This window comes from Oryctolagus cuniculus, chromosome 16, assembly GCF_964237555.1.
Source record: "Oryctolagus cuniculus chromosome 16, mOryCun1.1, whole genome shotgun sequence".
Classification (NCBI taxonomy): Eukaryota; Metazoa; Chordata; class Mammalia; order Lagomorpha; family Leporidae; genus Oryctolagus; species Oryctolagus cuniculus.
In genome coordinates, this window is record NC_091447.1 from 59,168,237 (window position 1) to 59,233,460 (window position 65,224).

Here is a 65,224-nt window from a genome sequence, read left to right on the forward strand (position 1 = left end):
CCACCACCCACGTGCGAGCCTGGAGGGAGCCGCGGCTCCTGGCTTCGCCGGGCCCCGCCCTGCCTGCTGTAGGTGTTTTGGGGAGTGGCCCAGCGGATGGGAACTCCCTGCCGCTCACATGAATTAAACTGGTAGACGCTATGTGTAATTTACCTCCGTGGAAAACAACACAAAACAAAAACAAACCGGGTGGGCGGGCGGGCGGGCGGGGCTCTGGGGCTGAGCCAGGCGGCTGCAGCTGCGGGAGGGAGGGGAGCAATGGAGGGGCGGGCGGGGAGCCCCTGGGCAGGGGGGGGCCGGCGGGCAGGACACGCGCAGCCCACGGGAACCCCGCCACCCAAGGGTCTCCCCCTGCCACTCACGGAGCCCCACGCAGGCCCGGGCATCAGAGGGCCCCGCGCACCTTCCGGGGGTAGACCAGCTGCCTCCCCGCAACGCCTCATTCATTTATTGAACTTGAAATAGACAGACAGACGGAGACAGAAATCTCCCCAACGCCTGCACCATCCGGGGCTGGGCCAAGGCCAGGAACTTCCCCGGGGTCTCCCAGGTACTTGAGCCCTCCCGGAGCGCATCGGCCGGAAGCTGGGGTCGTGGCTCAAACCCTGGCGCTGACAACGGGCCCCGGGTGTGACAGGCAGCGCCGTAACCACCGTGCCAACGCCTGTCTGCCCCGAGAGCTGGTGTCGCCTCCCTCCCTGGAGGCAGTGGCGGGGTCCCCATGGGTGGGGGCGAGCCTTGGGGCACAGGGGAGGGCGCGGGCCCAGCCCGGTGAGACGCCGGGGCCCCGGGACCCGCAGTGTGGGGCCACCACTCTCGCGACGCCTGAAACCGCTCTCTGGCTGTCAAATAAATGAACACTCTCCCCCGCCCCCCCGGAAGCTCCCCCCACCCCCTTTGCTCCCACCCCCTCCCACCCTCCAAACGCCCTCGCAGGCTGCGCTTTGCAAAGCCGAGGCAAAACCAAACCCTGAACCAACCTCAGCTTCTCTGCCCCCCCTGGGACACGGGGGGACCAGGGCGGACACTGGGTCAGTCCTTGGCCCCCGGGGACAGGGGCTGGCTGGGGACAGCCAGAGCTGACAGTGGGGGGGACCCTCCCGGCCCACTGGGTCAGTCCTCGGCCCCCAGGGACAGGGGCTGGCTGGGGACAGCCAGAGCTGACGGGGGGACCCTCCCGGCCCACTGGGTCAGTCCTCGGCCCCCAGGGACAGGGGCTGGCTGGAGACAGCCAGAGCTGACGGAGGGACACCTCTCAACCCTGGGGCCGTCTGCAGCTGTCAGTCTGGGGCTGCTCCACTCCCCTGCAGAGCCCGGGACGGCTCCACCCCTGAGGAGGACATAGCGCAGAGGCCACGCCCTCAGCCCGCACACGGGGGGCCGCCGCCCACTCCTGCCCCAGCAAAGCCCCACTCAGCTCAGCTCGCCGCTCCTGCCCCGGCACCGTCCCCGCTGGATGTCGCCTCCTGCCTGGTGGACGTCTTCCTGCCTTTGCCCCCTGGCGGCCCCTGGAACCCACAGCCCGGCTGGGGGACCCCGCTGTGCCACCCCGAGAGCCCCCGACCCCGGGGAGCCAGGCGGCCCACAGACAGGACCCCACTGCCATCTCCCCCCCCAGCCCCCAGCTGGGCACACAAGTGCCTCATTCACATGCACTCCCGGGGCCTGGCACCCATCCTGAGGCTTCCAACAGCCACACAACCGGCCTTTGTGAGGGCAGGCAGGAAGGAAGGAGACACACGAGAGAGGGGACAGGGACAGCGGTGTCCAGGAAGCCGGGGGGGGGGCGGGGGACGAGCTCCCGGGACAGCAGGTGCCCCAGCGGCGGGCGGGGCCTCGGTGCCACATCAGGGAGTGATGACCCCCGGGAGGAGGTGCAGGGTCGACCCCAGAGCGGGAGGGACTGGGGGACGTCCACCTGCCAGCATGGCGGCCCAGGGGACAACCACGCCGAGCGGGGGACGGGGTGGCGGTCAGGAGACCGAGGAGGGCCCCTCAGTGGCCCCTGCGCCCAGGAAAAGCCACGGCAGCGGCAGCAGCCCAGCTGTCCACCAGTGGACGCACACAGCGTGGTCCACGGGCCCAGGGGCGCACTCCGCCTCGCGACCCGGCTGCTCCGCGCCTGATCCAGCTTCCGGCCAATGAACGCGCCTGGGAGGCAGCAGGTGACCGCCCAAGCGCTCGGGCCCCGCCACCCGCGTGGGAGACCCAGACGGAGCCCCCGCCTCCTGGCTTCAGCCCGGCCCAGCCCGGCTGTGTGGACGCCCGGGCGGTCAACCTGCGGACGGGGGCTCGGGGCCGACAGATGCGGCGTCTCCCCGCCTCCGCCCGCGGACGCCTTCCTCCAGCCCTGACCGGACAGAGGCCGACCAAGGGCGGCCCGAGCGAGAGGCAGGGAGAAGGGAGGCCGGGAAACGTCCACGCGGGGTGGACACTTGGCCTGACACGCAGGGCGCCCACCTTCCAAACCTCAGAGCGCCGGCGCCCGCCCCCTGCACATGCGCACCGGGGAGGCAGCAGGGAGGGCCCAAGCGCTGGGGCCCCCCACCCACGCACCGGGGAGACCCGGACGCAGCTCCTGGCCCCTGGCTTTGGCCTGGCCCAGCCTCGGCTGTGGCGGCCATCTGGGGAGTGACCCAGCGGATGGAAGCATCTCACTGGACGCAGGGCAGCGCACCCACGGTGCTCAGAGCCCAGCGAGATCCAGCCCCTCTCCAGACCATGTCAGACACGACCCCCGCAGCCGCACCCGGGACGGCGCCAGGATCCCCAAGGGGGGCGTGGGTTCGAGTCCCGGCTGCTCCTCTTCAGACCCCGCTCCCCCCTGACAGCAGACGATGGCCCACGGCTTCCACCCGGCCCAGCCCCGGCCGTGGCTGCCACGCGGGGAGTGAACCAGCAGACGGACGGAGGAACCTCCCCTCACACCCCCTCCAACTCTGGCTTTCAAATAAATAAAAATCTTGTAAAAAAAAAAAAATCAAAGAACCTGTCTTTGAGTGATGGCTTTTTAAGGATGGGGGGGGGGGCTGAGCTCCTTAAACGGGGAAAATCAGTTTTATCAGCGACAATGGGCGGGATCCCCCCGCCCCGGGGGACACTGGGCGCAGCCTGGGGGCAGCTGTGGCCGTCACCCGGGGGACCCTGGGGACGCGGCCCCACGCCCAGGTGTATCGCGTGCACCAGTCCCTCCAGGCACCCCCACGTCGGAGCGCCCAGGCTGCCTCCCCCCCGGGGGCTGCATCCGCTATAATTTTACCTATTTTTTTTTCTAATTTGGGGCTTTTTTTAATCACTTGCTTGCTTCTCCCGTGCGCACCCCAAGGTTCCCAGTGCCTGCCTCTCTCTCTCCTCATCTGCCCACCCACCTGCCCCCACCCAAAGCCACGCTTAAATTAGAACGCGATTATCAATGCTGCACGCACCGCGCCACGTGCGCAGCCCCCCCGTCTGCGCCGCGCGGAGCCCCCCGCCCCTCCGAACGCAGGACCCCCCCCCCGCCCCGCCCCGCACCCGGCTGGCCTCGCGGGCGGCAGCCGAGTTCCCGCAAGTTGGCAGGTGCGGCGCGGACCTGCGGGCTCCCCGCTGCGGGCCGGGGCTCATCCCGCCCGCCGCCCCCCTCCCCAGCAAACCAGGCGCCACCCACGCCCCCTCCCCAAACTCCTGGGAAACTCGGGCTCTGCTCCCCCCGGCGCTCGCCCCCATCCCAGAAACCGGCCTCGCGCGGGCGCGGGGGCTCCCGGCAGCTCCTGCGCTTGCCCCCCGCGCCCCTGTGCCCCCCGCGCCCCTGCGCCCCCGCCGCACTCCTCTGCGCCTCCGCCGTCGCCAAACCCGACCCGGGACCCCCCCCCCCCCCAGCTCAGTCCTGACCGGGCAGCCCCACTCCCCGCGCGCCCCGGCCCCCCCCCCCCGCCGGCTCTCCCCTAACTTTGTCCTGCGGCCCTTCCCCGGAGGATGCCGCCCCCCCCCCGTCCGCCCGCAGCCCCTCCCCAGCTGACGGATCCTCAGCGCCCCTTCAGACGCCCGCCGCCCGCAGCTCAGCCCCGACCCCCTCCCCAGCTGATCCCCAAGCCCAGCTCCACTCCCACCCCCCAGCGACCTCAGACTTCCACTGCACCCCAGCCCCCTCCCCAACCGTATCGCCGACCGCAGCTCCAGCCCCCTCCGCTGCTAACCTCGTCCCCGACTCCAGCCCCCTCCCCTGCCAACCTCGACCCCCAGCTGGAAGCCCCCTCCCCAGCCCATACCCCCTCACCACCTGACTCCAAAGCCCAAGTCGGAGCCGCCCCTGCCACGCCCCGGTCGCCGGCCCCGCCCTGCGCCCCCCGACCCACGCCCCGGACGGGCTGGCGGGCGCCCTCACCTGCGCTCGGACCCGGCGGCCGCCTCAGCCCCACAGCGCAGCCGAACCCGCCGCCCGGCCCGAGAGCGCTCGCTCCCCTCGGCGGGGGCGGGGCCAGCGGGGGGCGGGGCCGGGCGTACCTGCGCGACCAATCGCGGGCCGGGTGGCGGGAGGCTGGCGCCGGGGGCGGGGCTCAGAGCAGGCAGCGGGGTAGGCTGCGCCCGGGAGAGCGGGGCGGGGCCCGTTGTGGGCGGGGCCGAGGGCGGGGCGCTGAGTGGCACTGCCGGGGGCCATCGGCGAGCTGGAAACGCTCGGCGGGGTGGGAGTTACGCTAATATGCAAATCAGAAGCGGGGTCGGGGGCGAGGGGGCGGGGCGAGGGGCGGCTCTGTAGAGCCAACTGCGTGACATCAAGGAGGCTCGAGGGCGTTCGTGAGTTCGAGTCCCCGGCCAGGGCGCGGCGTGGAACCCCACCCCCACCCCCGCATCCTGCAGGGACTCACTTGCCGGAGGTGGGGGGCACCCTCTGCTTAGCATTCCATTGTAAATGCAGATTGTCAGGCCCTCATCCAGATTAAGTGAACCGGAATCCCGCGGGGACTGCAGCCCGCCCCCTCCCCTGTGTCCGTTCCAGCCCGCGGCGGGGGCCCGGATCCGCCGGCTCGGCTCCCCGCTCCTGTCGCTCCCCGCAGGAACCTCCTGGCCCATCTGCGGCCCCGCTGCGCCCCCTGCCGGGCCCAGGGAGAACCGCGCCTGCCCTGTCCCGCCGGCCTGGCCACCTGCTGTCCCCAGCGTGCACCCCCAGGCCTCTGTCGCCCACCCTGCAATCTGAGAGGCTGATGAGCAGGCTGGCAGGAGCTCGGGCAGCCGGGCACCCAGCAGGTGTCTCCAACGGTGCGGTGAGCGAGCCCTCGGCGTGGGCACACACTTGAGGGAAACAGGTGTTGGAAACGCCGGTCACCAAGATTCACTCTACTGCCATGCCACAATAGTGCTGGGCAGCGTAGCCCCAGAGGTGGGCACGGCGCAGCTGGCCGGGGCCACCGGGGACGCCCGCGCCCCTCTTCGAGCGCCCCGGTTCCCGGTCTGGCTCCTCCATGCTGGATCCCGCTCCTGGAAGGCAGGAGGTGCTGGCTCAGGTATTTGGGTCCCTGCCGTCCACATAGGAGCCCGCACTGGGTTCTGGGCTCCTGCTGCGGCCTGGCTCAGCCCTGGCTGTTGTGGGCATTTGGGGAGTGAGCCAGCAGCTGGAAGATTGACCTGCCCCCTCCCCTCTCCCTCCTCTCTCTCTCTCTCTCTCCTCCCTCCCTCCCTCTCTCTCTGCCTCTCTCCCTCCCTCTCTCTCTGTCTCCCCCTGTCTCCATCTCTCTCTCCCTCCTTCCCTCTCTCTCCCTCCCTCCCTCTCTCCCTCTCTCTCTCTCTCTGTCTCCCCCCATCTCCGTGTCTCTCTCTCTCCCTCTCTCTCTCCCTCCTTCCCTCTCTCTCCCTCCCTCTCTCTCTCCCTCTCTCTGTCTCCCTCTCTCTCTCTCTCTGTCTCCCTCCTTCCTTCTCTCTCTCTCCCTCCCTCTCCCTCTCTCTCCCTCCCTCCCTCCCTCCCTCTCTGTCCCCCCGCCCCCGTGTCTCTCCCTCCCTCTCTCCCTCTCCCCCTCTTTCTCCCTCCCTCTCTCCCTCCCTCTCTCTGTCTCCCCCCCCTCTCTCTCTGTCTCTCCCCCTGTCTCTGTGTCTCTCTCCCCTGTCTCCCTCTCTCTCTCTCTCTCCCTCTCTTTCTCCCTCTCCCTCTCTCTCTCCCTCTCTCTCTCCCTCTCTCTCACTCTCTCCCTCTCTCTCTCTCTCTCCCTCTCTCTCTCCCTCCCTCCCTCTCTGCCCCCCCCCCCCCCGTGTCTCTCTCATCCCGCCTTTCAAGTAACCTGAAGTGAAGCACCTTCCCGACGCGCTCCAGCAGGCCGGGCTGGAGCCAGATGAGGGAGACGCCTGCGCCAGCGCGGACTCCACAGGGTCTCGTCTGGCAAACGCTGGCAGTCGGTGCACCCTGGGCTATTTCTGCACTTATTTGGAATTTGTAAAATGTTGCATTAACATAGCGCTCGCTGGTGCACCCCCCCACGTTGGCACCCGTTTAAAATTCAGATTAGCATATTGCATTTTAATTGTGGATTAAGTCTTCCTAAAGCGTGTATCTATTTCTTTTTTTTTTTTTTTTAAGATTTATTTATTTACTTGAAAGGCAGAGTTGGAGAGAGGCAGAGGCAAAGAGGGGGGGAGAGGGAGGGAGAGAGAGAGAGAGGGAGGGAGGGAGAGGGAGGGAGAGGGAGAGAGGGAGAGAGAGAGGGAGAGGGAGGGGGGGAGGGAGGGGGGAGAGGTCTTCCATCCGCTGGGTCACTCCCCAGATGGCCACAATGGCCGGAGCTGGACCAATCTGAAGCCAGGAGCTCCATCCGGTCTCCACGCGGGTGCAGGGGCCCAAGCACTTGGGCCGTCCTCCACTGCTCTCCCAGGCCACAGCAGGGAGCTGGGTGGGAAGTGGAGCAGCCGGGACTAGAACCGGCACCCATGTGGGATGCGGGCCCTGCGGACAGAAGCTCAGCCTACTGTGCCACAGCGCTGCCCCCCAAATCCCACATTTCACATCCAAGAAAAATGTAGGGGGCCGGCACTGTGGTGCAGGGGGTTAATGCCCTGGCCTGTGGCCGATTGGGGAGTGAACCAGCAGATGGAAGACCTCTCCCTCCCCCCCCCCCCCGCCTCTTTGTAACTATGCCTTTCAGATAAATAAATTAAAAATCTTTTTTTTTTTTTTTTTTTTTTTTTTTGACAGGCAGAGTGGACAGTGAGGGAGAGAGACAGAGAGAAAGGTCTTCCTTTGCCGTTGGTTCACCCTCCAATGGCACTGCGCTGATCCGAAGGCAGGAGCCAGGTGCTTCTCCTGGTCTCCCATGCGGGTGCAGGGCCCAAGCACCTGGGCCATCCTCCACTGCACTCCCTGGCCACAGCAGAGAGCTGGCCTGGAAGAGGGGCAACCGGGACAGAATCCGGCGCCCCGACCGGGACTAGAACCCGGTGTGCCGGCGCCGCAGGCGGAGGATTAGCCTAGTGAGCCGCGGCGCCGGCCAAAAATCTTTAAAAAAAAAAAAAAAAAAATCACAGCTCGGGCCTGGGCTGGGGTTGGACGGGCACTGAGCCACTGTTCAGGTTCGAGCCCCAGCCGTGGCTCCTGACCACAGCTTCCTGCTAACGTGGACCCCGAGCCGCTGAGTCCCCGGCCGCGGTGGGCAGCTGGGGGTGACCCAGCAGGCGGACGCCCGACTCTGCCGCTCGCACAAATAAAGATCCCGGACGGAGGAGGGCCTTTCTTCTTGCACCCCCACCCCCCACCCTTGGTGAGACGCTTGGTGGAACCTAGGAACACAGGAAATTCCTGGTGACCCGAGGGCGAAGGAAGGGGCGCCCAGGCCCGAGCCGGCGCGGACCCCGCAGGGGGAGGGCCGCTGAGCCCAGCGAGGACCCCGCAGGGGGAGGGCGCTGAGCCGGGGCGAGGACCCCACAGGGGGAAGGGGTGCTGAGCCCAGCGAGGACCCCGCAGGGAGAGGGGCGCTGAGCTGGGGAGAGGACCCCCCACGGGGGGAGGGGCGCTGAGCCGGGGAGAGGACCCCACAGGGGGGAGGGGTGCTGAGCCCAGCGAGGACCCCGCAGGGGGAGGGGCGCTGAGCAGGGCGAGGACCCCGCAGGGGGAGGGGCGCTGAGCAGGGCGAGGACCCCGCAGGGGGGAGGGGCGCTGAGCCGGGCGAGGACCCCCGCAGGTGGGAGCTGTCAGGACTTCAGCAGAGGGTGAAATCGGCCTGGGGCTGCAGTGGTGCGCCTACGTCCCGCATGGCCCCCGGCTGCCCGCCCGGGCACAGTAGGCGCCCCGGCACGCGTGGGGTCTCTCAACTCAGGGCTGTCCCCTGCGCGCCCGGGCTGCAGAAGCCTGGGCGGGGCCCCGGGGCCCCTGGACCTCCCCAGCGGTGGGCACTGGCAGGGACCCGGTCCCTCTGCCCTTCCCGAAGCCAGAGAGACACAGCTGCGGCCCTCGGCAGGGCCACGCCACCCCAGTCCTCCGTGTCCACGCCGCGTGTGCTTTCAGGAATTCACACACGGGAGGACACACAGTGTGACCACATCCCCGGCTGCCCGAGTCCGCACTCCGTGCCTTTGTGGCCAGAGGCAGGCAGCCGTATCGTGGGCCAGGCCGAAGCCGAGACGCGGGCCCCATCCCTGTCCCCCGGGGGCGGGGGCGCCATTGCGGCTGCCTCCCAGGGCTGGAGCCTGGTGCTTTCCCGGTGCCGTGGACGCGGGCCTTGCAGCCGACACGGCGACCACCAGGCCATGCACACCCTGTGCGCGGTCCCTTCTGCTGGCTGGCCGCAGGGTTAGCCGTCGGCTCTGGGGCACAGCAGCTACGCGCCGGCCTCTGCGGGCCGCGCAGGACCGGGAACACCTCCGCTGGGCATCAGGGGTTCACAGTTTTTAAGAAATTCTTCCAGGGGCCGGCGCCGCGGCTCACTAGGCTAATCCTCTGCTTGCAGCGCCAGCACACCGGGTTCTAGTCCCGGTCGGGGCGCCGGATTCTGTCCCGGTTGCCCCTCTTCCAGGCCAGCCCTCTGCTGTGGCCAGGGAGTGCAGTGGAGGATGGCCCAAGTGCTTGGGCCCTGCACCCCATGGGAGACCAGGAGAAGCACCTGGCTCCTGCCATCGGATCAGCGCAGCTCCGGCTGTTGTGGCCATCTGGGGAGTGACCCAGCAGATGGAAGACCTCTCTCTCTCCCTCTCTCTCCCTCTCTCTCCCCCTCTTCCTCTCTCCTTGTCTGTCTTCCTCCTCCCCCTCTCTCCCTCACCCCTCCCTGCCCGACCCCTGCTGACTTCATCAGCTGCCTTCCCTCCCCTCCCCTCTCCTCCCCTCCCCTCCTCTCCCCTCCCCTCCTCTCCCTCTGTGTCCACCTCCAGCAGTTCCTGCCCCAGGACCTTAGTAGGCACTGCCCCCCACCTGATCCTCTGGGGACGGCCCCTCCCCCGCCTCCCCAGAGTGGGCTGGGCCTGCGCGCGCCCCTGCACCACCCCGAGCCTCAGGGTCGCTCCACCGCTCTGCACAGCACAGACCTGAGACGACTTGGGCCATCGGGCAGCGCGTGAGCGCAGAGGGCAGGGGAACCCCCAAGTTCACAGGTCGTGTGCCGAGCAAATGGGGCGGGGCCTGCAGCCCAGAGGACCCCTCCTCTCGTGGCCGCTGTGCACCTGTCACTTTCCGGACCCCCACCCCTCCTGCCCCCCCAGCCCCCCCACACACACACAGAAGGGCAGCACGCGGGGCGGGAGGATCCACTGTTTATTGCGGGCAGACTGGGTCTAGCGCGTATGCCACGGGCACCACATGCGGGGCGGGGGCGGGGCGGGGCGGGGTCACAGCAAGCCTGGCGGAGCCCCTCCCCCAGGTCGGGGCGGGTGGGGGCGGGAGGCCGGTGGGGGGCCTGCAGGGGGATTGTGCTGTCAGGGTGTGTCCCTGAGAAAGGGCCGCAGCCCCGCCCAGCCCACCTCTGCTGCACCTTCAGGGCCCCCGCTCCTCCGGGGGGAGGGGGCGCCGGCCGGCTCAGCTCTGCGGACTCCATGCTGCTGCCTCTCGGGGCCGCAGGGACGCGCACAGACCCGGGCGCGCACACGCACTCACATGCACGCGCACACACTCACGTGCAGATGCACACACACGCACACTAGTACTCAGCCGCTCACACACGCGTGCACACACGTGCACACGCACCCCTGCATGTGCCCGGTAACAAGCACGCGCAGAGCTGGCGGCCACAGGTGCGCCCGGCCTAGGCGCAGACCCCGCCCCTCCCGCCCGCCCACGCGGCCTCCGGTCACGGCCCGCGGCCACAGCCCCGCCCTCGCATCACTGCCCCCCGCCCCGGAAACACAGCCTCACCCACGCCCGACCCGGGGACAGCCCCACGCAATGCCATCCTGAGACGCACACCAGGGCCCAGGCCCGCGCAAGCGCCACGCCACGCCACGCACGCACGCGCCCTCCTCTCTCCGGCCTTAGCGGTGGCACCCAGTGGGCAGGGCGGAGTCCGCCGGAGCCCCTCAGGTGTCCGCGCCTGGCCAGCGCCCCGGTCCAGGCGGGGGCGACCCGGAGGCTCCCCCACGGCCCGCGCCGGGCCTGCGCCTTCCCGGCCTCCGCTCTGCTCCGCTCCAGGGCTGGGCCTTGGGCTGCTGCGGGCCCCTGGTTATTGCCTGGCGGCCTGAGGCCCATCCCACGGCCCCCCCCCCCGTGTGGGGACGGGGGCGAGAGGGGCGTTCCGGGACGGGGGGGGGTACAGGTCAGAGGTCGCGAGAGACGGGGCGGGGCTGGGGGCGTAGTGAGACGCGGGGCAGGAAAGCCCAAGCAGAGGCAGGATCCGAGGTCGGCGTGCACCCCCCTCCCCGGAGGTCACAGTGAGCCATGGGGGCCGCAGGTCTGGTTGGAGGCACCCACGGCGGGCACCCAGGGGGCCTGGGAGACGCAGAGGTGGGGGAGGGGCGGCCGCAGGCCGGCTGCACTGCTGCTCTCCCAGCCGATGTGGGGGGAAGGAGGAGGAGGGGGGAGGGGAGAAGGGGAGGAGGAGGGGGCAGTGTGAGGAGGAGGAGGAAGAAGAGGAGGGGAGGGGGAGGGGAGGAGGCAGAAGGGGAGGAGGAAGGGGAGGAGGAAGGGGAGGAGGAAGGGAGGGAAGGGGGAGGGGGGAAGGGGAGGGGGAGGAGGAAGGGGAGGAGGAAGGGGAGGGGGAGGAGGAAGGGGAGGGGGAGGGGAAGGATGAAGAAGAGGAAGGGGAGCAGCAGGAGGAAGACTGGGAGGGGGAGGGCTGGGGGGCCGGGCTGGGACAGGGCAGGGCAGGGCTGGGCTGGGGCAGGGCAGAGCAGGGCCAGGGTGGGGAGGGCCGGGTGACTGGGGCAGGGCTGGGGTGGGGAGGACAGGGCCGGGCAGGGTGGACAGGGCGGCCGGGCAGGGAGGACAGCGCCGGTCAGGGAGGACAGGGCCGGGCAGGGAGGACAGGGCCGGCCGGGCAGGGAGGACAGGGAGGCCGGGCAGGGAGGACAGGGCCGGGCAGGGAGGACAGGGCGGCCGGGCAGGGTGGACAGGGCCGGGCTGGAGAGGGCAGGGCAGGGCAGGGCAGGGAGGACAGGGCGGCTGGGCAGGGAGGACAGGGCCGGCCGGGCAGGGAGGACAGGGCCGGGCAGGGTGGACAGGGCCGGCCGGGCTGGAGAGGGCAGGGCAGGGCAGGGCAGGGAGGACAGAGCAGGGCAGGGAGGACAGGGCCGGCCGGGCAGGGAGGACAGGGCGGCCGGCCGGCGTGCGGCTCACATGAGGCTGCACTTGCCCCTGCCGCGCTCTGTCCGCCGCTGCTGGCCGGCGCGCTTGCCGGCCACGCCCAGGCTCACGCTGCGCCGCGTCTCCAGCGTGAGCAGCTCCTGGAACAACTCCTGGACGTTGTAGTTCATCTTGGCCGACGTCTCCATGAAGGCGCACTTCCACTGCTGCGCCACGGCCTGCGCCTCGCGCGTGTCCACCTCGCGCTGCGTCTCGTCGCACTTGTTGCCCACGAGCATGACCGGGATGTCCTCCACGCTGCCCTTGATCTGCAGGATGAGCCGGTAGATGGGGTCCAGCTCCTCCAGCGACTGCCGGCTGGTGACCGAGAAGACCAGGATGAAGGCATGGCCCTTGGAGATGGACAGGCGCTGCATGGCCGGGAACTGGTGGCTGCCCGTGGTGTCGGTGATCTGCAGCGTGCACACGCTCTTGTCGCAGCTGATCACCTGCCGGTAGGTGTCCTCGATGGTGGGGATGTAGGCGTCGCGGAACGTGCCCTTCACGAAGCGCAGCACCAGCGAGCTCTTGCCCACGCCGCCGGCCCCGAACACCACCACGCGGTAGTCGTTACTCTGCTCCGGCATGGTTCCTGGCGCCGCGGAGGACCCCGCACGGACCCTGCGGGGAGAGGGCCGTCAGGGCGGCGCGGGGCGGGGCGGGGCGGGAGGAGGGGCTTGGAAGTCAGGCGGGAGGAGGGGCTTGGGGCGGGACGAGAGGAGGGGCTTAGGGCGTCGGGGCGGGGCGGGAGGCGGGGCTTGGGGCTCAGGGCGGGGAGGGAGGAGGGGCTTGGGGCGTCAGGGCGGGAGGAGGGGCTTGGAAGTCAGGGCGGGAGGAGGGGCTTGGAAGTCAGGGCGGGAGGAGGGGCTTGGAAGTCAGGGCGGGAGGAGGGGCTTAGCTCATCAGGGCGGGGCGGCGGAGGGGCTTGGGGCGTCAGGGCAGGGTGGGAGGAGGGGCTTGGAAGTCAGGGCGGGAGGAGGGGCTTAGCTCATCAGGGCGGGGCGGCGGAGGGGCTTGGGGCGTCAGGGCAGGGTGGGAGGAGGGGCTTGGAAGTCAGGGCGGGGTGGCGGAGGGGCTTGGGGCGGGGCGGGAAGAGGGGCTTGGGGCGTCAAGGCAGGGTGGGAGGAGGGGCTTGGAAGTCGGGGCGGGCCGGGAGGAGGGGCTTGAGGCTCCAGGGCGGGCCGGGAGGAGGGGCTTGGGGCATCAGGGCGGGGCGGGGGAGGGGCTTGGGCGTCAGGGCAGGAGGAGGGGCTTGGGCGGCAGGTTGGGGTAGGGGAGGGGCTTGGAAGTCTGGGAGGGCCGGGAGGAGGGGCTTGGGGCGGGAGGAGGAGCTTGGGCGTCAGGGCGGGCCGGGAGGAGGGGCTTGGGCTTTGGGCTGGGGTGTGGGGCTGACGTGGCCCCGGGGTCAGCGCCTTTCACCTGCTCCCCCCCCCCCCCCGCACAGAATGCGGGGTGGGCTCTGAGCCGTGGAGGGGGCAGAGCCGGGGATGCACAGCCAGCTTCTTCCCCGCTGCCTGTCGCCCTCCTAGGCTGGGCCTGGCCCTGACACCTGGGCGGCCTGACACCTGTCCCGGGCCACGGCGCCTGTGAGTGCCTGTGCCACCTCTCCACTGCCCGGACCTTGCCAACCTTGGGGAAGGGGTGTGGGGGAGGGGGTGTGTGCATGTACAAGGCAGGCACAGGGTCTCGGCCCCAGACACGGGGACCTGGGAACCTGCATTTTAAAAAGCTGCCGGCGCTGTGGCATAGCAGGTAAAGCCGCCGCCTGCAGCTCTGGCATCCCACGTGGGCGCCGGTTCGAGTCCCGGCTGCTCCACTTCCGGTCCAGCTCTCTGCTGTGGCCTGGGAGAGCAGTGGACGATGGACCAAGTGCTGGGGCCCCTGCACCTGCGTGGGAGACCCGGATGGAGCTCCTGGCTCCTGATCGGCCATTTGGGGAGTGCACCTGCAGATGGAAGACCTCTCCCCCCGCCCCGCCTCTCTGTAAATCTGCCTTTCAAATAAATAAAAATATTTTTAAAAATAGAAAGCTGCCTGCCCCCTAATGAATGCAAACCAGGGTCTGCACTGCCCACCCAGCCCCCTGCTAATGCAGCCGGGAGAGCAGCAGAGACGGCCGAGCGCGGGGCCCTGCACCTGCGTGGGAGACCCGGATGGAGCGCCCGGCGCTGGACGCGGCAGCCATGTGGGGAGTGGCCCGGTGTTGGAAGACCTCTCCCTCTCTGACTTTGGAAATAAATAAGTATTCAAGCAAAAGTGATCTGGAGCAGAGAAGGACCCTGGTGTGTGCGCAGGGTTTTCCCCGACGCGCACGCCGCAGCGCCGTCCTCGGAATTCCCTGCACCAAAAGGACCCTGCTTGGCCGTCTTAAGTCCATCAGAGACGGAGACGGAGCTCGTCCAGCTGCTGCTTCCCTCCCCGAACGCCCACGACGGCTGAAGCCGGGGGCTGCATCCGGGTCCCCCCGTGGGCGGCGGGGGCCCAAGGACTTGCGCCCTCGCTGCTGCCTCCCAGGCTGCGCATGCGCGGGGAGCTGGGGCCAGGAGCCGAAGCTGGGGTTAGAACCGGGAGCCCTGACGTGGGGCGCGGCGCCGCCGGCAGGTCAGACATGCACACTTGCTTGTTTGTTTGCTTGTTTGTTTGTTTTCGGGGCTTCCTCGTTGCCTGACCGTGGTCTGGTCCCGGCTCCCCGCTCAGCTCGGCTGTACCCTCGGGAACGGAACTGTGCTAACGTCTTTGGCTTTCTCGGCTGGGGAGGTCCCGCAGCCTTGGAGGTCACGTGAGTCCCTGACACACTGGGGGAGGGGGAGCTCGGGCACCGTGGGGACAGGCGGCCCCTCCCCCCAGCTGTCCCTGCGGGTGCCCGTTCCACCTGCCGGGTGCCCTCCTCCCAGGCCCCCGGACAGACTCCTGCCCTCGGGGCTGTGTGTGGGGGGGGGAGGGTGCAAGGCTGCGCTGGCCTTCAGGCAGGACAAGCAAACCCGTGTCCCTGCACCTCGGTTTTCCCATCTGTGAAATGGGACTGACTGTGTGCCTGCCCGCTGGGGTTAGGGACAAGTAGGTAAACCCACCGGGGCCAGGAGACAGAGGGTGGCGGCCGCTGTCACGGTGATGGGCTCGGGGCGCTTTGCCGCCACAGCAGGTGCCCCATGACCTCAGGCGCCAGGGCCGCCCCCCGGGGGTGGGTACCAGCACGTGTCCCAGGCAGAACACGCCTGGCGGTCGTCTCCTCTGCCCGACCACTGAGGCGAGAGGGCTGCCGGCTCCCTGCACACTGCCCGTCGGCTCTCTGGTGCAGGCGCCTGAGTGGTGGGCACCCTGGGGTGCAGCCGGGCCCTGCCGAGACCCGGGGACCCCTGGGGCTGGCCACTGTGGGTTCTGCAGTGTCAGCTCTCCCCTTGCTCCGGGCACCAAGGGCTCCGGCCCCCAGCAACAAGGGGGGGCCTCCCGGGGGGGGCGGCTGGGGCCTGGGCTCCCTAACCAGAAGCCCCTCCCCAGGTCCACATCAAACACCCACCTGGTGGCCTCTGCATCCCACCCACATCTCCTGTGGGGTGAGGGGGTTGTGGACAACAAGCGGGTGGGGGGGCGGGCGAGAGCTCAAGGTCACGGGGCAGGGAGGTGGCCGAACCGCGCAGGACTGGCAGCAGGGCCTGGAGGCTACCCTGCCTTGGGGGTCTTGGGCCTGCGCACGGGAGCCCGCCCTGAGGTGCCCAGGCCAGAGGAACGGGCCGCAGCCCCGGCCGGCGTCCCCGGAGCGCAGCTCGGGGCTGGAAGACTGGAGCGACCTCGGGTGCAAGACGGCAGAGAGCCCTGACCCGGGGGGGGGGGGGCGGGCACAGGGGGTCTGGCCCGGGGTGCACCTGACCACCGAGGGGTCTGAAGGGCGGAGGGCCTGCTTTGGATGGGGGATATGATGGGGGGGGGCAGGGCCGCGGCTCCCTGAGCTGTTGGTAGGAGGAGTCGGTCAGGGAGCGAGGGGCTTGGCTGGGCAGGGGGCAGGCGGGCTACGCGGGCGAGTGGGAGGGGGGAGGGACGCCCGACGCACTGATGCCCACGGTGGCCCCCCCCCACCCCCCAGCAGACGCGGGCAGGAGGGCAGAAGCCGCGGAGGGAGCTGTCCAAGGTGGGCGCGCAGCGGGGACACCGGCCCGGGCCCGGGCGCGGGCGCGCAGGTGCACGGTAGAGGGCCCTGGCCGGAGGCTCGGCCGCCCCCGAGGCCCGGAGGGTGGGGCCAGGACAAAGAAGGTCCTCGCCGGGGAGGGGGGGGCGGCCTGGCCGGCTGGGGTCTGCCCAGGGACCCCCGCGCCCCGCCCGGGCTCGGCCGCCTACCTGGGTCCGCTGTCCCTGCGGCGCGCGGCCGCTGCTGTTCGGGCTCCGAGTCCGCTCCGGCGTCGCCGCCCCCCGGCCGCCCGCCCGCCCGAGCCTCCGCCGCCGCCGCCGCCGCCGCCGCCGCCGCCGCAGTCGCGCCCGCCCCGCCCGCCGGCCCCGCCCCGCCCCGGCAGCCCCGCCCCGCCGGGACCCACAGGGACCCGCACCCCGGGGGCGCCCTCCCAAGGTCACCGCGGGCCTGCGCCCTGGGACCGATGCCCTCCAGGGCTCTGGCCTGTGTCCACTACGTGGCCACCTGGGCTCTTGGGAGGAGGGGGCGGGGGTCTGCAGACCCCGGGAGGCTGGGGAGCCGGCACGAGCCGGGCAGAGCTGGACCGGGGGGGGGGGGGGGGCGGAAGGGGACATGTTCAGGCTGGGGTCGTGATGCGGCACCAGGGCGGGGGCCCAGGGGGGCTGCCCGGGCGGAGGGAGCGCTCAGCTGTCAATCAGTCCCTGACCGTGGGGAGGCAGAGGCGGGTTTGTACCGGGCAGGGGTGGGAGGGGAGGGGGCACAGGACAGGCAGGAAGACAGCCGCCCGCCGGGAGGGGCCGCCTGAAGGGGGCGCTGGCGCGGACGGGGCACGAGGTTCTGTCTGTGGGTCCCCGCGTGTCTCTGGGAAGTGGCTGCTCGGGGGTCAGGTGCCCCGGTGCTCCTGCCCACCCGAGCCCACCGCCCCTTCCTCAAACCTGGAGGCGGGAGGCTCATGCTGACCTCAACGGACAGAGCTCGGAGGCGGCGGGACTCCCGCCGGGTCCCCTGGGGGGTGGACACAGCTCAGGCCAGGCCCAGGCCGCGATGGGTTAGAGGAGGATGCCCCGGGACCACCCTGAGGTCCCCGCCATGGGAGGGGGGCACTCCCCTCCCCGGGACGCTGCCCCCAGACCACCCGGCCCCTGTCTCTGGTCCCTGACCCTGACCGTGGCTCGCTTCACCTCCCGTATCAGGGAACCGCGTGGCCTGGCCGTCATCTCCTGTGGCCTGACCCGAGCTCCCCCCACCCCCGGGGAGCTCCCCGCTTCCCGGCTGCCTGCGGCTGGCCCTGGGCACCACCTGGCCTGGTCCCGGATGGGGACCCCGCACCCCAGGGAGGGCTCAGCCCAGCCTCAGTCTCCACACCTCCAGGATCGCCGTGGCCGCTGGGAGTTCTGGGAGCAGGTGGGCAGCGTGCCCACTCGCGCGGGGCTCGGAGCTGGCGGCCGCTCCCGTCCCGCTCTGCCTGTCCGGTCTCCTGAGTGACCGCGGCGCTGGGCCGGCTCTCGGGCTCCTGCCCAGGCCGGGGCGGCTGACTCATGCGTAGGAGCCTGCGCCCGGCGGCAGCGAGTCCACGCTGTAGCTATTTATAGCTCCCCAGCCGGGCTCTGGGCCTCGCCAGCCAGCGAGGACGGGCCTCGGGCCCCTGCTCACTCTCCGCCCCATGTCGGGGGCCCAGCCCCCTGCCGGGGCACCCCAGGCCCCCGGCACGGCACGGTGGGGGACTTCAGGATCCGCTGCTGCCTCTCTGGGAGACTGGGCCTGGCTCTGCCGGCCCCACCACCAGCTCCCGAGCCGGACAGGGTCCGCACCCGTCCATGACGGCCCCTCAGGGGGCGCCCCCAGGGCCAGCGTCGTCACCCGTCACCGGGAAGCCGAGGCTCGGAGGAGGGAAGCCACTCGCTCACCGAGGTGGCCCAGCCTGGAAGAGGCCGGGCCAGGCCTGCCCGGGGCCCCCTCGTGCCCGCCGCTGTCTGGGACCCCCGGCTGGCCCAGGCTTGCAGGAGGCCCAACTGCAGAGGGTTCACTTCTGGCCCGGCCTCGAAGCCGTGGGCGACTTCTCCTCTCCTGGTGCTGGGGAGGGGGCCCCTGGGATGAAAGCAATCACGGGGGGGGGGGGGACGCAGAGGCCGCGCACGGACGGCCCCAGGGGCGTCTGGGCTCAACATTTAACAAGCTCAGTCACTAAAGCCCAGTTTGCCTTCAAAAGCAAAGGACGTGGGGGGCCAGCGCCTGCAGCGCCCACATCCCACGTGGGCGCAGGTTCGAGTCCCGGCTCCTCCACTTCCGATCCAGCTCTCTGCTGTGGCCTGGGAGAGCAGTGGACGATGGCCCACGTCCTGCCCCCGCGTGGGAGACCTGGATGGAGCTCCTGGCTCCAGCTCTGGCCGTTGCAGCCATCTGGGGAGTGAACGAGTTGATGGAAGACCTCTCTCTTCTCTCTCGGCCTTTCAAATAAATAAATCTTAAAAACTAAAAAACCACCAAAGGACCTGGCACCTCGAGTCGGGTCCCTGCCCACCTGCACCCGGACGCCGACATGCTGGGAAGCCGTGGCCCGGCCCCTCCCCCCACCCTGAAAGGTGAGGCCACGGACACTGGCGGGGTGGATGCTGCAACACCGGGGGCCCTTTACAGATGGCCTGGTGGAACCTGGGGCTGGGGACAGCGGCAGGACAGCCCTGGACGTCCCCAGGACCGAGGGGAGGGTGCCTGCTCCAGGGGCCACATCGCCTGGCCTGTGCCAGGCTGGACTTGGAGCCCAGCTGGCCCCCGAGGGCCCCCACCCCCATGGAGCAGTGGCCTCCGCCGTGCGTCACGGGTGTGGTGCTGCCCCCGGCCCCCATGCGCTAGCATCACCTCCACCCCGGCCAGGCCCCCGAGGCGGCTGCGCTCCCACCCCGAGGGGCTGCAGGCCTGGGGGCGGCCGAACCAGGAACTGGGGGCGCCTGCCACGCCGTGCCACACCTGGGTGGAGCCCAGCCACTGCCGGAGGCGTCTGGGGGGCTGAGCCGGCAAACGGGAGCCCTCTGTGCCGCCTGCCTTTTGTACAGACGAAGTAAAAAACCCGCGGGATGGGCGCCGTGGTGCCCTGGGTGGACAGCATCCCACAGACAGCACTGGCCCAAGGCCCGGCCGCCCCACTCCCTGCCCATGCACCCGGAAGGCAGCAGGGCTGGCCCACACGGCCCCTCCGCTCCCGTGGAGCCCCGGGTGGGATTCCAGCACCCTGGTTTCGGCCTGGCCCAGCCCCGGCCCGACAGAGGGGCGAGGTCTCTGTCCCTCTTTCAAATTCAGTCGCTGATTTGTAGAAGCTGGACAGCGCGGCCCAGTCTGGCCTTGGCATCCCGGCAACGGACAGCCCTGCCCCAGAGCCCCCCCCCCCGCCCCGAGCCCTGGAAAGGCACACACGGCCGGAGCTCGGGGTGGACCCGTCTTTATTGATGCGGACCACCGGCTTCCGGAGGCTCCCCCTGCTCGGGCCCGCGCTGCACAGGCGGGCTGTGGGCCCCTGGCGGCCGGGGCAGGTCTTACAGTGCCGGGGGCTGGGGACCGCGTCCCATCCGCTGCTGGCTTTCCTGGGTCCGGGAACAGGTGCCCCTGCTCCCCGTTCCTGCCTGGCAGAGCCGCCAAGACCGTGGCCGCCGACACCCGTGACCACAGCTGACCTGAGCTGTGGGCCGGCCTCTGGAGGGAGGGGGGAAATGCCACTGTGGCCTGTGCCCACGTCGGGCACCCTCAGGGGGTGCAGAGCCAGCCACGGCCTCCCGAGGGAGGCTTCCCCCACCGGGCGGGGGCCCCAGGCCCAGGTGGTGCCAACTACGCGGCCCGGGCAGCACCTGGGCCTGCCCTCGGTCCATCTAGGGCCTGCCCGGCCGCAGAGGACAGGAGGCCTGGTGTGCTGGGTGGACGGAGGTGGCCCAGCTGGCAGCTCAGGTGTCCGGACTCCAGGCGGCCGCCGCAGCCTCTGTCCGTCTCCCCGAGCTGACCACGCGCAGGCGCTGATCCTGCCCCGCCCCCCACGCCAGCACTCCCTGTCCTGGTGGACACAGAGGTCCCGTTGTCCAGTGGCCCCCCCAGGGCAGAGTCAGTGAGGGATCCCTGAGCAGGTGATCCCGCCACAGGCCCCGCGGCCGACTCCCGTCCGGTCCTGGGCAGAGGCTGGCTCGGGAGACCGGACAGTGCAGACCCAGTCACTCAGGCGGAAGCGCTGACGGCCACGGGGCGCACGGGGCCTGGCGGGGGCCCCAGCAGGGCCTGCTTCCGTGGCGTCTGTCCAGCGTCTCTGCTTTGAGCTGACCTCTCGCCGGTCGGCCCGGCCCCCTGCGGCCCCCGGGAGGTGGGGAGCCCGGGCTGACCGCTCCTCTGGCCACAGCAGACGGGGGTGGGGGCGCCGTCCGGATGCTGGTGGTCTGGCGGGCAGCGGCCGCCGGGTGGGCCGTGCTCCGGGGCCCCAGCCCCCGGGTCCCCCCCACGTCGCTGGTGGAACCCTCAGGTGGGGTGGTGGCGGGAGACGGGCCGGCGGGGGGCGGCCTGCGTCCCTCGGGGACTCTGCTGTCCCTCAGACGTCTCCCGTGCGGCGTGGGGGTGCCCTCAGCGTGGTCTGCAGGGCGGCTCGGGGCGGGCGGCTCAGGGCGGGGCCGCCTTGCGGCCGGCAGGCTTCCTGGTGTCCCGGGGCTGTCGGGGGAGTGGGTGGTGGGCAGGACGGGGCGCTCGCCGACTTCTTCTCGTATCTGGCATCAACAAGGCGGGGCTACTGAGCTGGGGACCCCGAACCCCCCTGTGGGTGCCCCTAGCCCCCACGGCGCCCAGTTGCCGTCACTGGGCCGGGCGCCCTGGGGACAGGGACAGCAGGACGTGAGCTGAGCACACAGCCACAGGTCTGGGTCGGGCTACGCAGAAGTTTCTAGAAACGGGCCTGATGCACCCATCACAACGCGGCTGGGCCCCGCTATGGGAGAATGGGGGCAGGGCCTCGGGCACACCCCCGGGGCGCTGGGGTCAGAGCCACGGCCCTGGCTCCCCGGGCTCCGGGAACCACACCCAAGGGGCCGGGGTTCCAAGCTGCTTCCCCAGGTGCCTGCCGGGGCGCCACCCTCACTCAGTGCAGGGCCTCGGGGGCCCCGTGCCAGGCACAGGACACCCAGGGCTAGGGGGCCGGGTGGGGACCCGGGAGGCGAGGAGGCCCGAGGCCCAGGGACGGGGTGAGGCGGCCCCTCCTGCTGTGCCCGGGAGGCTGGAGCCGGGCAGGCAAAGCCCCTGGGGAACGCAGCGCCGCCCCTCCCGACTGTCCCCAGACAGGAGGCCCGGTTGCCACGACGACGGGCTGGGCCGCCCAGAGGTGGCTACGGGGCGGAGCCCAGGGCTCCCGGCTCCCCAGCGCCTGCTGGCTGTCCCCGCCCTCCCGCACCCCCAGGGGCAGGGGTGCCGGTCCCCGCGCACTGTGTGTGTGTGTGCCGGGTTGAGAGGCGCCGGCCCAGCCAACCACAGCTAAGCCCCAGCCCTGGCCTCCCGCCACGGCAGGGTCGGGGGACCACCGGGGGCTCCCGAGGGCTCCGGGAGAGAGGACGCCCTGGCACGCGTGTCCCCTGGAGGCGCGCGGCCTGGGCGAGGGCAGCGGTCACTCACCACTTGAGGAAGACCATGGCGGCCAGCACGGCGTAGCCCAGCACCAGGAAGAGGACCCTGAGCAGGCGGTCGCTCTTGTCCTCCAGCTCCTTGGCCAGGACTTCCAGGAAGGTGACGAAGAGGAAGGTGCCGCCCGCCAGGCCCTGCAGCAGCACGGACACCACGCTGCCCGCCAGGCCGCGGGCGCTCTCGATGCCCAGGCCCGCGCCGATGCCCAGGGGGATCATGGCGCTCACCGTGACCGCCAGCTTGGCCGCGTGCCGCAGCGGCACGGCGCTCCGGGCCATGCTGACGCCCAGCGCCACGGCCACCAGCGTCTCGTGCACGGCCACGCCCACGAACAGGCTGACCACACGCTCGCCCTCCTCCTGCAGGCCCAGCGCCAGGCCCTCGAAGACCGAGTGCGCCGACAGCGCCGAGACCAGGCTGAGCAGGCGCAGGGGGCCGGCGCCCGGCAGCTCCTGCGCGCGCAGGCGGGGGCCGTGGGCGTGGCCCCGCGCGCCGGCCATGAAGGGGCTCTCGTACTCGGAGTCGCTGCCCGCGTCCGAGCCCGCGTTGAAGGTCTCCAGGTCGATGAAGGGCGGCTTCTCCTTGCGGAAGGTCAGCACCAGCTGCTCCAGGAGCAGGGTCAGGAAGAAGCCCAGCAGCATGGTGGTCTCGGCCAGCGGGTAGTCGGTGCTCACGTGGGCCAGGCTCAGCACCCGCTGCAGCTGGGGGCGGGGCACGCGGGCGACAGTGGTCAGGGTGCTGGCCCCGCCTCCCAGCGCCTGGGCTCCGGCCCCGCCCCCGGCGCCGCTCCCCGCCAACGCACACCTGGGGGGCAGCAGCGGGCCCAGGTGCTGGGACCCCCACCACCCAGGGAGGAGACCCGAGGGAGCTCGCGGCGCCGGCCAGGCCTGGCCCAGCACAGTAGGGACTCTGTCTTGTTGCCCCTCCAATACAAAAAGAAAAAGGAAAAGAAGAGGTGGGAGGGGTGCACCCTGGTGGGTTACACAACCCCAGAAACCTGTGCCAGGAGAATGGGGAGGCCCTGCCCCCTGCACTGGACCAGCAGGGGTGGGTGGGCTGCGCCCCAGGCCCCGCCCCCTGCACAGGACCAGCAGGGGTGGGCTGTGTCCCAGGCCCCGCCCCCTGCACTGGACCAGCAGGGGTGGGTGGGCTGTGCCCCAGGCCCCGCCCCTGCGCTGGACCAGCAGGGGTGGGTGGGCTGTGCCCCAGGCCCTGCCCCCTGCACTTGACCAGCAGGGGTGGGCTGTGCCCCAGGCCCCGCCCCTGCACTGGACCCGCAGGGGTGGGTGGGCTGTGCCCCAGGCCCCGCCCCTGCGCTGGACCCGCAGGGGTGGGTGGGCTGTGCCCCAGGCCCCGCCCCTGCACTGGACCAGCAGAGCGCAGCCCCAGTTGGAGCCTCTGCAGACGGATCTAGGTGGCGCCTCCCCCAGCCTCGGGCGCGGAGGCCCCGCCCCCAGCACCTTGAAAGCTGAAGGTTGGGAGCTGTGGTCGCAGCACAGGTGACGCGGTCACCAGGGTGGCCTTGCACATGGCCGCCAGGCGAGTTCCTTCGCACACAAGAGTGGACAAGGCGGGAGGGCGGGCGCGGCCAGCGAGGCGGGCTCACTCCCACGCCCGCCCACCCCTCCCTCGGGCTCAGCGCCTGTGCCACACGCGGGGGCGGGGCCGGGCACGGCACTCGGCGCAGGGATCGCGCCAGGGGTGCCGGCATTCCACACTGGAGCGCCGGGTTCGAGTCCCGGCCGCTGCTATTGCATTCTGGGAGGTGGTGGTGCCGGCCCGAGTGCTGGGGCCCTGCACCCACGCGGGAGACCCGGATGGAGCTCCTGGCTCCTGGTTCTGGCCTGGCGCAGCCCTGGCTGCCGTGGGCAGGGGAGGGGGGTGTGAGCCAGTGGATCAAAGGCCTCACCCCCCCCCCCCCCGTCTCGCCTTTCAGTGACATGAAACGCAGCTCTGTCTCGCGTGCCCAGCGCGCGGCTGCCAGTTCCCCACCCGGGCTTCGGGCTCCCTGGGCGTGGCCAGAGGCGGCGGCACCGCCCCTCCCCTCTGGCAGCTCTGAAGCCACCCACCGAGCCCTGAGAACGCGCCGCCCCCATCTCTGAAGGCCGCAGCCCCGCGGGGAGGCAGAAAGCTGGGGGCTATGACGGCCTGGGCCTCAGCGGACGCCCCGCGGGCCCAGGTCCTCCGGGAGAGAGCCCGCCGCGATGGGCACCTCGGGAGAGGCTCAGGTGGCCAGCCCCGGGCAGGCCCTCCCCTGGCCGCTCTCCGGGGAGGGGGAGGCGGGGCCGGAGGGCCCTCCCCGCCCGCCACTGCCCTGTCCCCCAAACCCTCTGCTTCCTCTCCCGCCACACGCGTGCACACACAGGGACACGCGTGTCACACAGGGGAACACACACGTGCCACCCAGGCACACACGTGTGCACACACAGGCACACACGTGGGGGGGTGAGCTTCACCGCGGCGGCCCCGCCCCTCCAGAGCACACAGGGCGCCGCGGGGGGGGGCAGCCCCTGGGGTGGGGCCATCCTGGGCGCTCCCTGGCCCCGCCCTGTCCAAGCCATGACAACCACAGATGTCCCCAGACGTGGCCCGGTGCCCCCAGCCCACCCCGACCTCCGTGGCTAGGCCGCCGTGGGGAAGCCGCCCAGCCGGTTCCCTGCACGACGGCAGCCACTCCCGAGGGACGGCACCGATCAGGTGACAACAGGGACCCTGGGGAGCTGGGCGGGGCCTGCGTCGTGCGGGCGAGGCTGAGGTTCCACCTCCCCGAGCAGCTGCGTGCGTGCCCCAGGCCTCGCGGGGACGACACACGCCTGGCCCGGGCTCCCGAGTACCACAGGTCCACGCCTGAGCACTGGTTCCAGTCCCGGCTGCTCCACTTCCCAACCAGCTCCCTGCTGTGGCCTGGGAGAGCAGTGGACGATGGCCGAGTCCCTGGGCCCCTGCCCCCGCGTGGGAGACCCGGATGGAGCTCCTGGCTCCGGCTGCTGCGGCCACTTGGAGAGTGAACCCGCGGATGGAAGAACACCCCCGCCCCGTCTGTAACTCTATCTCAAATAAAATCTTTTTTAAAAAATCAGAAGTATTTCAGATAAAAAGAAAGAAAGAGAGAGAGAAAGAGAGAGAGAGAGAGAGAGAGAGAGAGAAAGAAAGAAAGAACGAATGAACCCAGGCCCGAGCCTGGCCCTGCAGGCCGACATCTCGCCCGCGGCCGGCACAGCCGCCTCCCGGCAGCCGCACGCACAGGGTCCCAGGGCCCTGCCGGCTGTCGGTGGGGGACGGCTCGCAGGTGGGGGGGCCATCACACAGTGTGGCCGTTTGCTTCTCAAGGTAGGGGTGGGGGGGCCAGGCCCACCTTGTGGTTCCTTCGGGGTGAACGCCAGGGCCCCCGCACCAGGCGACAGGTGCACGCGGCCCCCGGGGCTGCTGGGCAGGGCTGACGGGCTGGGAGGGGGGCCCCGCAGGGGAGGGGGTGGGGAGCAGGACCCCCGGGCTCCGGGCAGGACGGGGCGGGAGGTGGCGCTGTCCCTGCCCATCACCACCTGCTGTGTCACGCTGCCCAGGACAGGAAGCAGGCGCCGCGGGGGGCTGCCCAGCTGCGGCCCATGGCGGGGGGCGGGCAGCGGACGGGCGCCAGGGCGGCCCCGCCAGGCTCGTCCCCGCTGTGTCCCTGCGGTGCCTCTGCCCGGAACGGAGCTGCCGGCCGCACGCACGCGCGGGGGACCTGACCCCGGCTCCCGGCCACGCGGGACGCTGAGCGCAGACCCCAGCCCGGGAGACCCCTGGAGGGCGACCCCAGACACCGCAAGCCCCGCCCCCGCCGAGATCGGGAGGCCTCGCCCGCCCGCTCGGCTGCGTCCCGGTGCGCCCCCGGTGCGCCGGGGGCCCTCACCTTGGCGCGCACGGCGGGCAGCAGGGCGTTGAAGCAGGTGGCCAGGAAGACGCCGCCGCCGAAGCTGTTGCAGAGCGCCAGCACCTTGCGGGGCCGCGGCGCCTTGCCCGCGTCGGCCTCCAGGAAGCGCACGGGCAGCAGCGCGCCCAGCAGCATGCACGCGAACACGCCCGCCATGCACAGCAGCTTGGCCACCAGCAGCTCCGTCATGGCGCCGGCGGGCGCGCGCTCATGGCCCGTGGGGACGCGGCCCGGGGCTGTGCGGCACCCACGACCCCCCGCGGAGCCGCGAGCCAGCCTACACCGAAGGGAACAGAATCCGGCCCCTCGGCGCCCGGCAGCTGCCGCGTGGCCACCGCGTCACCGGCACGGACACGTCCATCGCCGCGCGGGACGTCCCCGAGGGTGGTCCGGTCCAGCGGCTCCTCGGTGTCCTGAAACAAAACGCACCTTCCTTACCCCCGGGCGGGAGCTGGGCCTGCCAGGCCTCTGCTGCCCCCGAGGCCGCACGGGCAGCTGCTCCTGGCCCCTGGGCCCTGGCCCTGCCCCAGGGCCTTTGCACGGGCTGCCCTCGGCCTGGAGCGCCGCCCGGCCCGCAGCTTCCAACCCCACCTCGGCCCACTGCTCCCAGGGCCACTCAGCCGTGACCATCAGGGCCCCACGATGGCCCAGAGGCCGGGCCGGCCGAGCACGCGGGAGCGGAGGCAGCCCCCCGCCCCCACCCCAGCCCCCCGGGGTCCCGCCCCCTGGGCCACAGAAGCCGCCCACCCCTGTTCTCGCTACATTTATATACATTTAATATATAACATATACATACACCCCTTCCTCCAAGCCAGGAGCTCCGCCCAAGGCAGAGCTACTAACGCATGCAGCAGGCGCCCAATAAGCGCCGGCCGGGTGTCTGCATGCCCCAAGACCTCAGGGTAGGGGTCCGGGTGTCCTGTAGGCCCCCAAAACGAGGGCTGATGGGGCTGGACCGCCAGGAATCGGCTCATTCACCCTCAGCATCTATTGGGCGCCTCCTGTATGCCCCGCGCTGCCAGACGCCAGAGCCAGGCCGCGGCTGGCGGGCGGGCAGCGTCCGGCGGCCCCCAGCCCGCACCTACCTCCGTCCGGCCCCTACACACCGCCAGCCAGGGGCGACCCCCTTCAACCGCCGCGCTGACCGGTGCCCAGCTCCGCGGCCGGAGAGGCCCCGCCGGCGCCACCGCCCACGGCCCGCCCACGGCCCGCCCACGCCCCTGCCTATTGGCGTGCCCGAGCGCCGCCGGTCGACCGCTCAACGCCATTGGCTTGTCGGGCTGCTACTCACCCTGCGAGTCCGCCCCTCGGATTCGCACGGGGAAAGCTTCCTTCCGCGGAGCGCAGCCACCAACCGGCCCCGGCGGGAAACGCGCACCATCGAGCCATAGTTCCGGGAGGGTTTGTCCTCCAGAGCTGTCCAGGGGCGCGTGGTGCTGAACTCCTCTGGGACGGAGGCGTGGCGGTGGACAGGGAGCGATTTCCCACGCACACGGTCTTCCCTCGGCTTCAGCAGCAGGCTTATAGGCTCGGGAAATCTGGCGATGGACAGAACGAGTAAGCTCAAGAACTGTGTTGTGCCTCGTGGAGGCTGCCATCGTCCCCCCGTGTCCGTGGGAGCTGACACAGCTGCACACGTCGTCCTGTGTGCAGTGGCCTGTGGATGGCTCGAGCCTCCTCGTGCCGTGGGAGCTGTGGTCGGGGTTGTCCTGCCCGGCCGCCCAGGGCTCTGCGAACGCTCGCCGAGAACGCAGGCGCGTTTTCCCCAGATAGTTTTATTTTTTAATTAATTAATTTTTTTATTTTACAGTGAGAGAGACAGAGATAAAGGTCTTCCTTCCGTTGGTTCACCCCCCAAAATGGCCACCACGGCCGGCGCACCGCGCTGATCCGAAGGCAGGAGCCAGGTGCTTCTCCTGGTCTCCCATGGGGTGCAGGGCCCAAGCACCTGGGCCATCCTCCACTGCCCTCCCTGGCCACAGCAGAGAGCTGGCCTGGAAGAGGGCAGCCGGGACAGAATCTGGCGCCCTGACCGGGACTAGAACCCGGTGTGCCGGCGCCGCAAGGCGGAGGATTAGCCTAGCGAGCCGCGGCACTGCCCCCCCCCAATGGTTTTACCCACGGTGGCTGAGGAGGGTGAACTGCGTGAACGCTTGAAGCGGCGTCACCCACAGGGAGGCTCCCTCCCACCCTGGGCATCCCAGGAGTGAACGGTGGCAGGACCGAGCGGCTGCTTCGTGAGCCAGGAAGTGGAGAGAGGCGAGGCGGGGCCAGCCTCTCACACGAGCTGCCTCCGCGACCAAAGGGCCTCCCACTTCCTGAAGGCCCTGCCACCCCCAGTGGCACCAGCCTGGTGGCGGGGACTCCCGGGGGACACCCAGAGCAGCACCCACACCGCAGCAGTAGCATGTGGACCGGAGTTGTAATCTGTTTTAAGTCACTTCCAGCCCCTGTGCGAGGACGGCCACGCTGTCACAGGAGGGGGCAGAACAAAAATCGGGGAATAATTAGGGATCATTTGCATAGGAGCTGATGAGAGTCTAGACGGGGTCACGGAAGGTCACGGAAGGTGGCTCAGGTCTGCCGAGGGGGAGGCAGCAAGCCCCATGCGTACTTCCATCCCCCCCTTTCCCAGGTGCACCTGCTGCATCCGGGACACAGGAGGGGGCAGCATCGAGAGGCGGCCACGAGGCTCTGGGTGGGACCCGTGGGGGCGCCGCAGCCACAGCACCGGGGCCGCCCTGTGGGGCTGCGCACTTCGGGCGTCCGTTCATGCAGGTTTTTGCGACCTCGTGGACACCACGACCCGCGTCTCTTTCAGGCACAACCGCGGGAGTCTTACAAAAGACCAGCAAGGCAAAACGGCGAAAAATCACACACGTCCCAGGCGGTATCGACTGTCAAGTCTCCCACGCCGGAGAGGCTGGGAGGAGACGCTGGCGACACAGGAGACCTCGGGGAAGGCGGGAGGCGGTGGGGCCAACTAGGGCCGCTCGGGCACCGCCTCCCGTCCCGCGGCGCGTGGGTGCCAGTCCTGGCTCCGCTCGCTGGCCGAGGTCACGCGGTCCCTGCCACGCACGGGGAGACCTGGCATGCGGTCTAGGCTCTGGGCGGTTAGCTCGGTGCGGGATGGGCTAGCGGTGGACCGCTCCCTCTCTGCGTCTGAAATCAAAGTTCGGGCCGTGTGGACCCGCGGCGTTGTCAGAGCTGCGCCCCCGGCGGGGCCGGCTGGGGCCGGCTGGGCTGTCGGTCTGGGTGCCTGCGCTCCGGCTGTGCGCGGCACCAGGTGTGATAACTCGTGTGTTTAGGAGCGGCTACGTTAAAGTTGGATAAAAAGTGTAAAATGCACGAGGAGAGGGAGGAAGGGGGAGAAGCAGGGACGCCCCCTCTCCACGCACTGGCACGCGCCCCTGCCCCACACCCCTACGGTGCCCGCCAGGCTCCTCCGGTCCCGACGCGCTCCTCTCGGGAGCTGCAGGTGCGTGGGGGCCCGCCCACGTCTGGAACCCGCCCGGCTCATGCTGGGACCGTGAACCCCAGCCGCTGTTCCCGTGGTCGGGGGGAGGGATTCCCGGAGATCCGGCTGGCCCGTGCGGGGCGCGGGTGCGAGTCCCCGGCCACCCCACCTGCGCGGGCGGGGGTGGGCGCTGCAGGACCCCTCCCCCGACTGGGGCGGAGCCTTTGCTCTCCCTGAATCACCGAGGCCACACAGCGCGAGTAGAGGTCACGGTGTTTATTCCGCGCGTGGCCGGCAGCACCCTGCCCCCCACCAGCTACCTGGGACCCGCGCGGCCCAGCCCCACACCGCCCGTGGCCTCCCGGCGCCTCCATGGCCGTCCCGGCCCCGAGCGCTCGTGGCCAAGGTGGGCGCTCGTGGGGCAGCTGCGGGCCGAGCGCGGGGCCTGTCCACGGCCCGGAGGCCGGCGCCGTGGCGGAGCGGGGCGGAGCCCGCAGCTGTGGCCGCGAGGCGGTCAGGGCGGCCCCGGGGCAGCCCCGGCCAACGGCCGCTCGCAGGCGCCCCATCAGGGCTCCTCGGGAGGAAAGTTCTCGAAGGCTGCGGGTGGGCGGGGCCGCAGAGGAAGCGCCGGAAGCCACAGGTGCCCCCCCCCCGCTCCTCCCCCAGAGCAGTGGGCGGAGACTTCCGGGCGGAGGGCGGTGCTGGTCTGGACTCAACTTGCTGGCTCTTCTCTCGGGGAGGGTCTGGGGGCTTCAGAGGACAAGGGGGGGCCAGGGAACACAATCCATCTGCGCATGCGGGTCCGACTTTCTGCTCTCGGGCAGTCCAGCGAAGACGGCAACACGCGGGGCCGGCGGCCAGGGGAGGGCGGGGCGGCTGCAGGGGAGAGGGGCGCTCAGGGCGCAGCCGGCTCGGGGGGAGGAGCCCGACGCCCCCCAGCAGGGCAGAGCCCCGCCCACGCCGGCCGGGGGCGGGCGCAGGCTGCTCTGAGTGGGGCCAGCAGCGCCAAGGCGGGGGGGGGGGGGGAGTGGGGCAGGGGTGCCTGGCAGGTGCGTGACACACACCCCACACCCGCCCCACACCCGCCCACGGTGACACCCCACAGCCCGCCCCACACCCGCCCACGGTGACACCCCACAGCCCGCCCCACACCCGCCCATGGCGGCAGCCCCTGGCCTCGACCCGCTCCTCTGCACCCCGTGTGTGTGTGTGTGCGTGTCTGTGGCCGCCCTGGCCCCCCGCCCCGCCCCGCGCACCCTCACCCCCGCGTGTCTGTGTGTGGGTGTCTGTGTCAGCCCCCGCCCTCACCGCTCACTCCCGCGTGTCTGTGTGTGGGTGTCTGGGCCGCCCCGCGCACCCTCACTCCCGCGTGTCTGTGTGGGTGTGTCTGTCCGCCCCGGCGCGCTCACCGCTCACTCCTGCTGCTCGTCGTTGCTGGCGCTCGGCGTCCGGCTCCGCATCTGGCTGCGCAGCTGCTCGATGAGCTCGGGGTTCTGCTGCTGCATCTGCTGCGCGAACTGCTGCCCGCTGCGGGGACGCGCCGCTCACCGCCCGCTCACCGCCGCTCACCGCCCCGCCCCCTGCTCACCGCCCCACCCTGCAGGGCCACGCCCCACCCCGCCCCGCAGGACCGCGCCCTGCCCCGCCCCGCCCCGCCCCTCGCTGCCCCACCGCTGCACTCACGCCTGGATGAGGCTGGCCAGGTCGTTCTGCGAGGGGCTGGTGCCGGGCGTGCCCAGGGGGTTGTGGCCGCCGGAGATCATCCCGGACATGCTGGGGGGGGGGGAGCGTGACTCGCCGCGGCCCCGCCCCCCCACCGCGCCCCGCCCCCCCCTCGGGAGCCTGGTTTCCCAGGAGTCTCAGCGGGGGCCACTGCTGCCCCAGGCGCCCTGGGTCGTGTCTGCGGTCGCCTGCGGCCGTCAGGACTGGGGGCGCTCCTGGCGCGGAACTGGGGGGACGTCAGGGGCGGGGCTCATGCCCTGCAGCGCCCAGAAGGTCCCGTCCAGACCCAAACGTAGACAGCAGTGACCTTGGCGTAGCGGGTTAGCCGCCGCCTGCCCCACCAGCATCCCACGTGGCGCCGGTTCGCGTCCCGGCTGCTCTACTTCCGGCCAGCTCTGCTGTGTCCCAAGTGCTGGGCCCCTGCACCCGCGCGGGACACCAGATGGAGCCCTGGCCGTCGTGGCCACGTGGGTGGTGAACCAGCGGACACACAATCTCCCGAACACAAATCCGCGGCCCAGACAGGACAGGAAGCCCAGCACGGAAGCCCACGGTGTCCGGCAGCACGCGGGGGAGACCCCCCCACGGGGAGCAGTGCACGCCAGAGGAAGGGAGACCCCCCACGGGGAGCAGCACGCGGCCAAAGAAGGGGACCCCCCTCACGGGGAGCAGCACGCGGCCAGAGGAGAGACCCCCCCACGGGGAGCAGGCCGAGGCTCTGCTGCTCGCTGTGGCCTGGAGGGACCCGAGGCCGTCAGCCCGGGAGACACGGGGCCCCGGCCACACGCGTGGGACGGAGGACGTCAGCCCGGGAGACACGGGGCCCCGGCCACACGCGTGGGACCCGCGGGCGCAGGTGCAGCGGCAGGAGGGGCTCTCTGGGCTGCAGGGATGTCCTGGAGGGGGGGAGCGGTGCCCACGGGGGCGGCGCCGTCACTTACAGCTGCTGAAGCTGGGGGTTGTTCATCAGGTTCGACGCCTGGAGGAAGCACCGGGAGTCAGGGCGGGACTTCCGGCCCCCGCCCCGCCCCCGACAGGAGACCCTGCCCCCGCCCCGGTGGCCCAGGGGCTCCCGGAAGGTCAGTGCGGGGCCTCTGAGCCCAAGCCCCGCCTGTGACGGCCCACGCAAGAGCAGGCTCCAGGCCGAGGCTCTCGGGGCCAGGCCGAAGTGGCTGCTTGGCCCCCACGTCCCACAGCTGCGAGGCCCAGCGGGAGCCCAGCGGGAGGAACGTGGGTGTGCGGGGCGCAGCGCCGCCCCCGGGGATCCTGGGGACGGCCGTCCCTCCCACGCCGAGGCCCCTGCTCCAGCCCCTGGGGGTCGGCCCTGGGGGTCCCCCGCGGGCCTGTGCCGAGGAGCGCCAGTGAGACGGGCGGGCCGGGGGGCTCGTTACCATGCTGATGAAGCCGGGGTTGCTCAGCAGGCCGGCGATGTCGAAGCTGCCCACGCCGCCGCTCTGCGGGCCAGAGAGCGCCGGTCAGTCAGTGCGGCCCTCGGGGGTCAGCACAGGGCCACGGCCGCGGGGGATGCAGGCCCCCGGGTCTCACGTTCTGCCTCCGGGGTCGGCCCGGCAGCCGGCTCCTCCCCACGGAGGCTTCAGTGTGCAGCCCGGGGCCTACCCCCCACGGCCCCTCTCCTGTCCAGCACCAGGGCAGGCGGCACTGCCGGTGACGGCAGCGCGGCGCCCCAGGGTCACTGCAGGGCCGGACCTGAGCGGCCGCGAGCCCTGCCTCCGGCCTCTGGTGATGCGGGACTCCAGGGTCACCTGCCTGCCGGGCCCTGCAGCCCGTGCGTGTGGGCAGCCCCCACCCCCGGCTGCCCGACTCGCCGGGCCCCGCCCCTGCCCCCGCCCCTCACTGGGCCCCACCCCGCCCCGCCCCGCCGGCCAGGCCCCACCCCCGCCCCGCCCCACTCGCCGGGCTCGGGGCCTCCCGCAGCTTCAGCTCCGCGATCTTGAGGTTGGACTTGTAGGTCTCGTTGTCGGGGTCCAGCTCCAAGGCCTTCTTGTAGTAGGCCACGGCCTCCGCGTGCTTGTTCAAGCTGGACAGCGCCAGGCTGGGGCGAGGGGGCGGGAGGGGAGCGTGTGGGAGGGCCCAGGAGGACCCTCTGTCCCCCCACGCCCTCAGCTCCGGCGCCCAGCAACCCCGAGCTGCCCCTCCGGCGGCCGGCGGCAGGTGCGCGGGGCGGAGCCTGCCGTGACCACGTGGTGCGTGGGCTCCCAGCTCCTAGGACTTCCCTGGGAGGAGCCGGTTCTCTGGCATTTGTGAGGAGCCCTGGCACTGCCCAGCTCGCTTGGGAAAGGAGCGAGGGGAGGTCCCGGGGGGCACTCACCCCATGCGGCCGTAGGCTTTGCTGTAGGACGGGTCTATGCCGATGGCGCGCTCGCAGTCCTGCACGGCGCCCGCGTAGTTGCCCAGCTTGCTGTAGGCTGCGGCTCTGGGGGGGACAGGCAGGGGCGGTCGGGGCGCAGCCTCAGCGCCCCATCTGGAAAGCGGGCCGTGGCGAGGCTGTCCCAGGGGCCGGCCATGGAGCCACAAGTCCAGCGGGCAGACGCTCGAGGGCCGGGGAGGCCAGCAGCAGGACCCTGCTCAGCCACCTCCCAGCTGTCACGACCGTGCGGGGTCCGTTAGGCGGCAGCCCCAGCTTGCCACGCCCCGTGTGGTCCCGGGGACCCCGTGCGCTCACCCCGCCGAGGGGGCTGCAGCGGGAGTGCACCGCGCACAGCCGTGGGGGGGCCTGGCTGCCGTCCGTGACCGGGTTCTAGTCCCACCCCCGCACTCCCATCCAGAAAGCACAGAGGAGCCCGCACAGTGACACCAGCACCCCCCGTGGGCACTGGTTCGAATCCGGCTGCTCCACTTCCCATCCGGCTCTGCTGTGGCCGGGGGAAGCAGCGGAAGGTGGCCCCTGCACCCGCGTGGGAGACCCGGATGGACTCCTGGCTTCAGCCTGGCCCAGCCCTGGCCGCTGCGGCCACCTCCCTGTGACTCTGCCTTTCAGATACATGAAATAAACTTGCAGAGAGAAGCGGAGCTGGCCCTGACCCTCTCGGGGACGCCGCCCAGAACCGGGGACGCCAGAACCGAGGCTGGGCCGTGTGGAACCCGCCCACGTCACAGAGGTGGCTCGATGCGTGGGACGGGCCCAGCCAGAGACGAGGGTCACGAGGGGGCCCCCACCCATGGCGACCGTGGGTGCGGGGCCTCTCCAAGGAGCCCCGAACCACACAAACGCTCAGAGTGCGGGGGCACAGCCGGCCCGGCTGCCCCGGCGAGAGCGCGGACACGCCCCGAGACCAGAGAACACGGCCGAGCTGCAGCGGGGTGGGGGGCGCTCCCGGGGCTCCCGTGGGCAGCAGGGACCCGAGCACTGGGCCCTCCGGAGCAGGGAGCCGGGCCAGGCCCTCCGTCTGAACCGCTGGGCCGGACACTCGCAGTGTCACACGCGTGACCCAAACGCTTCAGTCGGGAGCTTTCCAGGCACCGGGTCGGTCCGTGGGGTGCACGTGACCCCGCCCAGGCCGAGGGGGGGCTCGGTGCACACGGGACGCTGCCCGGCTCTGGAGCACCTGCCCGGCCTGACCCCTCCCCCCGACCCCCTCCCCGTTCTGACCCCTCCCCCCCGACCCCCTCCCCGCTCTGACACCCTCCCCACTCTGACCCCTCCCCGTTCTGACCCCTCCCCCCCGACCCCCTCCCCGCTCTGACCCCTCCCCGCTCTGACTCCTCCCCGCTCTGACCCCTCCCCACTCTGACCCCTCCGCGCTCTGACCCCTCCCCGGCTCGGCGTCCTGTGCGCAGCTGGACCACCGACCCCTAGCGGCCCCGACGCCCCCCGCGCGCACCTGTTGCAGAAGTAGACGGCGTTGGCCGGGTTCAGCTCGATGGCTTTGCCGTAGAAGTGCACGGCGGCTTCGTAGTTCTCCCCCTTCATCTGCTCGTTCCCTGGGGACGAGGGAGACAGGCCCGCTGCCCCGCGGCACAGCTCGCGGCCCTGGGGGCGCCCACCCGCCCGGGGCACAGCGCCTCCGGACGCTCAGCTCCCCCCAGGCCCTGCCCACTGCCCCCGGCGCGACGTCCGCGGGGCCCTGCACGCAGGGAGCGTCGGAGCCTCGCTCGCTCCTGGCTGCGCGGCGACCACGCTCCCCCACGTGCGGACAGACGCTGGGGCCGCTGCCCCGCCAAGGCTGCCACAGCTGCGGTGACCTTGGCACGGGGCAGCACTGCGGTGGGCCCGGGGATCCGGGCAGCCGGGGGCTCCGCGTCTCCACACCTGGGCTAACCCCGCCCCCTCCCCTCGTCCCCGCCCACCTTCGGTTTTGAGGCGCTCTGCCTCCGCGTAGTCCTCCTCCGAGGGCGGGGTCCGCTCGGGGCTCCTCGGCTCGGGCTGCGTCTCCTGCTGCGGCCAAGGTCAGGGCTCAGACCCTCCCCGGCCAGGGGAGCCCACCGCGCCCCTGCTGCCCGGCCGAGGTCAGGGTGCACACCCTCCCCGCCCAGGGAGAGCCACAGCGCCCCCTGCTGCCCGGCCGAGGTCAGGGCGCACACTCTCCCCGCCCAGGGAGAGCCCACGGCGCCCCCTGCTGCCCGGCAGAGGTCAGGGCGCACACCCTCCCCGCCCAGGGAGAGCCCACGGCGCCCCCTGCTGCCCGGCAGAGGTCAGGGCGCACACCCTCCCCGCCCAGGGAGAGCCCACGGCGCCCCCTGCTGCCCGGCAGAGGTCAGGGCGCACACCCTCCCCGCCCAGGGAGAGCCCACGGCGCCCCCTGCTGCCCGGCAGAGGTCAGGGCGCACACCCTCCCCGCCCAGGGAGAGCCACGGCGCCCCCTGCTGCCCGGCTGAGGTCAGGGCGCACACCCTCCCCGCCCAGGGAGAGCCCACGGCGCCCCCTGCTGCCCGGACCAGGTCAGGGCGCACACCCTCCCCGCCCAGGGAGAGCCACAGCGCCCCCTGCTGCCCGGCTGAGGTCAGGGCGCACACCCTCCCCGCCCAGGGAGAGCCCACGGCGCCCCCTGCTGCCCGGACCAGGTCAGGGCGCACACCCTCCCCCGCCCCTCTCCTGCCCAGGGAGAGCCCACCGCGCCCCCTGCCGCTGTTCTGAGGCTGGGGAATGGGGGCCGGGTGGCCCCGGGCTCACCTTGCCGGTGGCGGCCGCTTCAAAGATTTCCGGCAGGGTCTGGGGCAGCGCCAGGTCGCTGTCGTCCACCGTGACCCCGAAAGCCGTCTCCAGGCACTGGATGGCGACTGTGGGGACAGAGGCCTCGCTGACCGCATGCCTGGGCGGGGCCTGCTTTGCTGCCGCGGCTTTGGCTTTTTTTCACAAAGGACGGGTGGGGGTCCCCCAGCTCCCATCAACCCCAGGCGGGACACGGGCCCAGGGCACCGAGGGCGGTGGGCACAGCAAGGACACAGTGGTGACTTGGGGCTCCCGGTGTGGGGGCTCGGCCCTGCCGCACACGGCGGGGGGGGGGGGGTGCTGGATCCAGCTCAGGACGGGTCCGCGCCAGAACCCCCACCCGGCCCGCCCAGCGCACTCGGCAGTCAGGGGCATCCCGCGGGCACTGTCCGCCCCGGCCTCCTCCACGAGGGGCCTGGCGGGGGGCCACTTCCGTCCCACTGCTGTGCCCACACCGCGCTGCCCAGCGGGCAGACAGCCCCAGGGCCGGCCATGCAAACCCCACGGAGAGCGCCTCTGGTGCCGGCGGGAGCAGCCGGCCCCGGCTGGAGGGGCCGGGGGCGTGGGTGCCCCTGCAGGGGGCACGGGCGTCCGCGTGGGTGAGCGCCGGGGCGGGGCGGGGCGGGAGGGCGGCGGGCACCTTCCAAGCTCTCCTGGGCGTCGGACGAGAGCCCGCCGTGCCGCAGCTGCTCGTGCAGGAACTGGATGATGGCGTAGGCCAGGCGCTTCTTGGTGTCCATCTCGAGACGGGGACGCCGGACGGCTTCCAGCGTCTGCGGGTCCGAGCGCAGGGCGTGAGTCCGGGGCCCAGCTGCCGGGCAGCCGCTCAGAGCGCTGCGGCCAATCCCGCCCCCGCGGGGAGGGGCCAGTGCGGGGATCCGCCCACTTCCCAGCCGAGGCCAGGGGAGCCCCGGGCGTCCGGAGCGCGAGGCGGCGGGAGGGGCAGGGAGCGCCCGGGCCGGGGACCTGGTCCTACGCCCCGGCGGCCGCCCCAGCCCCCAGTTCCCGCGTCCCCCCCTCACCCAGCACCTGGGGGCGGTGCCCCACCCCCCCTCCTGGGGAGCCCGTGGGCTTCAGCCCCGTCTGCGGCCACCGGTGCCACACGCGCTTCTGCAGGGGAGAGGCGAGCGAGGGAGCAGCCCGCAGGGGGGGCGTCCAGGCCCACTCTGCCCCCCCCCGAGCCTCCATCGACCCCTGGACACCGTCCGGGAGCCGCTGGACGCTGTGCCAGCCCACACAGCGAGGTGCGGCCCGGGCCGAGCTCTCAGACAGGAGCCGACGCACTCCCCGAGTGACGGGTGCAGCGCAGAACGGGGCGTCCACGGGACACGGGGCCGGCCGGCAGCCGTGTCCCGCCTCTCCTGTCCTCCCGCCAGCTCCCCGCGGCTGGGCTGGCGGCCACCTTCCCAGAGGCCACTCCCTGGCCCTTGCCCACAGGGCTGGGTGACCTTTCTCGCTATGACCGTGCCCTGGGGGCCCAGGCTGAGGGGGGAGTGGGAGAGGCGCGGTGCTGGGCACACGGGTGGGGCCGAGTGAGTCCCGGCCTCTGCTGTCCGGCCACCGACAGATGAAAGTGACGCAGGAGGACACCCCGGCCGGCACCCAGGAGGGCCGGAGTCCCCGAGCCAGGACGCGGCCTCGGGAGGGGTGCCGGACGCTCACAGGCCCCTCCCCGAGTGCCGGGTGCCGTCAGGGGCTGCCTGGGCTGGGTCGCCAGGGCGGGCCCCGTAAGACCCGAAGCTTTGCACGCGGGACAGACAGGGAGCTGGGGGGACTGGTCCAGCGCTAAGGAGCGCCGAGGACGCCAGCCGCCACGGCAGCTGGGGCAGGCCGGGGACGCGGCCGCCCTCGGCCTAGGACCTGGGCAGCGGCTGCCCCATCCCCCGACCACTGAAGCCGCGGCGTGCAGGGGGCTGTGCCACAGCGGCTACGGGCGCCGTGCACCTGTGCAGGGTGGTGGCGCAGCCTGTGGCGGGGGACACAGCAGCAGGTCCCGCGTGGTCGCTGGGCTGGTCGGGAGTGGCTCTCGCTTCTCCCAGGGAACGCGCGCTCGCCCAGGCGGCCCGAGAGGTACGGCCGGACACAGGGCTGCGTGCTGTGGGCGTCCACGGGCGGAGGCGGCCGCAGGCGGGAAGGGGCGTGGCGACGGCAGGGGAGCGGAGGGCAGGAGGCCACGTCCCACTGTGTCCTGGGAAATCGAATTCCCTCCCCGCCACCCGGGGGTGGGAGCTTGGGGGAGGCTGGGGGCTTCCGCCCCATCTCGGCACAGTCGGGGGCCGGGCCCCTGAGCAGTTGGCCGGCGCCCCGCAGACAAACGAGGACCTCGATGGACGCTGTGGGGCCCACCTCAGCGCTCCGGACACAGGGGCCAGCACCATCCGGGGGTGTGCGCCTGCGCGGGGGGCTGCTTCCTGCCCCTCACCTGAGCCATGGGGGGGCCAGCACCATCGGGGGGTGTGCGCCTGCGCGGGGGGCTGCTCCCTGCCTCTCACCTGAGCCATGGGGGGGCCAGCACCATCCGGGGGGTGTGCGCCTGCGCGGGGGGCTGCTCCCTGCCCCTCACCTGAGCCATGAGGGGGTCCCGGGGGTCAGAAAACCAAGAGGCCGCCTCCCCCCTCGGGTGAGCCTCCGCGCCTCTGCGCTCGCCACCCCCTGCCGGAACACCGCCCACCCCCACCGCGCCCCAGGCCTCTCCTGCCCCCACCTTGGAGAGACGGGCCCTGGTCGCTGGCTGCCCCCTGCCCGCGCCCCGGGGGCCCCGGTCCCCCTCGCCGTCCCTGGCCTTGCGAGGCGTGGGCGGTCCGGCGGCCTGGCCTTTCTGGAATGGGGGCGGGGCCCCTGCCCTGCACGAGGCTGAGCGGCGCCCCCAGCTCGCCCCATGAGACCCCTGGGTCTCGGGGATTCCACTGACGCCCCGGGCGCTGCACACACTTGACCTCACTCCGGGGGGGGCTGCCTGACCCTCACACCTGCCCCCCTCTGCAGTCACGCGTGCGCAGGGCGGGCCTCCGGGCCGGGGAGCGGCGCCCCGGGCTGTGCTCCCTCCGTGCCAGGAACAGCCCCGGCCGTGACAGCCGCGGACCGCCCCCGCCAGCCCCAGCTGAGCGCCACTGGCCAGAGAAGAGAGGCCGCCCGTCAGCGAGGGTCAGCGAGGCGCGCCCGCCGCCCGAGGACCCCTATCCGGGGGAGGGCGGGACCCGGGACTCAGTGCACACCCGCCAGGCTGGCCGAGCAGGCGGCCAGCGCCGCCCCCGGTGCCCGCGGAACAATGGCAGCCTGTGGGCTCTGGCCGGGGGCAGCGGGGTGGGGGGGACGGCACGCAGTGGCGGCCACGCCTCCTCCAAAGGCCACCGCGAGGCCTGGGCTGGGGCGCGGAGGCAGAGGCCAGGGTGGGCCGCCGGGTCCCAGAGACGGGTCCCGCGTGGGCTGCTCCGAGCCCCCTTCCGCTGACTCTACCCCCCATCCTGCCGCCAGAACCCGGACACGGCAGCCGCCGCTCGCTGCCCCCCTCCCCTGCAGTGCTGAGCGCGGGGACCCCCGTGGACTCGTGGCCCCGCCCCTCCGCCACCCTGGAGGCGTAGCCACGCCCCGCGGGAGCCCCGCTGTGTTCCCGGGAGGCAGCGGTGCCTCCGCGCGGAGTGCGGGCAGACGCGGGGTCCTCCCGGGGGCTCCGGGCGCCACCCAGTCCCGCAGCGTCCCCAGGAGAGAAACCCGGGCGTCCGCACGCTCCAGCCGCAGCCCCCCGAGCTCTGGCGACGCCCCCGCCGTCCCACGGGCCGGAACCCCTGCACCTGCTCCGTCCAAACCTGGGAGCTCCCGGGAGGTCTCCTGGGTCCCCCACGCCTGCCTGCCTCCCCCACTCGGGCCGGGCCGGGCACGAGTGCGGCTGCAGCTCCCCAGGGGCCCGGGCTGGGCAGAGCAGTCCCCGCGGGGGTCACTCGCCCTCCCAGGAACCCTCATATCCTTGGGCCAGAGGTCACGACACTGCGGTTCCAGCCTCGGCCGGAGGGTGCCCGAGGGAGGAGCGTGGCCATGGGGGGGCGGATTCTGTTCACAAAAACTGTGGCTCCCGGGCCTGCTCAGCCTCCGGGCTGGTGGCGACCAGGCTCCCCATTACACAGAAAGACGGACACGGCCCGGAGCCCCGAACCCAGGCAGGCGGGCTCGGAGCCGCCACTCCCATGGGCCCGTCTTCCCCCTCCGCATAAACCCGCACACACCCTGAGCACCAGGGAGGCTCGGGGCCACCCCCAGGCTATGCCCTGGGCACCGCAAGACGGCACACGGGGTGCACCCCCTGCCCCGGCACCACGCATGGCCCCCCCCAAAACGACCCCGGGACAGGCTGACACCCCAGCTCCCAGGGGGACGCAGGACAACCCCCCACCCCAACATCGGACCAGGACGAGACGTCGCCCACGCGCTCCGGGCACCCGCCGAGGCGCGCTCCCCCTCCGACGGCGCGGGCGGCAGCGTCCAAGCGACCCCGGGCTCAGAGAGCTCGGAGGGGGAAGGGTCTGCCCGGGCAGCGCAGCGCCGGAGGGAGGCGGTGGGCTTGCCCGCCCGCCCCCGGCCCGGTGTCCACGGTGCCTCCTGCCCGCCGCGCCCCCGGCCCGGCCTCCCCGGTGCCCGCCGCGCCCCCGGCCTGGTGTCCACGGTGCCCGCTGCCCGCCGCGCCCCCGGCCCGGCCTCCCCGGTGCCCGCCCCACCCCCGCCCCGGTGTCCACGGTGCCCGCTGCCCGCCGCGCCCCCGGCCTGGTGTCCACGGTGCCCGCTGCCCGCCGCGCCCCCGGCCTGGTGTCCACGGTGCCCGCTGCCCGCCCGCCCCCGGCCTGGTGTCCACGGTGCCCGCTGCCCGCCCGCCCCCGGCCTGGTGTCCACGGTGTCTGCTGCCCGCCCCGCCCCCGGCCCGGTGTCCACGGTGCCCGCTGCCCGCCGCGCCCCCGGCCCGGTGTCCCCGGTGTCCATGGTGCCTCCTGCCCGCCGCGCCCCCGGCCCGGTGTCCCCGGTGTCCATGGTGCCTCCTGCCCGCCGCGCCCCCGGCCCGGCCTCCCCGCTGCCCGCCGCGCCCCCGCCCCCGGCCCGGTGTCCACGGTGTCTGCTGCCCGCCCCGCCCCCGGCCATGCCTCCCCGGTGACTACGGTGCCCGCCCCGCCCCTGCCCCGGTGTCCACGGTGCCTGCTGCCCGCCCCGCCCCCGGCCCGGTGTCCACCGCGCCCCCGCCCCTGCCCCGGTGTCCACGGTGCCCGCCCCGCCCCCGGCCATGCCTTCCCGGTGCCCGCCGCGCCCCCGCCCCCGGCCTGGCGTCCACGGTGCCCGCTGCCCGCCGCGCCCCGCGGCTCTCGCCCGCCTCCCGGGCAGGGGCTGCGACCACGCCGGGTTTCACGGCCCTGAACACCAAGAGGCTGGCCAAGGTCAGCCGCACACAGAGGGACGCCAGCCCCGACCGGACGTCCAGCAATCGGGGTCCCCGGGCCACTGGAGGGCCGGCTCCCCGGCCGCGGGCGCTCACTCCGCGCGGGGCGCTCTGCCTCCGCCGGCCCGCGGGCCCACGTTGCTGGGGCCGGGATCCCCGGAGACAGGCGAGGACCCTCCAAGCCATGCCCGACGCCGCCCGCTCGCAGGACCGCGGGAGTGGAGGAGACCCCGACCCCAGACTCACCTCCTCTTACGGGCTCCGGGGCCCCGTGAGACCCGAGCCGTGGACCCCTCCCCAGGCCCACCGGGAGGACGGCGGGGCCCCCCACTCACCTCTCCAGCGACCGAGCCCGGACCCTCCGACGGCTGCGCCTGCGCACCGCGGCGCCGCCGGCCCCGCCCCCCGGGGACGACGCACGCGCAGAAGGAGCAGGGCCTCGGGTTGCCTTCCTTCTGCGCAGGCGCGTCCGTGATCGAGGCGGGCGCGGGCGGAAGTGATGCAGTTGAGAGGCGGGAACCAGCTGGTCGTTAGGGCAACTGACCTCTGCGACCTCAGGGGGGCCGGAAGTCGCGCCTGACTGGCTCGCTAGAGCGGGCGTGGCGAGGAGCATGCTGGGACGGTGGAGGACTCCGGCGGGCGCCCCGCGCTGACCACGTGGTGCTGCCGGCTCGGGGCGCCAGGCGCGCGCGGAGGCCTCAGGGACCCCGCGCCTGGAAGTCGCTGCGGGGCGCGCAGCGTCCTCCTGCACTCGTTCGCCCACCCACTCACTCGTTCGTTCAATCCCGGGCCCCGCTGGACGGCCTGGCCGGGGGTCAGCGGTGTTGAATCCCGGGCCCCGCTGGACGGCCTGGCCGGGGGTCAGCGGTGTGCAATCCCGGGCCCCGCTGGACGGCCTGGCCGGGGGTCAGCGGTGTGCAATCCCGGGCCCCGCTGGACGGCCTGGCCGGGGGTCAGCGGTGTGCAATCCCGGGCCCCGCTGGACGGCCTGGCCGGGGGTCGGCGGTGTGCAATCCCGGGCCCCGCTGGACGGCCTGGCCGGGGGTCAGCGGTGTTGAATCCCGGGCCCCGCTGGATGGCCTGGCCTGGCCGGGGGTCGGCGGTGTGCAATCCCGGGCCCCGCTTGACGGCCTGGCCGGGGGTCAGCGGTGTTGAATCCCGGGCCCCGCTGGACGGCCTGGCCGGGGGTCAGCGGTGTTGAATCCCGGGCCCCGCTGGACGGCCTGGGCGGGGGTCAGCGGTGTGCAATCCCGGGCCCCGCTGGACGGCCTGGCCGGGGGTCAGCGGTGTGCAATCCCGGGCCCCGCTGGTCGGCCGGGGCGGGGGTCAGCGGTGTGCAATCCCGGGCCCCGCTGGACGGCCTGGCCGGGGCGGGGGTCGGCGGTGTTCAATCCCGGGCCCCCCTGGACGGCCTGGCCGGGGGTCGGCGGTGTGCAATCCCGGGCCCCCCTGGACGGCCTGGCCGGGGGTCGGCGGTGTTGAATCCCGGGCCCCGCTGGACGGCCTGGCCGGGGGTCGGCGGTGTGCAATCCCGGGGCCCTCTGGACGGCCTGGCCGGGGGTCGGCGGTGTTGAATCCCGGGCCCCGCTGGACGGCCTGGGCGGGGGTCAGCAGTGTTAATCCCGGGCCCCGCTGGACGGCCTGGCCGGGGGTCGGCGGTGTGCAATCCCGGGCCCCCCTGGACGGCCTGGCCGGGGGTCGGCGGTGTGCAATCCCGGGCCCCCCTGGACGGCCTGGCCGGGGCGGGGGTTGGCGAGTTGAATCCCGGGTCCCGCTGGACGGCCTGGGCGGGGGTCAGCGGTGTTGAATCCCGGGCCCCTCTGGACGGCCTGGCCGGGGGTCGGCGGTGTTCAATCCCGGGCCCCGCTGGACGGCCTGGGCGGGGGTCAGCGGTGTGCAATCCCGGGCCCGGCTTGACGGCCTGGCCGGGGGTCGGCGGTGTTCAATCCCGGGCCCCGCTGGACGGCCTGGCCGGGGGTCGGCGGTGTTCAATCCCGGGGCCCTCTGGACGGCCTGGCCTGGGTGGGGGTCGGCGGTGTTGAATCCCGGGCCCCGCTGGACGGCTTGGCCACTTCTGGTCCTGCGAGGCCGCGGCGATGGCCCAGGAGGGCGGGGGGGAGAAGCTCCGGCTCCAGCCTGGTGCAGCCCCGGCTGCTGTGGGCGGTGGGGCGTGAGCCAGCGGGGGGAGCCCTGTCCCCCCCCCATCTCTCCCTCCCTCTCCCTCTCTGTAACACTTTCAAGAAAGCAAATTAATCTTTTGACAAAAGGGCGACGTTTTCTTTGGTGTTGAGTTTAATTCTAATGACCCCCCCCCCAGTGTTGTAGGCAGTTCGATGTATGTGTTTATACATGTATATTAAAAGTTTACTGATTTATTTGAAAGTCGGAGTTACACAGAGAGAGAGAAAGAGGGGTCGTTCACCTGCTGGGTCACTCCTCACTGGCCGCACAGCCAGGGCTGGGCCAGGCCGAAGCCAGGAGCCAGGACTCCATCCGGGTCTCCCACGCAGGTGCAGGGGCCCATCCTCCACTGCTTTCCCAGGCCACAGCAGAGAGCAGGACCGGAAGTGGAGCAGCCGGGACTCGAACCCGCGCCCCCGTGGGATGCCGGCCTCGCAGGCCAGGCGTTCGCCCGCAGCGCCGGCGGCCCTCGATGTCTATTTTTCACACGCGCCAGCCTGCGTAGCCGGGCTCGCCCGCCGCTCCGGAAAAGCCTGTTGGAGGCCGTGCACCTGCGCCCTGTTGGCCATCGTTCTCTTAGTCGTGACTGAGCCACACTCCGCGGACACACGAGGCACCGGCCCTGCCGAGACTTCCTAAGCTGGTGCGGGGAAGCGGAATTAAAGTTTACCCGGATGCACAAAACATTGGAACTCATTCCCACGCAGTCTTGGAAAAGTCCTTGGAAAACCCAATTATTAAAAAGCTACAGGCCGCCAAATAAAGCTTGTGCCCCGCGAGGGAGGACACGCGTGCCAGCAGCAAGCACGTCCACGCGCGCGCCTGGAGCTGGGCGGAGCTCGGCAGGAGAAGCCGGAAGCGCGAGTTGTGTGCGGTTCCCATGGAAACGCGCGTCCCTGCCCGCCAGGCGGGGCGGGGCGGACCCAGGCCCCGCCCACACGCCGGGGAGAACCAATAGCTCGGCGGGAGGGCTGCTGCGCGTGCGCAGAGTGCGCCAGGAGGCCCGGCCCCGTGGAGTGGGTGGGCCTCCGGCGCGCGTGCGCCCCGCCCTCCTGCGCACGCGCTCTCCCAGCATGCTCCGGGCGCGCGGGCGGCGGGCGCGTCGGTCTGCGGGCAGCGGCTGGACCCGGAGGCGTCCGGCGGCCGCGGAGGCTCCGGCGGCTGTTGGCGGACGCGGCGGAGGAAGGGGGCCGTCGGCGCGGACCCGCCCGACATGAAGCCCCCGGCAGGTACCGGCCGCTCCCCAGACCCGGGCGTCCCCTGCTGCCCCCCGGGATCGCGGCTCCGGCCTGCGGTCGGGGCAGACTGACCCCCGCGTGCCCCCGCGGCCCGGGGCTGGGGTCGCGGCGGGAGGCCCCGCCCCCTCGCCTCGGAATGACTGAGCCGGCTTTCCAGCGCTTCATTCATTCACAAGCTTGATCAGGCGCCCCCCGCGCGAGCCGGGCCCCGGGGCGGGCTGGGGGGCCCGGGGTGGGGGTCTCCGGGAGGGGTGGTGGTCCCGGAAGGCTTCTCGGAGGCAGCGGGCCCTCGGGAAGGGCTGGGGGGGCTGGGGACTCGTGCGAGACCCTGCGCTGCGCTCCTAGGAGCGTGTTGGCGCCTCCTGGGAACCTGTCCCCCCCAGGGGTCCCCCCGGGGCCTTCGCCCACCCGTGCCGGCCAGGGCGGTCATTACCGGACGCCGATGGCTATCATTAGAGGCGCCAGGAATGCGGCCGGCCCCGCCAGGAGGAGGTTCCCACGGGCCCCCGCAGCCCCGCCGGCCTAACTTCGGGGCTCCCCTGCGCGCCCCTGTCTCGGCGCCGCCTGGGACCCCAGCCCCACCGCGCGCGCCCTGCTGAGCTCTCGGGGCCGCGTGTCCCCCGCTGCACGGGCTGAGCGGCGGAGGGGGCCCTGACCCCTCCAGCGAGCCCGGGGCTGCCCGCGCTCCCGGCTGGGGACCCCCGGCTGGGGGCCGCTGTGGGCGCCGGGGCCGGGGCGGCGCCGTCCTGGGCGCACCGCAGGGCGTGCGGCTGAGTCGCCGGCGCCCGGTGCCCCTGGGGACGCGGCCCCGCTCTGACAGCGCCTCTCGCCCCCGTGCGCAGCGTGCGCGGGCGACGGCCCGGCGGCCGCGGCTCCGAGCGCCCCGGTGGACTCGCTGCGCTGGGACCTGAGCGCGCAGCAGATCGCCGAGCTCACCAAGGCGCTGATGGCGCAGACCAAGCGCGTGTACGACCAGGTGGGCGCGCAGTCCTACGAGGACGTGTGCTACGAGAGCACGCTCAAGGCGCTGGCCGACGTGGAGGTGACCTACACAGGTGAGCCCGGCGTGGCGAGGGCGGGCCTGGGCCTGCGGCTGGGAGCGAGGGGGCCGGGCTGCCCCCAGCGAGGAGCAGGTGCAGGTGCCGGCCCCGGGCGGAGGGACCGTGCGTGCTGGGCGCCCCGTGCGTGTCGGTGGTGCCTGACGTGTGTGCAGGGTTGTGCGGCCACTGCCACTCGTTCTAGAATGTTCCGTTGCGGCCTGTCTCTGGGTTCTCCCGCTCTGTTCGCTGCCTGTCCCAGGAGCCCCGCACCGTGCGGGGGTCAGGGCTGTGTCGCATGTCGGGGGTTGTCCCCGCTCCGGCCGCTGTGCAGGGGTCGCTGCCCTCACCCCGCTGAGCTTGGCCTCCTGGTCGGAGGCGGCTCTGTTGCGACATCCGGCACCTGTAGCCACCCACGCCCTCCGTGGGCAGAGGAAGTGGCCTGGAGATCCGCGCGGGTTTTGTCTGGTTGTTTCAAAGATTTACACGTTTATCTGAAAGGCGGAGAGAGAGAGAGAGAGGGAGAGAGAGGGGGAGAGGTCTCCCATCCGCTGGGTCACTCCCCAGATGGCCGCATGGCTGGCGCTGCGCCCATCAGGAGCCAGGAGCTCCATCCGGGTCTCCCCCGCGGGTGCAGGGACCTGGGCCATCGTCCACTGCTCTCCCAGGCCACAGCAGAGCTGGGTGGGAAAGGAGCAGCCGGGACTCGAACCCGCGCCCCTGTGGCGTAGCGGCTAAAGCCCAGCCGCGGCGTCGTGCACCAGGCAGGGCAGGCGTGACTGCCGCCGAGTCCCGGCTGCCGCTGCTGTGCCGGCCCGCAGGGCCCGTGAGGGCGCAGGCGCGGGCAGGGCCTCACGCCCGTGTCGGCTCTCGCGCCCGCTGCAGTTCAGAGGAACCTCCTGGACTTCCCCCAGCACGTGTCCCCCTGCAAGGACATCCGGGCGGCCAGCACGCAGGCCGACAAGCAGCTGTCGGAGTTCGACGTGGAGATGAGCATGAGGCAGGACGTGTACCAGAGAATCGTGTGGCTGCGGGTGAGGGGGCGTGTGGCTGCGGGGGGGGGGCGAGGCCCCAGGACCGTGTGGCTGCGGGGGGGGGGAGGCCCCAGGACCGTGTGGCTGTGGGGGGGGCGTGTGGCTGCGGGAGGGGGAGGGAGGACCTAGGACCGTGTGGCTGCGGGGGGTGGGGGAGGCCCCAGGACTGTGTGGCTGCGGGTGGGGGGGGGGACCCAGGACCGTGTGGCTGTGGGGGGGGACCCAGGACCGTGTGGCTGCGGGTGAGGGCGGGGGCTTCCTCCTGGTGGGTCTGCAGAGGTCGCTTGCCCTCTCCTTTCCGGGTTTATGTCTTTATTGGGCAGCCGGGGCGGCCGGGGCTCGGCTGGGCGGGAGCCGGGAGCCCCGAGCTCTGTCTGGGTCCCCAGAGGGTGACGGGGCCCCCCAGTCCTCAGCCCTCACCGGCCCCTCCCAGGCAGGCAGGTTAGCAGGGGCTGGGTTGGACCCCACGCTCTGACACGGGTGCCCATGGAGCTTAACCTGCTGTGCCGCCACCGGCCCCCCCAGCCGCCGGAGAGTGACCGAGACCGACGGGGGGGCCACGCTGGGCCTGCTGGGGGCTCACACACACTGGGGGGCCTGGGCTCTGGGGGCTCTCACACACACTGGGGGGCTCTGGGGGCTCTCACACAATGGGGGGACCCTGGGCTCTGGGGGCTCTCACACTGGGGGGGGCCTGGGCTCTGGGGGCTCTCACACTGGGGGGCTCTGGGGGCTCTCACACACACTGGGGGGCCCTGGGCTCTGGGGGCTGTCACACTGGGGGGGGCCCTGGGCTCTGGGGCTCTCACACACACTGGGGGGCTCTCACACTGGGGGGGCCTGGGCTCTGGGGGCTTTCACACTGGGGGGCTCTGGGGGCTCTCACACACACTGGGGGGCTTTCACATTGGGGGTTCCTGGGGGCTTTCACACACACATGTGCTGTGGATGGTGAGAGGAGCCCAGTGACACGCGGGGGAGGGTGGCCCCCGTCAGCCCCGGCCTCCCCAGTGGGTCAGCGCCATGGGGCCTTGGCTGTGACTGGCAGTAGGGGGCCCGGACGCGTCTCCCTCACCCCTCCTGTCCCGTGGGCCCCAGGCGTCCGAGTGCCGGCTTTGGGTCCCTGGTGGGTGGGCTGTGGCCCGGGGCACAGCAGGGTGAGGCCGCCAGAGACGCCCCATGTGAGCGCGGGTTCCGATCCGCCCCGGGAGGCCGCAGAAGACGGCCCGAGTGCTGGGCCCTGCCGGCCATGGGGAGGCCGGACGGAGCTCAGCCCTGGCCATGTGGCCACTGCGGGGTGAACCAGCGGATGGAAGACCTCTGTCCCTCTCTCTGACTCTGCTTCGCTGGTGGATACTTTTTTTTTTTTTTTTTTTTTGAAAGATTCGCTTGTTTGAAAGGCAGTTACGGCGGGGAGGGAGCAGCTTCACCCGCCGCGCCACACGCTGGCCTGGCAGGTTTCAGGAAAGAAACCACCAGTTCTTATTTACGTATTTGACTTATTTGGGAGTCAGAGAGACCAAGTTCCCGCTGCTGGTTCCCTGCCCAGACGCCCTCCCCAGTGGGCGCTGGGAGCCGGGGCCGCCCACGTCCCCGCGCGGTGCCGGCTCAGCCCCCGCGCCTCTCTGCCTCCCAGCGCATCGGCAGGAAGCGCGCGCGGGAGCGGAGCCGGGACCCCCGGGAGACCCCGGGAGCCCCCTTCTTAAAGACCGATTCGCAGGGGAGGGACAGACCTCCCACCCCAAATACCTGGTCCCCAGCGCTCCTCCAGTCCCGCACCTGCGCACAGCCAGAGGGACCCGTGCCCCGCCCCTCGCGCCCGCCCCTCCTCGCCCGGGGCGCCCTGGGCAGCCGCGTGGGGGTGCGCCCTGAACGGCGCCCGCCGGCTCACCAGCCCTCCGCGTCGCCGCAGGAGAAGGTCCCCGAGGGCTCGCTGCGGCCGGAGGCGGCGCGCTACCTGGAGCGGCTCATCAAGCTGGGCCGGAGGAACGGGCTGCACCTGCCCGAGGACACCCAGGAAGTGAGTGTGCGCTCCCGGCCTGCCTCGGGGCCCCCACCCCCTCCTCCGTCCGCACGGCTTCCGGCGGGGGCTGCGGAGGGTCACCGCGTCCCTGGGGCCCGCGCGGTGCGTGGCGGTCTGCGTGTTTGCTCCTCTCTCCCTGGGGCCTGCCTGCGCGGGGCCCGGCCAGTGTGCAGCCAGGCCCGTGACAGCGTCCACCCCATGGGCTGCTGGGGACACTGCCCGTGTCCTCTCCCTCTGCACGGCCCTCGTGAGCCCTGCGGGGCCCTGGTCCCAGTGGTGGGTGGCACGGCCCCTCCCGGAGCCCCCCCTGGCAGGCCCCGCCCATGCCGTTCTGTGGGAGGAGCGGAGGGACGGACCGGCTGCGGTGGGCGGAGTCAGCCGGCAGTGCTGGGACAGGGCGGGGGCGGGGGCGCCTCCTTTCACCTGTCCCTGGGCCAGCGCGGAGGCCTGGGGGTCGCCCGTGGGTGGAGCTGGGGTGTGGAGTGCGGGTGTTGGGAAGCCGAGGCTGGGTGTGGCGCACTGGCCGGCGGCGCTCCCCGCCCCGGAGGCTGGAACGTGCCCTGAGCTCCGAGTGGTTCCCGTGGGAAGCAGCAGCGGGGCGGGCGGGCGGGCAGGATCTGCCGGCTGCTGGGGTCGCTTCCCAGCTCCGGGCCCTGCGGCCCCAGGTTGTCTGCCTGCCTGGTGATTGGGGCGGGCTTCCTGCGGCCCCCAGGGGAGGTGGGCGCCAGCTAGGGGGGGACGGGGGTGTAGGCAGAAGCAGCGTCGCCACCCCGTGTCTACGCCCCAGGGCTCAGCAGGGCCCCAGCTGTCGAACCCGAGGGACAGGTGCAGTCCAGGGCCCCTGGGCAGCTGCTGTGGGACCTGGCGCGGAGGCCGTGCAGGTCGGGTTGGTGCCCCCCGCCCCGCAGCCCAGGAGCGGTGACGTTTGTCACTGAAGCCACCTTGGGGGTGGGAGTGGGGGTGCCCACGCCCTGGGATCCGCTACTGAGCCCACGTGCATCTCTTTTTTATTTCTGTAAAGATTTATTTATTTGAAAGAATTACACAGAGGAGAGGCACAGAGAGAGAGGTCTTTATCCGCTGGGTCACTCTCCAGATGGCCACAACGGCCGGAGCTGTGCTGACCAGGAGCCAGGAGCTCCATCCGGGTCTCCCACGCGGGTGCAGGGGCCCAGGACTTGGGCCATCGTCCACTGCTCTCCCAGGCCACAGCAGAGAGCTGGACCAGAAGTGGAGCAGCCGGGACTCGAACCCCTGCCCATGTGGGATGCGGCCCTGCAGGCAGCGGCCTCACCCGCTGCGCCAGCGCCGGCCCCGCCCCCATTTCTCTTTGAGATGCTTTGTGTTGCGCACGCTCGGCACGTGTGGCCTTGGAGAATGAGAGTGAGTCGCTCACTCGAGAAGCAGAGAGAAAGCCGAGAAGCAGAGAGAAAGCCGGGGCCTGCCGTCCACTGCTCCCCGCTCGGGAGCCGCAGCTCCGCCCGGGTCCCAGTGGGAGTGCCCGGGCCCGGCCCCGCCGCCTCCCGGGGTCCCGGAGCTGCCCGCAGGCCGGCGTCTGGCTGTGAGCGTCCCCCCGAGGCCAGCGCCTGCCCCCTGCTCCCGGGTTTCAGCTCCGTCAGGTGCAGGATGCCGGTTTACGGAGAGTCCGGGCGGCTGGCCGGGGCCCTCCCGGCGGAGGACGGAGGACACGGCCCGGGGCTGCCCAGGCCCTGGCTCGAGGGCAGCAGGCTCCTGGGCGTCAGCTTCCCGTGTGGATCGGGCTTTCCCTCCCGCATTCCTGGTGCAGCTCGGTGGGCCCTGCCCCCTGCCCGCGCCCGGGAGCGGAGTCGCCCCCGCCGAGGGGCCTCGCCTCACTGCCCCTCCCCCCAGAAAATCAAGAGCATCAAGAAGAAGCTGAGCCTGCTGTGCATCGACTTCAACAAGAACCTGAACGAGGACACGGCCTTCCTGCCCTTCACCCGCGAGGAGCTGGGTGCGCCGAGGCGGGGGCGGGGCCCGGGAGGGGGCGGGGCCGGCGCTGAGGCGGGGGCGGGGCCCGGGAGAGGGGCGGGGGAGGGGCGGGGGCGGGGCCCGAGAGAGAGGAGGGGGCGGTGCGCCGTGGGCCTGGGCTTGGGTCACCTCCAGTAGCGCGGAAGCACGCTCGGTCCTGGGGAGCCCGCGCCTCCGCTCCCCCATGGCCGTTTTGCCTTCTGCCGTCCCCGTGTTTCCCGGGAGGCTCCCTGCGAGCCCGCGTGCGGCGCCCCCCGGCGCCCCTTGACCCGCGGGCGCGTCCCGCAGGCGGGCTCCCCGAGGACTTCCTGAGCTCCCTGGAGAAGACGGAGGACGGGCGGCTGAAGGTCACGCTCAAGTACCCGCACTACTTCCCCCTGCTGAAGAAGTGCCACGTGCCCGAGACCCGCAGGAAGGTGGAGGCCGCCTTCAACTGCCGCTGCAAGGAGGTGCGCGCGGCCCCGCCCCAGCCCGCTGCCCCGCCCCGAGCCCGTGTCCCCGCCCCCGATGCTCCGCCCTGAGCTCGCTGCCCCGCCCCGCTGCCCCCACCCCTGCTGCCCCGCCCTGAGCCCTGTCCCCGCCCCCGATGCCCTGCCCTGAGCCCTGGCCGTGTCCCCGCCCCCGATGCCCTGCCCTGAGCCCTGGCCGTGTCCCCGCCCCCGATGCTCCGCGCTGAGCTCGCTGCCCCGCCCCGAGCCCTGTCCCCGCCCCTGCTGCCCCGCCCCGAGCCCGTGTCCCCGCCCCCGGTGCTCCGCCCTGAGCCCTGGCCCCGCCCTGAGCCCTGGCCCCACCCCCGCTGCCCCGCCCGAGCCCGTGTCCCCGCCCCCGGTGCTCCGCCCTGAGCCCTGGCCCCGCCCCCGATGCTCCGCCCTGAGCCCGTGTCCCCGAGCCCCTGTCCGGCTGCCTGTCTCGTCCACACCCCCCACCCTGCCTCAGCTGCCGTCTCAGAGTGGCCCTGAGATGCGCTGAGGCGGGGCGGGGTCCGTTCCCACCCCCACCCCACGGAGCCACCGTGAGCACCGCACAGTCGAGGGCCCCGGTCCCCCCACTACATGCGCGGTGCTGCTGGCCGGGGACGGGGCGGTGCCCGGGGCCACTGTCGCTGGGGACGTGTCCCCGAGCCCCTCAGCGGGCGGGCAGGCCGCGGCGCCGCGCAGTCCGCGTCCTCGGCCGTCAGGCCCGCTCTGGCTCCCCGGCCTGAGGCAGGGAAGGGGTGTGCTGAGGCCCGTGTCCACAGGGGCTCGGCCGGCAGGGTGGGCGCTGCTGCCCTTCAGCCCGAGGGGCTTTCCCGGGCCCTCGGGGTGGGGCAGGTTCTGTTCCGCACGCCTGCGTCGTGGAAGCCCGAGTCAGGCTCTGAGGGGGGCTGTGTGTGGGCCGGGGGCGCCCCCGACGGGGACCAGACCCACGCACAGCAGCGGGGCCTCAGCGATCCTTGGGGGCCCAGGCCACACTGCCCCCCGCGGGCCGCCGCCCTCAGCACCCTCCTTCCTGGTGCTGTCCGCGGCGGGCGGTGCCCAGTGGGGGGGGGGGGCGGTGGGCGTGGGGCGGCCTGGGGGCAGGGGGCGCGGCCCGGGCTGACGCGGTATGCTCGCGCAGGAGAACTGTGCCATCCTGAAGGAGCTGGTGGCCCTGCGCGCGCAGAAGTCCAGGCTGCTGGGGTTCCGCACGCACGCCGACTACGTCCTGGAGATGAACATGGCCAAGACCAGCCAGACGGTGGCCGCCTTCCTAGGTAGCCCCTCCGCGGGGCCCCCAGGGCTGCGGGGGGCTCTGGCCCCTCGGGACGGCTCCCTCTCCTGGCGGGCCTGGCGGGACGTAATTCAGAGTCACGCATCGCAGGTCCCCGGGGCTGCTGGGAGGGGCGGGGGAGGGGGGCGAAGGGGCCCCGGGGCTGCTGGGAGGGGCGGGGCGGAGGGGTCCTGGGCTGCTGGGAGGTGGGGGCGGAGGGGCCCGTCCCCGGGGCTGCTGGGAGGCGCGGGCGCCCGCCTGCCCGGGCGCCCGGTGAGCCCGCCTGGGCCCGTGCGGCCTGCCCTCTCCCGCAGACGAGCTGGCGCGGAAGCTGAAGCCCCTGGGCGAGCAGGAGCGCGCGGCCATCCTGGAGCTGAAGGAGGCCGAGTGCGCGCGGCGCGGGCTGCCCTTCGACGGCTGCATCCACGCCTGGGACATGCGCTACTACATGAACCAGGTGGAGGAGACGCGCTACCGCGTGGACCAGAACCTGCTCAAGGAGTACTTCCCGGTGCAGGTGGTCACGCAGGGGCTGCTGGGCATCTACCAGGAGCTGCTGGGGCTGCGCTTCCGCCTGGAGGAGGGCGCGGCCGCCTGGCACGAGGACGTGCAGCTCTACTCCGTACGCGACGCCGCGTCTGGCGAGCTCGTGGGCAAGTTCTACCTGGACCTCTACCCCAGGTGGGCGGGGCCGCCGGCTGCGCGCGAGGGCGGGGCTCGTGAGTGGGCGGGGCGCGGAGGCCTGTCCAGGGCCCGGTCGGCGCTCCAGGGATGACCCCCCCCCGCGCCGCCCGCCCCCAGGGAAGGCAAGTACGGGCACGCGGCCTGCTTCGGCCTGCAGCCGGGCTGCCTGCGGCCGGACGGGAGCAGGCAGATCGCCATCGCGGCCATGGTGGCCAACTTCACCAAGCCCACGCCGGACGCCCCGTCGCTGCTGCAGCACGGCGAGGTGGAGACCTGCTTCCACGAGTTCGGGCACGTGATGCACCAGCTCTGCTCGCAGGTGGGCCCCGCCCCCTGCGGGCCCCGCCCCGTCGTCCCCCTGCCCGTGGGCCCCGCCCACCCTGCGGCCCCGCCCACCCTGCGGCCCCGCCCCGTGGTCCCCCCTTCTCCCTGGCTGGCACGCAGGGGTCCTCCCCGCGGCCCCTGGCGCGGCCCTGCGTCTGTGCGCTGGTCTCGCCCAAGGACGCCGAGTGCCCTCAGGACCCTACTGCCCCAGGTTACTTCTCAGCTTCTCCGCACGGTCACCTGCGGCAATGGGGGCTCAGACCGCAGCTGCGGACTTGGGGGGCCGGTCCAGCTGCCGCAGAGCCGGGGAGCGGGCATGAGAGCGAGGGACGCGGCTGCGGAGAACAGCCCAGCCCAGAGCCCCAGCCCCGGGGGAGTGGCCGAGCCGGTCTCCCGGGGCCACCGCAGGGGGCACCCGCCGAGCCGGGTCGGCCTCAGCTCGACCTGTCTTTGCCTCTCGTGGGTTCTCGATGGCCCAGCCGGGCCTCACACGGGTGTCTGAGCCCCCAGCCCCACGTCTGTGCCCCGGGACGCCCGCTGTCCAGCGCACACACGGGGACGTGTCCCCACCCGTGCCCAGCGTGTCACCTGCCTGGGGAGCGGGCCGGGGGCCGGGGCGGTGGAGCGCGTCCCAGCCCTGCCGCCCCGCAGGCCGAGTTCGCCATGTTCAGCGGGACCCACGTGGAGCGCGACTTCGTGGAGGCGCCGTCGCAGATGCTGGAGAACTGGGTGTGGGAGGAGGAGCCGCTGCGACGCATGTCCCAGCACTACCGCACGGGCGACGCCCTGCCCCCCGAGCTGCTGGACAAGCTCATCAGGTCCCGGCAGGCCAACACCGGTGCGCGGGGGGCGGGGCCCGGGGAGCGGGGGGCGCGGCCCGGGGCGGCGGGGGCGGGGCGCCAGGCCAGCCCGCTCTCCCTCCTCCCCCAGGGCTCTTCAACCTGCGCCAGATCGTGCTCGCCAAGGTGGACCAGGCCCTGCACACGCAGACGGACGCGGACCCGGCTGAGGAGTACGCGCGGCTCTGCCAGGAGATCCTGGGGGTGCCCGCCACGCCAGGTGGGCGCGGGGCGCGGGGCCTCAGCCGTGCCGGGAGCTCGGGGGCGCGGGCCTCGGCCGTGCCGGGAGCTCGGGGTGCGGGCCTCGGCCGTGCCGGGAGCTCGGGGGTGCGGGGCACGGGTTTCGGCCGTCCCGGGAGCTCGGGGGTGCGGGCCTCGGCTGTCCCGGGAGCTCGGGGGTGCGGACCTCGGCCGTCCCGGGAGCTCGGGGGCGCGGGGTGCGGGCCTCGGCCGTGCCGGGAGCTCGGGGGCGCGGGCCTCGGCCGTGCCGGGAGCTCGGGGGCGCAGCCTCGGCCGTGCCGGGAGCTCGGGGGCGCGGGGTGCGGGCCTCGGCCGTCCCGGGAGCTCGGGGGCGCGGGATGTGGGCTTCGGCCGTCCCGGGAGCTCGGGGGTGCGGGCCTCGGCCGTCCCGGGAACTAGGGGGTGCGGGCCTCGGCCGTCCCGGGAACTAGGGGGTGCGGGCCTCGGCCGTGCCGGGAGCTCGGGGGTGCGGGGCACGGGTTTCGGCCGTCCCGGGAGCTCGGGGGTGCGGGCCTCGGGGCCTCGGCCGTGTCCGGGCGTGGGGCGTCCCAGCCGGCCTCCCGTGTCTCAGCGCAGCGTGACGGCGGTCTCCGCGCTGCCGCCGCCCTCCCCGGTGCTCGGTTTAGGCAGCAGCGGTGACCCTGCGCGCACGTCGGGGGGGCGCGGCTGTCAGCCAGGGCGGCTCCCCGCGCGGCCTGGGCGGGGCCAGACACCACTGCGCGCCTCCCATGCCCAGCGTCCGCCGGCCGCCGCCTGTCCGTCTCCCGGCTCTGGCGTGGGGCTCCGGAGCCCCTGGTTCTCTCGGCCCCAGAGCGTGCCCTGCTCTGCAAAAACCGGAGAAAACGCAGAGGGGACGCGCGACTGCAGACCCTCGGGGAGTGCGCGTGCCGGTGTGCGCCTGCGCATAGCTCCTCTTGGTCCCCAGCCCCTCCCTCGGGCGCGGGAGACGGCGCCCGCCGTGCGCCCGGGTCTCCTCCTGCCGGGCCTGGTCTCCGGGCCTGAGCTTGTCTGCGTCCGTCTGTCCCAGGCACCAACATGCCCGCGACCTTCGGCCACCTGGCGGGAGGCTACGACGCGCAGTACTACGGCTACCTGTGGAGCGAGGTGTACTCCATGGACATGTTCCACACGCGCTTCAAGCAGGAGGGCGTGCTCAATGCCCAGGTGGGGGCGGGGCGCGCAGAGTGCCCGGGTGGGGGCGGGCCGCGCTGAGTGCCCGGGCAGGGGCGGGGTGCGCTGAGTGCCCGGGTGGGGGGCGGGGCGCGCAGAGTGCCCGGATGGGGGAGGGCCGCGCTGAGTGCCCGGATGGGGGAGGGCCGCGCTGAGTTCCCCGGGTGGGGGCGGGACCGCGCTGAGTGCCCGGGTGGGGGCGGGGCGCGCAGAGTGCCCGGGTGGGGGCGGGGTGCGCTGTGCCCGGGTGGGGGTGGGGCCGCGCTGAGGGCCCAGGCGCCAGGCTCTGCAAGGGCTCCACCCCTTCCCGGGGCGCCTGCGCTCAGCCTTGGGCCCTGGCCGGCCTTCCCTCCCCGTCCTGCCGACGCCCCGCCCCCGTGCCCGCCCGGCTCCGCCCCCGCCGGCCCCTGCTCAGCCCGCCCCCGTGCCCGTCCTCCACCTGCCCCCTCTGCTCCCGCGCCGTGCCCGTCCTCCGCCTGTCCCCCTGTGCCCGTGCCCGGCTCCGCCCCCGCCGGCCCCTGCTCAGCCCGCCCCCCCGCCCGCAGGTGGGCATGCACTACCGGAGCTGCATCCTGAGGCCGGGCGGCTCCGAGGACGCCAGCGCCATGCTGAAGCTCTTCCTGGGCCGCGACCCCAAGCAGGACGCCTTCCTCCTGAGCAAGGGGCTGTGCGTGGAGGCCGGCGAGGCCCCCGCCTGCTGACGCCCGCCCCGCGGCCGCCGCCGCCCTGGTGCCTTAGCCGCTGGCCGGGGGGCGGCGCCTGCGCAGCGCAGCCCCCCTCGCACTGCCACGCCCGGGGCCTGGCCGGGGCTGCGCGGTCCCCGGGGGGAGCTGGGCCTCCCTGGGGAACCCCGTTCTCAGGGTGGTTCTTGCGACGCGGATATTAAATGTTGTGGACGGAAGCCCAGGCGCCCGGCCGTTCTTGCCCCGCGCGCTCGCAGGGCCGTGGGTCACGTGGCTGGCGCCAGCCCAGCCCTCGGGGTCGGTCCTGCCCGGGACCCTGCGCGCTCGGCCCCTGGTGTGGGGAAGCGGGGGGCTGGGGTCTCTCCCCGAACGTTCCACCCCTCCCCTGCAGGTGGGGGCAGCCCCCAGTGACCCCAGCCCCGATGGGCCGGCCGCCGGCGTCCACTGGAAGCCCAGCTCACGCTGGCCTGGCCAGAGCCTGGGGGTCTCGATCCCGGGGGAGCAGCCAGGAGAGAGGTGGGCTGCGGCCCGGGGACACCTGCCCGCTGGGTCCTGGGGGGCAGCGTCCCTGTCCGAAGTCCCTCTGGGCCTCGTGGGCGGGGCCCCTGACGGGCAGGTGGTCCCCGCCCTCGTCCACGGCCGCCAGCACCTGGGCCGCCCTGTCGTCCAGGGCCACTGCCCCGAGGCCTGGCGGGCCCGCTGGCGCCGCCCTGCCCTCCGCCCTGTGCCTCGCCCCTCCCACCCCGTCTCCACGCCCAGCCCCGCTGGCTGTGGATGGGCCGTTGGGTCCGGCTCGGTCTCCAGTGCCCGCTTCTGTGGCTTTAAACTGGGCCCGGGGCCGAGTGCCCTCCCGGGGGAGCCCCAGGGGGCCACGGCGCTCGCCGCCGCCGCCCACGTACCCCACGCCTCCGCAGGCCCCGTCAGCGGGTCGGACGCTCCCCAGGCCCGGAAGGGGTAAGTGCGGACGTCCTCACCAACCCGAGTGGGTTCAGATCGCCTACGCCACGCGTGTGCGGCGTCTGGGCGTACGCATGCGCACTCAGCCAGCAGCACACCCCTCCCTGCCTGGCCCCCGCCCTTCTCACTAGAGATCCGTTTTCTTTCTCTCTTTATTTGAAAAAAAAAAAAAAAAAAAAGTCTTGGTTTGTTTTCTGAACGGCAGAGCGAGCGTCCACTCGCTGGTCCACTCCTCAGATGCCCACGGCAGCCGGGGCTGGGCCGGGCTGACAGCCGGACCCTGAACTCTATCCATGTCCCCAACGTGGACGTCCAGGGCCCGGGCCCTGAGCCATCGCCGCTCCTCCAGGGCGCGCGCGAGCAGGGAGCCCAGTGGAGCCCACAGGGCAGCCCCGCCCACCCAGAGCAGCCACGCCCACAGAGGGCAGCTCCGCCCACCCATAGCTGCCCCGCCCACAGAGGGCAGCCCGCTCCTGCGCCCCAGGGGTCCCGCCTCTCCGGGGGACGGCTGCTCCCCACGGGCCCTGCAGGTGAGGGAGGCGCAAGTCGCCCCGGCTCCCGGGCGGGTGGACAGGACCGCCCGTGCAGCACCCCTGCCGTCAGCCACGCCGTGTCTGTGGCTCCAGGACCCCACGCGTGTGGGCGGGGCGCGGCGTCAGAGCCTGGCCCTGTTCCTAGCTGTGTAGAGCTCCGTGCGCGCGCCCAGGGGCAGCAGCCCGCAGTTCCGGGCGCGCCCAGCAGGCGGCAGCCCTCACCCTGGCGTTGCCCCCGGAGCTTCCCGCACCGGCGACAGGTGTGCCGACCTCTTAGGCCCCTTCTGGAGAAATGCACGTGGCCTTTAACTAATTAATCGATTTAGGAGGCAGGGACACGGAGGTGGGGGCTCCCGTCGGCTGGTTCATGCCTCAGGGCTCACAGCAGCCTGGCCTGGGTCAGGACAGAGCCCGCGGCCCCGACCATCCAGGTCTCCCACGGGGGTGACGGGACCCTAGCGCAGCCCGCACTGCTGCCTCTCGGGGTCTCCCGGGTACAGGCTAAGCACTCACCCCCTCCCAAACCCAGGGTCAGCTCCAGATACCTGGGTCATGGGTCGTCGTCCACTGCTGTCCCGGGTGCATCAGCAGGGACTCAAACCGGCGCTCCTGGGCGATGCTGGCACAGCAGGCGGCGGCTCCCCCACTGGGGGCCTCCTGTGGGCCGGCGCTGACAGTGCCCAGGTCAGGCTGCGGTGCCTGGAGCCCGGCCCCGGCTGATGCACCTGGGAGGCAGCGATGGCTCCACGCTGGTCCCTGCACCCGCGCGGGAGACCCGGATGGAGCTGCTGGCTCCCGGCTTCAGATCAGCCCAGATCTGGCCGTTATGGCCATTTGGGGGGTGAACCAGCAGATGAAAGACCTCTCTCTCTTTCTCTCTAACTCTGACTTTCAAATGAAAAAAAAAAAATGAAACAGAGTGATGAGAGGTCTCCCATCCACTGGTTCCCTCCCTAAATGCACACAGCATTAGGGCTGGGCCAGGCGGAAGCCATGGTGCAGGTGCAGGGGCCCAAGGACTTGGGCCATCGTCTGCTGCTTTCCCAGGCCACAGCAGGGAGCTGGATCGGAAGAGGAGCAGCCGGGACTCGAACCGGCGGCCCTATGGGATGCGGGCACCACAGGCCAGGGCGTCACCTGCTGCGCTACAGCGCCGGCCTCCCCAGTGCAGTGTTTTAAAGCTATTTTTACCTACAGTTGGCTGCAGAACCTGCAGTGTAGGGGCTGTCGGAGCCACACTGCACTGTACTAACACATCAGTCGGTTATGCGCTTTGTGACTTCTTGTTAGCACCAACCCCAGACGGGTAAGCGAGAGAATCCGCCGCGAGAAGCGCTGCCCGCTCGTTCAAGTCGATAATAAATAGCGGCGAGTGCCCTTCCGTCCGTGTCGAACGCTGGATTTGTGTCGTCTTACCTGTTCCCCACGGTGACCTCTGAAGTGAGGCCAGGGCCGGTGAGAATTAGCCCGGCCGCCCGCGGGGAACTGGCCCTGCGGGGGTCTGCGGGGGGGCCCGCAGCAGCAGGTGCGCCGCGGCCCAGCCTAGACGCCGGCCGCCGGCAGGGGGCGCTGCGGACAGCTCGCTGCTCCGGGGCCGGCTGGGACTTGGAGCGTACACTCCTGCGGGTGGCCGGCAGCGGCTGGAGTCCATGGGGGGCCGAGGACGGCGGCTGGAGTCCATGGAGGGGGCGGGGACGGCGGCTGGAGTCCATGGGGGGCCGGGGACGGCGGCTGGCGTCCATGGAGGGGGCGGGGCCGGCGGCTGGGGTTCATGGGGGGCGGGGCAGGCGACTGGCGTCCATGGGGGGGCGGCGGCGGCTGGAGACTATGGGGGGCTGGGGACGACTGCTGGAGTCTATGGGGGGGGGGTGCGGGCAGGGGGGCGGCGGCCGGGAGCAGCAGGGCGCCGAGGGGAGGAGTAGGGGCAGTCGGACCGGACGGTGAGCAGCGCCTGACCGCCCGCGCCCGCACCCGCACCCGGCATCACAGCCCTGGAGGTCAGCTGCACGCACACCCCGGGGCCGCGACGCCGAGGGACTGGGGTCCGCCCCGGTGCGGGTCCCCGCGCCCACCCGAGGGAGCCCGGTGAGCCCTGGGCCTGGAGCGCCTGTGCCCGCTGCCGTGGGCAGCAGCGCGAAGGCGCAGAGCCCGGAGGGACCCTGTCCACCTGGCCGGCAGGTGCGGCCGGCAGGCTGAGCGCTCCAGGGCACCGGCCAGAGCCTGCGGGGGGGGGCCGCGGGGCCAGTGGCTTTCCCAGCCCCGGGCCGAGGTCGGGTGCCGCCCGGACAGCCTGGCCTGGCTGGGCGTGGTCCCTCCACCTCCGCCTGCCCCGCGCGGCCGGGTACCCCGGGGGTCTCGCACAGCGAGCACGCGGCCCCGCCCACGCCGTGCCAGCCTCCGGGGCTGGACAGGGTCCGCTCCTGCTGTCCGAAGCGGGGGTCTGGGGGCGTGGCCACAGCCTCAGGGTGGGCCCCCGCCTCCCAGGGCTCACGTCCTTAACATGGACACTGACCGCTGACCCCGGTGCTGGCTTTTGCTGGCCACTGTGTGTGTGTGTGTGTGTGTGTGTGTGAGTGTGTGTGACCCCAGGTGCACGTGGTGTGGGGACGGCTGCCAGCTGGGGTGGGGCCTGTAGGATGAGGATGGGGCCTGTAGTTGGGGGTGGGGCCTGTAGTTGGGGGCGGGGTTTGTCAGGGGCGGGGTCTTCAGGGGCGGGGTCTGCGTGCGGGGTGGGGCCTGTAGGATGAGGATGGGGCCTGTAGTTGGGGGTGGGGTCTGTAATCGGGGCGGGGTCTGTCAGGGGCGGGGTCTGCGTGCGGGGGTAGGGTTTGGGGATGGCCTGGCTCTTCCCCCCGCAGCTCTGAAGTCTGGGTCTGCGCAGAGGGAGGCCATGGCCCGCCGGAGGGCACGGACGCGCAGGGAGTGGCTCCTGTAGAGGGGAGGGGCCTGGGAGCTGGGGGGAGGGGGGTTCCCTGAGGACTTGGGGCGCAGCTTCCCCGGGCCAAGCACAGGGCTCAGGGCCCGGCCCCGCCGCAGCGCCCGCACCGGTTGGACACCAGTTCGAGTCCCGGCCGCTCCACTTCCGCTCCGGCTCCCTGCTGGGGCCTCTGCACCCGCGTGGGAGACCCGGATGGAGCCCCCGGCTCCGGCCTGGCCCAGCCCTGGCTGCTGGCGGCCACCTGGGAGTGACCAGCAGAGGGCAGACCTCTCCGATGTGTCTAGCCTTGGCGCATCAGTCAGCGACAGCGGGGTGGGGTGTGCAGTCGCGCCTGCCCACGACGCCTACAGCGAGCGCGGAGCAGCGGACGGCGCCTCCCTCCCTCGGCGCTGGTGGTCTGGCTGGCCGCTGGAGCCACACGGGTGCGAACGGCTTCGCGGGGACCACCGGGACCACCTGGACCAGCGCCTCGGGCGCTGCCCCTGAGACACAGACTCGGCTGCTTGCATGCGCTTGGGGCCAGGGCGGGAAGCCGTGCGGGGGTCGTCAGCCCGCACTGGGGTGTGTGAGCGCCGGGCTCCCTGCTGCGCCCCCCGGGGTGCCCCGGGCCTGCAGCCGGTCAGGGGCAGGCGTTCAGGTCGGCCACAGCGCTGCTACAGCAGGTAGGACCCGGGCCAGGCAAGGAAGGGCTGACCTGGCCGCATCCCATGGGGCGCGGGTTCGAGTCCCGGCTGCTCCACGTCCGACCCCGCTCCCTGCCGCGGCCTGGGAGAGCCGCGGTGACGGCCCAGGGCTGGGCCCCTGCACCTGCGTGGGAGACCCGGATGGAGCCCCGGCTCCGGGCTGCGGCCTGGGAGAGCAGTGGACGATGGCCCAGGTCCTTGGGCCCCTGCACCCGCGTGGGAGACCCGGATGGAGCCCCCGGCTCCGGGCTGCGGCCTGGGAGAGCCGCGGTGACGGCCCGGGGCTGGGCCCCTGCACCTGCGTGGGAGACCCGGATGGAGCCCCCGGCTCCGGGCTGCGGCCTGGGAGAGCCGCGGTGACGGCCCGGGGCTGGGCCCCTGCACCTGCGTGGGAGACCCGGATGGAGCCCCCGGCTCCGGGCTGCGGCCTGGGAGAGCCGCGGTGACGGCCCGGGGCTGGGCCCCTGCACCTGCGTGGGAGACCCGGATGGAGCCCCCGGCTCCGGGCTGCGGCCTGGCCCAGCCCTGCTGTTGCGGCCATCTGGGAGTGACCAGCAGATGGGACACTTCTCTCTCTCCCCCCGCCTCCAACTCTGCCTTTCAAATAAATGTTTTTTAAAAATCATAGAAATAAGCCCGTCGGCCCCGCAGCCCTTCCTGTCGCCTACTCTCTGAAACCCTGAGCCGGTCCCCTCTCGCGCGCGTGCGCGGAGCCCTCAGCGGAGCATGCGCGCTGGCGCCCGGCCGCGGTGGCCGATGGGCACGCGGATGTCTCGGGCCGCGCAGGCGCTCGGAGCCCCGCGCCTCGGCTTCCTCCCGGCATGCAGCGCGCCTCCAGGAGGGCGCCCGGCACGCCCGAGTGCGCATGCGCGGCGCGTGCGGCGGAGACAGGGCGTCTGACCCGGGGGGCGGCGCCGGGCCCGTGCCTGAGTCCTGAGGCCGCTTCCGGGCCTGGGCGGCGCCGAGTCCGCGCTGGGCCTCGGCCGGCTGCGGCTGGGGTCAGTGCGACGGGAGTGACACGCGACAGAGGCTTCGTGTGGCCGCGGGCCCGCGTGCGCATGCGCGGCCGGGGTCCGCAGCAGACCCCCAGCGGCAGCGTGCAGGGTCCCCGAGGCCGGGTGGAGGAGCCGCGGGGCTTCCCGGGCCGAGCCGTCTTAGAGGGCGCCCGTCGGGACAGCTGGGTGGTCGGGGGCGGCCCGGCCCCGCCCAGCAGGTGCGCACGGGGGAGGGGTGGCCCCGCCCAGCAGGTGCACACGGGGGAGGGGCGGCCCCGCCCCGCCCGGCAGGTGTGCACGGGGGAAGGGCGGCCGGCCCCGCCCAGCAGGTGCACACGGGGGAGGGGCGGCCCGGCCCAGCAGGTGCACACGGGGGAGGGGCGGCCCGGCCCCGCCCGGCAGGTGCGCACGGGGGAGGGGGCGGCCCGGCCCAGCAGGTGCACACGCGGGAGGAGTTTCGGGGGAGGGGGCGGCCCGGATGGCTGGCCCCACCCCGCGGAGACCACCTGCTCCTGGCGTTTGTCGTCACGGGAAAGGCGGCCCTGGGTCGCTCGCTCCTCCCCACGTCTCAGACGAGAACCTGCCCGGGTCCTGGTTCCGAGTCCTGGTTCCGGGCCCGGCCCCGGCCGCTCCACGTCCCTCGACTCGCCGCGCATGCGCCCGGGCGCAGGTGCCACCGAACGGGGGGGGGGGGGCCCGGGTGCAGCTCCTGGCGCTGCGGTCACCTGGTGAGTGACCGCTGACCTCCGCCCCTTCCAAATCCAAATGAAAAGGTCACGACTTTTTAAAAATACTTATCTCTGTATTCGAAAGGCAGAGTTAGAGAGAGAGGGAGGGAGGGAGGGAGGGAGGGAGGGAGGTCTTCACCCGCTGCCCACTCCCCAGAGCTGGGCCGATCCGAAGCCCGGAGCCGGCGCTCCATCCGGGTCTCCCACGCGGGTGCAGGGCCCCAGCACTTGGTCCATCGTCCACTGCTCTCCCAGGCCACAGCAGAGAGCTGGACCGGAAGTGGAGCAGCAGGGACTCGAACCGGCGCCCACGTGGGATGCTGGCCCTGCAGGTGAAGGGCTTCATGTGTAATACAGCTGGCGCACACTCAGTGCACAGGGCTTTGTGGGGTATACAGCTGGCGCACACTCAATGCCCAGGGCTTCATGGGGTATACAGCTGGCGCACACTCGATGCCCAGGGCTTCATGGGGTATACAGCTGGCACACAATCTGCAAGGCTTCATGGGGTATACAGCTGGCGCACACTCAATCTGCGGGGCTTCGTGGGATATACAGCTGGCGCACACTCAATCTGCGGGGCTTCGTGGGGTATACAGCTGGCGCACACTCAATCTGCGGGGCTTCGTGGGGTATACAGCTGGCGCACACTCAATCTGCGGGACTTCGTGGGGTATACAGCTGGCGCACACTCAATCTGCGGGGCTTCGTGGAGTATACAGCTGGCGCACACTCAATCTGCGGGGCTTCGTGGGGTATACAGCTGGCGCACACTCAATCTGCGGGGCTTCGTGGGGTATACAGCTGGCGCACACTCAAATCTGCGGGGCTTCATGGGGTATACAGCTGGCGCACACTCGATGCGCAGGGCTTCATGGGGTATACAGCTGGCGCACACTCAGGGGCCCTCGAGCCGCTCAGGCCCTGGCCCCCGCTCACGGGGCTTCCTCTGGGCCGGGGTCACATTCCCCCCCACCCCGGGGGGCTGCACGTCCGCGTGTGTAAACAGCTGGCGCAGAATAAAGGCAGCAGCACAGGGCTGTGGATGCAAGGCCCAGTGTTCACCCCGGCCTCTGCGTGACCGCGGGGCCTCCTTGCACCACAGCGGCCGAGTGGACACTGGGGGGGGGCCCCGGGCTCCGCCCCCGGCCTGGCCCGGCCCCTGTGGGTGTGACCGGGCAGTGGGGGGCTCCGGGGTCCAGCTCCTGGCTCCGCCCCCGGCCTGGCCCGGCCCCTGAGGGTGTGACCGGGCAGTGGGGGGCTCCGGCGTCCAGCTCTGGCTCCACCCCCGACCTGGCCTGGCCCCTGTGGGTGTGACCGGGCAGTGGGGGGCTCGGGGTCCGGCTCCGGCTCCGCCCCTGGCCTGGCCTGGCCCCCGTGGGTGTGACCGGGCAGTGGGGGGCTCGGGGTCCAGCTCCTGGCTCCGCCCCCGGCCTGGCCCCTGTGGGTGTGACCCGGCAGTGGGGGGCTCGGGGTCCAGCTCCTGGCTCCGCCCCCGGCCTGGCCTGGCCCCTGTGGGTGTGACCGGGCAGTGGGGGGCTCCGGGGTCCGGCTCTGGCTGCGCCCCCGGCCTGGCCCGGCCCCTGTGGGTGTGACCGGGCAGTAGGGGGCTCCGGCTCCGGCTCCGCCCCCGGCCTGGCCTGGCCCCTGTGGGTGTGACCGGGCAGTGGGGGGCTCCGGGGTCCGGCTCCGGCCCTGGTGCCCGTGGGCACTTGGGGAGTGAACCGGCGGTTGGTGGACCCCCCTCCGCCTCTGCCTCTAACTCGGCTTTGAAATAAATAAATGTTTCTACGTTTGCAGACTTTTCTTTAAAAAATGGAAAAACGCCCACGGTGGCGTCACTCTCAGGTCAGCCATGCTCGCCGCCCGCAGGTGACCTTCGGGGACCCCCAAGGTCAACGACTCGCGGCCCCCGCCGCCATCCAGGCCGCCGCACCTGCCCCAGCCCGGCCGAGCCGTGCGGCTCTGCCGCCCTCTGGCGGACGCTGCGAGGAACTGCCTCTGCGCCTGCTCTCTGCCGCCCCCCAGCGGCAAGCGGCCATCCCGCCGCACGTGGACGCCTG

At 72.5% G+C, this 65,224-nt stretch overlaps 4 protein-coding genes and 1 long non-coding RNA gene across 12 annotated transcripts in view; 2 read left to right on the top strand and 3 right to left on the bottom strand.

Annotated features, from left to right (window-relative positions):
* Nucleotides 1–11,140: 11,140 nt before the first annotated feature.
* DIRAS1 (DIRAS family GTPase 1) lies at nt 11,141–17,379 on the bottom strand. Of its 2 annotated transcripts, none has more exons than XM_070058578.1 (2): nt 17,208–17,379; nt 11,141–12,340 (listed from the first exon to the last, which is right to left on the bottom strand). In XM_070058578.1, the coding sequence occupies exon 2, from the start codon at nt 12,304–12,306 to the stop codon at nt 11,710–11,712; it is 597 nt and encodes a 198-aa protein (XP_069914679.1). In that variant the 5' UTR covers nt 12,307–12,340; nt 17,208–17,379; the 3' UTR covers nt 11,141–11,709. The 2 variants fall into 2 exon arrangements, with proteins under 2 accessions (XP_069914679.1, XP_069914678.1); XM_070058577.1 differs by lacking the exon at nt 17,208–17,379 and adding an exon at nt 16,052–16,197.
* A 1,883-nt stretch (nt 17,380–19,262) lies between these two features.
* Nucleotides 19,263–26,604, bottom strand: SLC39A3 (solute carrier family 39 member 3). Of its 2 annotated transcripts, XM_070058575.1 has the most exons (4): nt 26,478–26,604; nt 25,372–25,805; nt 21,471–22,180; nt 19,263–20,575 (listed from the first exon to the last, which is right to left on the bottom strand). In XM_070058575.1, coding segments are annotated over exons 2-4 (921 nt in total). In that variant the 5' UTR covers nt 25,582–25,805; nt 26,478–26,604; the 3' UTR covers nt 19,263–20,574. The 2 variants fall into 2 exon arrangements, with proteins under 2 accessions (XP_069914676.1, XP_069914675.1); XM_070058574.1 differs by lacking the exon at nt 19,263–20,575 and having other exon boundaries at nt 21,467–22,180.
* Nucleotides 26,605–29,110: 2,506 nt separating this feature from the next.
* Nucleotides 29,111–41,631, bottom strand: SGTA (small glutamine rich tetratricopeptide repeat co-chaperone alpha). 5 transcript variants are annotated; one of them, XM_070058582.1, is made up of 12 exons: nt 41,493–41,625; nt 36,382–36,514; nt 35,703–35,809; nt 34,880–34,964; nt 34,414–34,513; nt 32,901–33,005; nt 32,486–32,624; nt 31,963–32,025; nt 31,513–31,550; nt 30,533–30,622; nt 30,259–30,376; nt 29,111–29,725 (listed from the first exon to the last, which is right to left on the bottom strand). In XM_070058582.1, exons 2-11 carry the CDS (start codon nt 36,479–36,481, stop codon nt 30,262–30,264), a joined length of 942 nt encoding a protein of 313 aa, XP_069914683.1. In that variant the 5' UTR covers nt 36,482–36,514; nt 41,493–41,625; the 3' UTR covers nt 29,111–29,725; nt 30,259–30,261. The 5 variants fall into 5 exon arrangements, with proteins under 5 accessions (XP_069914683.1, XP_069914682.1, XP_069914684.1 ...); XM_070058581.1 differs by having other exon boundaries at nt 34,880–34,967; XM_070058583.1 differs by having other exon boundaries at nt 29,535–29,725; nt 30,259–30,366; nt 34,880–34,967; nt 41,493–41,631.
* A 2,776-nt stretch (nt 41,632–44,407) lies between these two features.
* On the top strand, nt 44,408–56,545 carry THOP1 (thimet oligopeptidase 1). 2 transcript variants are annotated; one of them, XM_070058585.1, is made up of 14 exons: nt 44,408–44,567; nt 45,419–45,631; nt 46,499–46,647; nt 48,560–48,667; nt 50,540–50,642; nt 50,948–51,108; nt 52,256–52,391; nt 52,702–52,844; nt 52,938–53,068; nt 53,189–53,390; nt 54,047–54,233; nt 54,326–54,454; nt 55,502–55,638; nt 56,190–56,545. In XM_070058585.1, the coding sequence occupies exons 1-14, from the start codon at nt 44,552–44,554 to the stop codon at nt 56,343–56,345; spliced, it is 1,971 nt and encodes a 656-aa protein (XP_069914686.1). In that variant the 5' UTR covers nt 44,408–44,551; the 3' UTR covers nt 56,346–56,545. The 2 variants fall into 2 exon arrangements, with proteins under 2 accessions (XP_069914686.1, XP_069914685.1); XM_070058584.1 differs by having other exon boundaries at nt 52,702–53,068.
* Nucleotides 56,546–64,787: 8,242 nt separating this feature from the next.
* LOC138845559 (uncharacterized) overlaps nt 64,788–65,224 on the top strand; it is a 1,924-nt gene continuing 1,487 nt past the window's right edge. The window contains exon 1 of the long non-coding RNA XR_011382818.1: nt 64,788–65,224. This exon is cut by the window's right edge and continues 86 nt beyond it. This is a non-coding gene — a long non-coding RNA (uncharacterized lncRNA).

Coding starts and splice junctions, on each gene's coding strand:
- DIRAS1 (XM_070058578.1), bottom strand. CDS start 12,306: ATGCCGGAGCAGAGTAACGACTACCGCGTGGTGGTGTTCGGGGCCGGC.
- SLC39A3 (XM_070058574.1), bottom strand. CDS start 25,581: ATGACGGAGCTGCTGGTGGCCAAGCTGCTGTGCATGGCGGGCGTGTTC. Junction 22,181..25,371: donor TGCCCGCCGTGCGCGCCAAG/GTGAGGGCCCCC, acceptor CCCCGCCCCCAG/CTGCAGCGGGTGCTGAGCCT.
- SGTA (XM_070058583.1), bottom strand. CDS start 36,481: ATGGACACCAAGAAGCGCCTGGCCTACGCCATCATCCAGTTCCTGCAC. Junction 34,514..34,879: donor AGAGCGCCTCAAAACCGAAG/GTGGGCGGGGAC, acceptor CCTCGTCCCCAG/GGAACGAGCAGATGAAGGGG. Junction 31,551..31,962: donor ACCCCGGCTTCATCAGCATG/GTAACGAGCCCC, acceptor TGCTTCCTCCAG/GCGTCGAACCTGATGAACAA.
- THOP1 (XM_070058584.1), top strand. Junction 48,668..50,539: donor TGCCCGAGGACACCCAGGAA/GTGAGTGTGCGC, acceptor CCCTCCCCCCAG/AAAATCAAGAGCATCAAGAA. Junction 54,455..55,501: donor GGGGGTGCCCGCCACGCCAG/GTGGGCGCGGGG, acceptor CGTCTGTCCCAG/GCACCAACATGCCCGCGACC.